The sequence below is a fragment of the Gekko japonicus genome, unplaced genomic scaffold, assembly GCF_001447785.1.
Source record: "Gekko japonicus isolate JY-2015 unplaced genomic scaffold, Gekko_japonicus_V1.1 scaffold133, whole genome shotgun sequence".
Lineage (NCBI taxonomy): Eukaryota > Metazoa > Chordata > Lepidosauria > Squamata > Gekkonidae > Gekko > Gekko japonicus.
In genome coordinates, this window is record NW_015171506.1 from 1,215,632 (window position 1) to 1,278,341 (window position 62,710).

The 62,710-nt window shown below is 43.2% G+C and overlaps 1 protein-coding gene across 1 annotated transcript; it reads left to right on the forward strand.

The window, feature by feature from the left end:
- The first annotated feature begins 5,240 nt into the window (after positions 1–5,240).
- On the forward strand, positions 5,241–60,566 carry KIF27 (kinesin family member 27). Its single transcript, XM_015419273.1, is given in 19 exon segments — positions 5,241–5,538; positions 8,224–8,424; positions 16,786–17,753; positions 20,187–20,330; positions 22,169–22,369; positions 36,085–36,192; positions 36,195–36,271; positions 37,632–37,746; positions 38,880–38,895; positions 40,662–40,817; positions 41,231–41,436; positions 42,517–42,714; positions 45,220–45,327; positions 47,865–48,041; positions 48,437–48,652; positions 55,678–55,884; positions 57,979–58,177; positions 59,682–59,840; positions 60,118–60,566. Coding segments are annotated over 19 exon segments (4,203 nt in total).
- The last annotated feature ends 2,144 nt before the right edge of the window (positions 60,567–62,710 follow it).

Genomic DNA, 62,710 nt, shown 5'->3' on the forward strand with positions numbered 1-62,710 from the left:
GATGTCTGTTTCATGCATCTGACCAAAGCCAGTCCAAGGCTATACAGAGGAAGGGGGAAGCCAGGAGATAGATGCTCCACTGGGGATCGCAGAAAAGGCTGAAATTAGAGCAACTGAGATCATGTGCTGAGTTCATTTAATTGAATAGGTTTTATTTCTAAGTAAGCATTAATGATCATGTGTTGTTGTTTATCTTGCCTTTCAGCCCTGAAGCTTCCAAAATAATGCAAACCAAAATATAACACCAATAGAAGTTGGTCTGCAGCGCAGCAGAATAAAAACTCATAATTCAAGAGGAAGAAAAAACAAAATTAATTTAAAGGGCTTGTTAGAAGTACAATTTGCCCTGATGCCTAAAGGCAGTCAGTTTTCAAAAGAGATGATGTGATATAATGGTAGCATCAACCTAGGAGTCCCAGGTTCAAATTCTGTTAGGCTATGAAATTGCTCTTAGACCAGCTACTCTCAGCCTAAAATATCTCATAGGGTGAGTATTATGAACTGAGATCGAGGCAGCTTCTTAAACAAGTGATTCATTTTATTCAGCTCATAACAAGCTACATAGAACAGGGCTGACATATACGATTTGAACGGGCAAAGCCACACACCGCAAACAGATAACAACCAATAATGTGTACATAACAACCAATGGGTGTTGTTCCCTCCAGAACTATTCCTACCCTCTGATTGGCCCACTGTGCAACGCAGCCAATCAGAACGTGCACTTTAGAATACCAGGCTTCTATAGAGCCTTGTCTGAAGCTCAGGCATACTTGTAGCATTACAGGGTAAGAACACATACATCACCATTGCAGGTATGGGACCAATGAGATTCATTCCCACCAGAAACAGAGTCGTGGTCTCCCCCACAACCAGCACAGTTCTTTTTAGGGGCCTGCTGCCGCCTGGAACTCTTGCAGCCTTCAGCTCTCATTCGGTGAACGCCGTCGTCCTCACTGTCAGTGTCCTCCACGCTATCCTAGTTCGCTTCTCGTTCAGTAGACTGCAAACTAGCCTGTCTCGCAGTTGGTCATTCAAATCAGTAAAGTTGCATTGCCCTGCTGTCTTCCAGAGTGCTGCTACGTACTCAGCGATGGACTCACCCTTGGCCTGGTCATGCTTGTGGAAGGCATGCCTGCAAGCGATTTCAGAGGGTTGGGGGCGTTAAGTGGTCACACAGTTTTTTAGTGATTTCAGCCAATGCGGTCGTTGAGAGTTCTGCAGGCGCCACTAGCATCCGGGCCACGTTAAATATGTTCTTTCCGCAGACGCTCAGGAATGTAGCCTTTTTAACGTCAGGATCAGTAACCTTGGTTGCGGTAGTGTAGAACTCGAATCTGGAGACAAAGGTGTCCCAGTCCTTGGTGCTCACATCGAACGGCTCAACTGACCAATGGTGGCCATGGTAGACTCATTCTGATGTGGCGGCGGCAGCAGCAATGGCGGTGGCGCTGGCTCGCTGGTGTCACTTGGGACCAAGGCAACTGTTCCTTGGTCGTCCGTCATGACTCGCTCTCAGGGCCAAGGTGATTGCTCTTATGGTTCTGTGGGGCTACCTACCCACTGCATCCTGTCCTCGTTGCCAGTATTATGAACTGAGATTGAGATAGCTTCTTAAACAAGTGATTTCATTTTATTCAGCTCATTACAACACTGGACCACACTACATAGAACAGGGCTGATTTATATATGATTTGAACGGGCAAAGCCACACACCCCAAACAGATAACAACCAATCATAATGTGTACATAACGACCAATGGGTGTTGTTCCCTCTAGAACTATTCCTACCCTCTGATTGGCCCACTGTGCAATGCAGCCAATTAGAACATGCACTTTAGAATACCAGACTCTATAGAGCCTTGTCTGAAGCTCAGGCATACTTGTAGCATTACAGGGTAAGAACACATACATCACCATTGCAGGTATGGGACCAATGAGATTCATTCCCACCAGAAACAGAGTCCCCCTGGATTGGTCTGTCTCGCAACAGGGACCAATCCGACAGCCAGGTTTACAATACCATCGCGTCTATGGAGCTTGTGCCGGAAGCTCCAGCCCACAGTTACATTGAGCCACATCAGTGAATGTATGTCCATACATAACAGTGAGGATAGCATAGGGCATAAAGAGAGGCAGTCTTCAAGTGGAGGACAATTTGACTTCTACTGGCTCTTTTCCTAGGCAGTCATTACTTAGGTTAATACAAGGGCTACCACATTTCCCGTTGTCAGCTCTTTAAGGGGCCTGTGTGTTTCACATGGTCCTAGACGTTTGATCAATTACTGGCCATTATATTTAAAGTTGGAGGTTTTCCCATTTCAAAGTCTAGGTTTTCCCATTTCAAAAGTCTAATCCGATCCTACAACCACATACCATTTCATCTTTTTAAATTTACCTGACTCAGGATTAGGGCTTCAAACAATCCCCCCCCCCCTCTTCCCACTGCTTTTTTAACATTCCAGTCTGGTGAAGAGTTCTGGAGAAGTTAAAAACTTGCACACCGTGTTGAATTAATTTAGTTGGCCTTACCAAAAGGATTTACATGTTTTTTGTTTATGAAAGAGGGAAGTGAACGGTGTATACCATTAGGGTGGGGTAAAAAACCGAACTAACTGGCGCCAGGAGACTAGCTGTGCGGAGACTGACATTTCTGCATCCCCAGCGCCACATCTCTTTCTGTGACACAGCCAAATTTGGCGGGAAGAGCGAGGCTAATTCTCTGGGCGCCTGCAGGGTGCGCTGTGTTCGCCGGACTGCAGGGAGAAGTTGGTGGTGCCGCCGCTCTTTGGAAAGCGGGAAGAAGGTGGGAGAAGATTCCGTAGTTGCCTGGTGAACGCGTGTAAACAAAAGGGGGACGAGAGTGGCCTGGGGTAGCTGTCGCCGCTCTCTGGGCGGTGGTCTGGGCAGGCCGCGGGAAGTGGATTAGAGCGGGAGCCTAAACGGGTGAGTCGTCGCCTCGGCTGGTTTGCTTGTCCCAAGCTCTAATATTAATCAGGCAGGCTCTTGGTGGAGAAAGAGATCTGCGGTACGTGGAGTGAGTGTGAATGAGGGAAGGATCTCACTGTAGGTGAAAAGTCCGTAAAATCTCCTCCGAACATGACAAGTTGCAGAGGGTAGTAACCCTGTTGTTCTGATGTGGCATAAGGTTTACGAAGTGATCTGCTCCCGAAAGCTTGTACCACAGCAAGTTAACTTCTTGCCATTACGGTGCTGCAAGGCTCTTTGTTGTAACACCTAATACGAACACTGAGGGTTTATGCCAGCTCTTCTCCCCCACCCCCCTTGTGCTTTGCCGACCTTATTGTGGTACTTTTGACAGATGTTGTAATTATACCGTCCGAGCCGAATTTTTTGTTTTCAAGGCATGCTTAGATAGCGTTTTGTTGAATGCTAATGATAGTACTTTGTCTGTTAGGTTTCATTTTAGGTTTGCAAACCCATAATGCAAAGGATTGAGGCTGCTAACACTGACCCATTTAGCGCTGTTATCTATTTTTAGAAAGGAGTACGCTATCTATAATATATGCAGAGCAGGTAGAAGTCCAACAGGTGCAATTCCTGACAGAATATAGAAGTAGTGAGTGGAAAATGTTCCCCATTGAATTCTTGATTTTCAACCGCATGCTAAAGGAGAGTACTGATGGAGGAATGTGACAAGCCCTAATCCAATTCTGTTTAATGGATTTGAGGAAGATGATGGAGGGAATAGCCATACTGCTGTTTTAAAAGTGAACAAATGTATGTTCCAGCACAGGAGGAAAACATAAAGAACATAAAATTACATGGTCATGAAATAATGGATCATTTATGGAGTTGGGGGAGGGGTGCTGAGTTTCCAGTTCTTGCCATTTAAATACTTTAGATTAATTTTGATTCGAGTCCATGCAGCCACTGAAGAATTTAGAGGGGCAGGAAAAAACTAGAAGCAAATTTATTAAAAAGGTGCAGGCAATGAAAGGGGTTTGTGTTATTTACTACTACTGACATCACCAACAGTATTCAACATGTTCATTATTCTGCACATATGAAGCAATACAACAATGTTCTTCTAGTTATTGGCTTGAGAACATACACAGAGCAGTCTCTACATACAGTGGTGTAAAAGCAAGTGTTACAAGAAAATGAGTGAGATCTTTATAGTAAGAATGCAATATGTAACCCCAACAAACATTCACAAACATCCTGTGCTATGTGCCATTTTTTCAACGGTATCGGATTAGATGTACTAGTGCAGATACTTAAGCCCCAGTGAATACTGTGTTAAAAATAGCCAAATATCTAAAACAGAGAGCCACATTCACAATTGCCATCAACTAAAAGAGTCCCATTTACTTTGAGCGCCAGCATGAGGCCTGCACCTCACAGAGGCTTGCAGCTTACCCATTTTTCTGGTGGCAGCCATTTCAAGGTGAGAAGCACTGGCCAACCACAAGCCCCACAAGTATGTTTTAATGCCCTCTCCCCAGTTCTCAAGGTCTGTGTGCAGCTCTGGTTGTTTTTTCTTTGGCCCAAGGCAGTCATGGGATAAATCCCTAGCTTTGTTCTCTCCCTGCCCCCCAGTAGGTCATTGATCATATGCTGCTGTGCAGCCAGGGATGGCACTGCCACACAGCCTAGCTGGTCCCTTCTCAGTAGTTTCAGTGGCTAAAGAGGTGGGGGAGAATTATCCTTTTCTTTAATCCTGCCCTTTGCGCAAGGAGTTAATGGTGTCATATATAGTTCTGTCTCCCCACACATCTATTTTATTATCACTGCACCCCTGGGAAGTAGGTTATTCTGAGTGACTGGCCCAAGGTTGCCCAGTGCACTGAAAGAAGACAGGAAAACTGGCATTCGACAATCCACTATACCACACTGACTCTGAGTGAAAGGACACTCTGGCAATGAGTAGAAGTGGAGTATGCTGGTAGCTATTTTGTATTAATATAGCAGGACGCCTCTGCATTCAATTTAAACTTCTGTTGATGCTGAGTGATGTCTATGTGGGTTTGGAGGTGGTGTATAAAATGACAATGTGTGGATTTTATGTCAATTTTACACTAACTTTTCAAACAAGTCCTTCCGTCTACAGTGTTCTCTAGTGAAAAGTAGTCCTTAAGATGCTATTCTTTGTTTCCTGCAGAACATGTATTTTTTTAAATAGTGACGATCAAATATTGTGAAGAGAGATACATGAGGAAATCTGACAAAGTGAAATTTTAAGTTCTAAACCAGTATTGTATGTCAGTCAAGCAGCAATGGAGGAGATTCCAGTTAAAGTAGCAGTAAGAATAAGACCTCTGCTTTCTAAGGAAATACTTCACAACCATCAAGTTTGTGTGAGATTAATTCCAGATACTCAGCAGATTATAATTGGAAAGGACCGTGTCTTCACTTTTGATTTTGTTTTCGGCAAACTTTCAACCCAAGAGGAAGTGTATACAACATGCATTAAGCCGCTGGTGGCATCTTTGATAGAAGGATATAATGCTACAGTTTTTGCCTATGGACAAACAGGCTCTGGAAAGACTTACACTATTGGAGGAGGTCATATTGGTATGTTTTAAAAATGCTTATTTTACTGAGGTTTAGGTTGGTGAAATTACATAAAGCAGTACTATGTCTGTTCATTGTTAAGTGGTAAGACATTGATGTTCCTATCTACCTTTCTATCTCTTGCTGCTAGATGAACATGTAGACACCCCCAAGCCAGCTGTAAATTGCCATAATTTGTGTGTATATATATGAAAGGAGTTGGAAAAACTATATATCATGCCAGATGAAATTATTTTAAACTAACCCACAAAAACTCATACTTTCCAACTGCATGTGTGTAGATGGTACAACTTTGATTGTTGTACAACTTCTGTACAACTTTGATTTCTTGGAAGGTTTTACATCATACTTACAAAACTACCACCAAAGCTAAAACTATTTAGAAAATAACTATTTTTTTCTAATCCATGGCTTTGATCCCCTGGAAAACCTCAGCCGATGGAATGGATTTCCATCTCCCAAAGAGGGCTTCCATGGCAGCCCGAAATGCTGCTCCTGGGGGACAGGTGTCTCTAGGAACAGCATGAGGGTGGAGCTGGAGGTCTGGAATGGGAGGGGGAAATTGGCAAAAGTCCCCTACCTTCCTTGAGTGGAAATTTTGTGCTGACTCCAATCCACAGAATTGTCCTTCATGTTTATACTCATGAATTTCTAGCTTTCCTTCAAAATTCAGTCCCTTTCAAAGCCTTATTGTAATGTATTGTTCCAGTGTCAGGGTACTGTATGGCTTTCATTGTAGTTGTAATATACCACTGAGATTAGTCTCTTGTTGTTCAAATATTAATGATGTCAGCAGATGATCCCCCTGTATAGTATAGGGGCTACTTTGTATTTCTGGGGATTGTCGGTTGCAAGCTGTTTATGCTGCCAAGTTTCAGTCATGTTGATGAAGTAATTGAAGACTGAGGGTTTTTTCTTGAATCACGTTGTTGTTGTTGTTGTTCAGTCGCACAGTCGAGTCCGACTTTACATTACATTACACATTAACTTGCTTTAATATTGTTAGTACTGTATTCCATATAGAAAAAAGAACAAATAAGTTCTTAGCAATGCCTTGGCTTACTACATGAACAGAATTATTTGATCCTTTCAATAAATATAAAATTATCTGTAGTATTTGAAGGGGGAACCACCAAGGAAGTTCAGGGTTACTACACAGAGGTAGGCAATGGCAAACCACCTCTGATTGTCTCTTGCCTTGAAGACCCTACAGGGCTGCCATAAGTCGGCTGTGACTTGATGGCACTTTCCTTCACCCCCACCATTTGCAACAGATTAAGATCATGTTTATTTATATTTTCTTCATTGCATTATTTGTATTCTGCCTTTTTCCTAACTGCCCTTTTTACAACTGAAGACTGGCCCAGGGTTGCCAAAAGAATATCGTAGCTATGTGGGTGTCTGAATGCAGCCCCCCACCCCGGCTGTAATTGGACATTCTGCTGACTGCGTTGATGCTTTGTCTTTTTAAACGTGGCTGACTTCATGTGGACTCCCTGCTGTCTAGAAGATTTTAGCATTGTTTGAGATGCAAATAATTTAAATCAGCTTATATGTAACTTCAGCTAAGACAGGGGTTCAATATCATATTTTGTTTCTGAGGGTTTGGATTGCACATCTAGAATGACTTAATTTATCCTAGTGCCTTTGAGTTGCTAATCTATGGGAGAACCTGGTAACATAAACTAGCATTTTGCTGCTGGAATACTGAAAGTAAAGGTCCTAACATTAAATAAAATATCTAGTGTTCTAGGCCTACTGGGATGCTGATTGGCAGTTGTCTTCCACTTATGCATAAGAAAGGGACTGCCAATGGATGTGCACAACCTGCTGCTCATCTGTTAAAGACATTGGTGGATGAAAATGGCAGTATGTGTTTATAAACTGTTCCTAGAAAAGAGACCCTTATTACAAATACGTGTTTGAATACCTAGTCAATATATTGTCTTTCATGTTCCAGTGTTTTCCCAGGTTGCAACCAAATATTGGTATCTTCAGCAGCATGACTGATTTTGTGGGGTAGTGGCAGAACAGAATGACTCAAGTTAATTCAATTCAATTCAATTTATTACAGGTCTTTATGACCGAAGTCTTGACCAAGAGGATACCAAAGGGGGATAAAATAGGTACATAAAATAGACATAAATATGTCAAGGTACATAATAACAGTCACATAAAACCCAGGCTGAGCCCAGAGATTAAAAATTACCTAACTACACTTGGGGCGGAGCCAACTAACTAAAATCATCCGAAGATTAAAAATCGGTGTCGAAGTTTTCAGAAGTGCTGGACTTTTCAATGCTTCTTGAGAGCAGCCACCTTAGCCAAGAACCGCGCCACGTTAGCTGTTATCAGTCCATCGGCATTTGAGTCAGATAACAGTACTGAGAGCACCCAAGGTTGCGCGGGAAGATTCATCTTCGTGAGAATAGGAGAGATATAAAAACAAGCTTGGAAAGGATTTTAGGAAAGAAGGGGGAAACCCAGAAGGTGCACAAAAGTACCATAATGCTGTGGGGAAACATTACCCCACTACCCAGTAGAAATCCTGCTTGGTCAGACAGCCAGTGTGTAAGCAACTTGTGTCTTCAGATTTTTTTCTAGCATTTCAGTATGTATTTGCTTTGCATGTAAGTCTGAAAATACCTTAGCTGCATTCTTAGGTAATTTTTTGATTCATTTTAGTATCTGTTGCAGAGGAAGAGAGAGGTATTATTCCACGTGCAATCCAGGAAATATTTCAGATTATTTCAGAAAACCATAATATTGACTTCACTGTGAAAGTTTCGTATATAGAAGTCTACAAAGAAGAACTCCGAGATCTACTGGAACTGGAGACATCTATGAAAGATATGCACATCAGAGAAGACGAAAAGGGCAATACAGGTAGATAAAGTTAAATTGTGTTGTATTCTTAGCTACATGCCAAAAATAAATTTTGTAAACAAATACATTTTAAGCTTTCTTTTAAGCAATACACAGTGGCTTGTATCCAGCAGCAGTTTTCTGTTATAAGAACACTTTGGCTGCTGGAAAAGAAAGGGGTGATTTCTGTTAATCCCCCCAAATACACGTTGGCCTCATTGTATCCAGTGCTGTTCCTGGAGTTGGCTGAGCCCTAGTTTTTCATGGGATCATATGATAGGCTACAGCTGGAGCAGGAAATGGGAAAGTTCAGTCCTGAAAGCTCCTCTCTGCTTAATGTACCATTGGATATGTGCCAATATTCTTGCTCTGTAAAGCCTACACACTTGTTTAAGTACCCATTATTTTGAAATATTAATATAAAAAACAGTTGTTTTTCGTTAGTGTGAGTGGACTAATGAACTCTAATGAACTCTGATGAATTAACTCTAATGAACATATGTATTATCTTTGCTTAAGTTTCATAATGCTAAATTAAATTCTTAACCTAGTACTGAGAATGATATTGTTCTGGGTTAAACAGACATTTCAGTGAATTTCAAAGTGAGTAGGACAGCAACTTACTATTTTAAATTAACACATAAAGCATGATATTCTAGCTACAATCTGGAAATGTCCAGATTTACGTCGATACCGGGTAAATTGGTGGAAACCATTATTAAGGAAAGAATTAGTAGGCACATAGATGAACAAAACCTATTGAGGCAGACTCAGCACGGTTTCTGTAAGGGAAGATCTTGTCTCACTAACCTGTTAGTGTTCTTTGAGGGGGTGAACAAACATGTGGACAAGGGGGATCCAATAGATATTATTTACCTTGACTTCCAGAAAGCTTTTGATAAAGTTCCTCATCAAAGGCTCCTAAGCAAGCTCAAAAATCATGGGATAAAAGGACAAGTCCTTTTATGGATCAAAAACTGGCTAATTAATAGAAAACAGAGAGTGAGTATAAATGGGCAGTTCTCCCAGTGGAGGGGGGTAAGCAGTGGGGTACCACAGGGATCAGTACTTGGTCCACTGCTTTTTAACTTGTTCATTAATGATTTGGAGATGGGAGTAAGCAGTGAAGTGGCTAAATTTGCGGATGATACAAAGTTGTTCAAGGTGGTGAAAACCAGTGAGGATTGTGAGGCACTCCAAGGGGATCTGTCAAGGATGGGCGAGTGGGCGTCAACATGGCAAATGGGGTTCAATGTGGCCAAGTGCAAGGTGATGCACATTGGAGCCAAAAATCCTAAATATAAATACACATTGATGGGGTCTGAACTGGCAGAGACTGAGCAAGAGAGAGATCTTGGAGTTGTAGTGGATAACTCACTGAAAATGTCGAGACAGTGTGTGACTGCAATAAAGAAGGCCAATGCTATGCTGGGGATTATTAGGAAGGGTATTGAAAACAGATCAGCCAATATAATAATGCCCCTATATAAATCAATGGTGAGACCTCATTTGGAATACTGTGTGCAGTTCTGGGCACCACACCTTAAAAAGGATATTATAGCTTTGGAAAAAGTGCAGAAAAGGGCAACTCGAATGATAAAAGGGTTGGAACACTTTCCCTATGAGGAAAGGTTAAAGCGCTTAGGGCTCTTTAGCTTGGAGAAAAGACGACTGAGGGGTGACATGATCGAGGTTTATAAGATTATGCATGGGAAAGAGCAGGTAGAGAAAGAGGTACTTTTCTCCCTTTCTCACAATACAAGAACCCGTGGGCACTCCATGAAATTGCTGAGCGGTCGGGTTAGAACGGATAAAAGGAAGTACTTCTTCACCCAAAGAGTGATTAACACATGGAATTCACTGCCACAGGAAGTGGTGGGTGCTACAAGCATGGACGGCTTCAAAAGGGAATTAGATAAGCATATGGAGCAGAGGTCCATCAGTGGCTATTAGCCACAAGGTATAGCTAGGGGCTCTGGGGCAAGTGATGCTCTGTCTTCTTGGTGCTTGGGGGGGGGTCAACAGTGGGAGGGCTTCTAATGTCCTGGCCCCACTGCTGGACCTCCTGATGGCACTGGTATTTCTGGCCACTGTGTGACACAGAGTGTTGGACTGGATGGGCCTTTGGCCTGATCCAACATTGGCGTCTCTTATGTTCTTATGACAAGAAAACACAAACCATTAGCAGCTCTTTCCTCTAGGTAGTTGGTGGGTTCATATGTACTTGCTCTCCTACTACAGAGGCCCTTCTTATTGCAAGGAGTTACAAGTTCCCAATAGCTGTGGGTTGGGTCAAGTGGGGTGTCCTGTATCTTGCTCATAATATATTGCCAAGGCAGTTGACAATTTGGATGGTGTAGTATAGTGGTAAAGTGCATGGACTCTAATCTGGGAGAACCGGGGGCAAAACTAAGTCGTCCAGGTCACCCACCAAGGACAACAATTGGGCATCAGAGGCACCAATCCTAGCATTCAAGTCCCCTCCCACGAGTATCATAGCGGCGGGATAAGTCTGCTGAAGCTTCTCAACCGTTCCTTCCAACTCACTCCAGTGCTTTTCAATCTCTTCCTCTAGTAAAAGCGGGGGGATATAATTGTTCACCAGAAGTATGGTATGATCAGAGGAAGTCAATTTCAAAATAATCACCATCCGATAAGGTGAAGACATCAGAAGAGAACACATAGTCAGTGGCAAGTTGTTGGAGATCAAGCACGCCACACCGGCCCTGGGACGTCCAGGGCCGGAACCCTTAATTGCAGAGGAAGAAAAGGCCTGAAAACCAGCCACGTTTAGAGCCCCAGTGGACCAGGTTTCCTGTAACATAACAATGTGGTATTTCAGAAATAACTCAACAATAGAACAATCGTGTCTCTTTGCCTTCCACCCATTCACATTCCAAGAGAGAATCTGAAGCTTCTGAGTACTGAATTGTCAATCTGTCTTAGATTTGGCCCCGGTTCTCTCTACTTGGTCTGATACAGAGGTTGGATTTGAAGGGAGGGTTGTTATCTCCTCCACTCCCGAATCACAGAGAATGCAGCCATTTACAGGGAGCAAAGTCGGATTCTGCAGATGACGGAACCTCCGCTCGGCATCATCTATGAATGCGAGAGACTGCTGCAAGGTAGCTTCTTGTGGAAAGTTTCCACCGGTCGATTGTTCCCTCATATCGGATCCCATTGTCAATGGGGGGCCACCCCAAGAATGGTGAACCATGGCTGTGCACACCGATTGATGGGAAGTCGGGCCTCCAGAGTTAGCCTCAGTGTCGTGCAGGGCCTCACTTGCTCTAGATGGCAGATTTGCAGAGCCGTGCACTTGTGAATGGATATCCTGGTTGCAAACATTAGATCTCTTGTCCAAGACTTGTACTGAGGTCAAGACGTCATGCATATACTTGATATTCTGTAATATCGCCTCTTGCCCCAATGTGGATGGCTTCTCTGCGATCTTGCCATCTTCTACATTCCTGATGTCAAAAAGAGAGCTACCAGCCTTTCCCACTTCCAGAGTCTCCCTCCTGTTCTCCTGAACCGACTCCTTCATCTGAGATTCCACAGACAGGTCTTGAAAGGACCGAACCACCACTTGCCGAAAAACTCTTTGTGATCTTATCCTAAAAGACTTGAGCCGGGCACTGTTACCAAAAAGTAATTGCGGAATAAACTTAGAGGCAAAGGTAAGGGTGACTTTCATATGCTCTTTAGACTGGGAAACCAGCTGTGTATACTCTAAATCGACCTTCTTCAGAGGGATATCTAAAATTTGGCTTAGAAAACGTTCAGCCGAACGCTTAGATCTCCAGTTCATAAGCTGTCCCCTCCAAGGATGAATAATAAGTGTGACTTGATGTTGTTGAAGGATAGTAGAGAAATTGCAGTCGGACTTCCTAGTAAAGGGCTCCTCTGCACTCAGACCCTGTGCAGGATTTCTTCCTAATCTTTCACGACTGAAGTTAGTTGTATCATGGCCAGCAAATTTAATCTGCTCCCCTAGTTCTGCAATCTTAGACTCCATTCCTCTAACAAGAGAGATCAAAAACTGCAGCGTCTCGCCCACCAGTAAGCATTGCTTAGCAAAAAGGGCACCACCCACCCTTCCACTATCACCCATAAAATCAACCCCAAAGAGTAGTGACGGTTCCGTTTGAGTTGACCTGTCTACTCCTAGACAAGGACACTGGGTAGAGACAAAAGGAGGATCTAACGAGTCATTCACTGCCTGCGGGAAGCCCCTTATCCCAGGGGAGGAAGAGTCAGCCTGGTTGTTAGTATCCTGAGCCAATATCTTATCATAATGTGTGGCAATAAGCCACCTGTCCAAAGATTCTGTCCATTTAATTGCATATTTCTTTTTATGAGGTGGGGAGACCTCTGGGACCCCCACAATCCTAGACCTTTTCCCCATACTAGAAACCTTGGCAAAACTACTACAAAAATACTGGAAGAGTACAACTAAACCATGAGTAGTATAATGTTTCTTTTCGCAATTTGGCCAAACGATCCAGCTGGTGCTGCTAATTAGGCATGGTAAGTAGAGGCAGAAAACGCTGACACACCCAGAGGCAGAAGATACCGTCCTTCCGTTTCAAACTTCCCAGCAAGCAAACAGCGGCAGCAAAAAGTCCTCTTTCCTTCAGCAGTAGATAATGAAATAACCTTACCAAGACTTGCAGCTAAAAGTTTCCGTCTGTCCGTGATAAGGGTAATCTGCTACAACTGCAGACTGCAGGCTGCTTAACAAGCTTGAATCCTTCCTTGCTCACTCCCACCTTAACTCCAAGGCTAAACAGCAATTTCCAGCCTCACAAAATTCTTGCAAGTTCAATCAAGGTTCGGGAAAGAGGTGGGAAACAAAAAGCAGTTCTCTTGTTGAGCCAAATAATGAGGAAATAGAACCAAAAGAAGAAACTTGCCAGGAGCAGAAAAACACACGTCCGAGCTAGCTGATCGCGGAGAGAATTCACACCGACTCAAGTTAATTATGGGCATTTCTACATAGCAGTGCTGTCCTGTTCTTTCCCCATTGGTGCTGTAGCTGCTAATTCAGGGGCAGCAGAACTTTCTCATGTCAGGTTTTCCTGCATTTTCTCTGTCCCAGTCCACGGTAGCCATTTCCCCCTCCGCTTGCAATCAGGAAGCTATTTTTGTTTTTGTTTTGTTTTTTAAATATGTAATTGATATGTCAGTTTTCCATTATTATATTGACATATCCATTACCATTAAAAAAAGAGAAGCCCCTGGTGGTGTGGGGGAGTGACTGCCCAAGGGACTGAGGCAGGGAAAATGATGCCACTGAGGGCAGGATCAGGAAGATCTGGACTTTCCCTTCCACAATGAGTGCCACGTCACCCCAGTTTTGCTGTGATCTTTCCCAAAACTTTGCTGCAAAACAAGCTTGGAAAGGATTTTAGGAAAGAAGGGGGAAACCCAGAAGGTGCACAAAAGTACCATAATGCTGTGGGAAACATTACCCCACTACCCAGTAGAAATCCTGCTTGGTCAGACAGCCAGTGTGTAAGCAACTTGTGTCTTCAGATTTTTTCTAGCATTTCAGTATGTATTTGCTTTGCATGTAAGTCTGAAAATACCTTAGCTGCATTCTTAGGTAATTTTTTGATTCATTTTAGTATCTGTTGCAGAGGAAGAGAGAGGTATTATTCCACGTGCAATCCAGGAAATATTTCAGATTATTTCAGAAAACCATAATATTGACTTCACTGTGAAAGTTTCGTATATAGAAGTCTACAAAGAAGAACTCCGAGATCTACTGGAACTGGAGACATCTATGAAAGATATGCACATCAGAGAAGACGAAAAGGGCAATACAGGTAGATAAAGTTAAATTGTGTTGTATTCTTAGCTACATGCCAAAAATAAATTTTGTAAACAAATACATTTTAAGCTTTCTTTTAAGCAATACACAGTGGCTTGTATCCAGCAGCAGTTTTCTGTTATAAGAACACTTTGGCTGCTGGAAAAGAAAGGGGTGATTTCTGTTAATCCCCCCAAATACACGTTGGCCTCATTGTATCCAGTGCTGTTCCTGGAGTTGGCTGAGCCCTAGTTTTTCATGGGATCATATGATAGGCTACAGCTGGAGCAGGAAATGGGAAAGTTCAGTCCTGAAAGCTCCTCTCTGCTTAATGTACCATTGGATATGTGCCAATATTCTTGCTCTGTAAAGCCTACACACTTGTTTAAGTACCCATTATTTTGAAATATTAATATAAAAAACAGTTGTTTTTCGTTAGTATGAGTGGACTAATGAACTCTGATGAATTAACTCTAATGAACATATGTATTATCTTTGCTTAAGTTTCATAATGCTAAATTAAATTCTTAACCTAGTACTGAGAATGATATTGTTCTGGGTTAAACAGACATTTCAGTGAATTTCAAAGTGAGTAGGACAGCAACTTACTATTTTAAATTAACACATAAAGCATGATATTCTAGCTACAATCTGGAAATGTCCAGATTTACGTCGATACCGGGTAAATTGGTGGAAACCATTATTAAGGAAAGAATTAGTAGGCACATAGATGAACAAAACCTATTGAGGCAGACTCAGCACGGTTTCTGTAAGGGAAGATCTTGTCTCACTAACCTGTTAGTGTTCTTTGAGGGGGTGAACAAACATGTGGACAAGGGGGATCCAATAGATATTATTTACCTTGACTTCCAGAAAGCTTTTGATAAAGTTCCTCATCAAAGGCTCCTAAGTAAGCTCAAAAATCATGGGATAGAAGGACAAGTCCTTTTATGGATCAAAAACAGAGAGTGAGTGTAGGTGGGCAATTTTCTCAGTGGAGGGTGGTAAGCAGTGGGGTACCGCAGGGATCAGTACTTGGTCCACTGCTTTTTAACTTGTTCATTAATGATTTGGAGATGGGAGTAAGCAGTGAAGTGGCTAAATTTGCGGATGATACAAAGTTGTTCAGGGTGGTGAAAACCAGTGAGGATTGTGAGGCACTCCAAGGGGATCTGTCAAGGATGGGCGAGTGGGCGTCAACATGGCAAATGGGGTTCAATGTGACCAAGTGCAAGGTGATGCACATTGGAGCCAAAAATCCTAAATATAAATACACATTGATGGGGTCTGAACTGGCAGAGACTGAGCAAGAGAGAGATCTTGGAGTTGTAGTGGATAACTCACTGAAAATGTCGAGACAGTGTGTGACTGCAATAAAGAAGGCCAATGCTATGCTGGGGATTATTAGGAAGGGTATTGAAAACAGATCAGCCAATATAATAATGCCCCTATATAAATCAATGGTGAGACCTCATTTGGAATACTGTGTGCAGTTCTGGGCACCACACCTTAAAAAGGATATTATAGCTTTGGAAAAAGTGCAGAAAAGGGCAACTCGAATGATAAAAGGGTTGGAACACTTTCCCTATGAGGAAAGGTTAAAGCGCTTAGGGCTCTTTAGCTTGGAGAAAAGACGACTGAGGGGTGACATGATCGAGGTTTATAAGATTATGCATGGGAAAGAGCAGGTAAAGAAAGAGGTACTTTTCTCCCTTTCTCACAATACAAGAACTCGTGGGCACTCCATGAAACTGCAGAGCGGTCGGGTTAGAACGGATAAAAGGAAGTACTTCTTCACCCAAAGAGTGATTAACACATGGAATTCACTGCCACAGGAAGTGGTGGGTGCTACAAGCATGGACGGCTTCAAAAGGGAATTAGATAAGCATATGGAGCAGAGGTCCATCAGTGGCTATTAGCCACAAGGTATAGCTAGGGGCTCTGGGGCAAGTGATGCTCTGTCTTCTTGGTGCTTGGGGGGGGGGTCAACAGTGGGAGGGCTTCTAATGTCCTGGCCCCACTGCTGGACCTCCTGATGGCACTGGTATTTCTGGCCACTGTGTGACACAGAGTGTTGGACTGGATGGGCCTTTGGCCTGATCCAACATTAGCGTCTCTTATGTTCCTTATGTTCTTATGTCCATAACAATCCTTTCTTTTGCGTTGTGATTATTTATCTCCATTTAAAATTCCAGTCGTTGGTTTTCATATTTCTTTTTGGAAGAGTGAAAGATTGTAAATTGTATGAATTGTCATAGGTCTATTTCAGTATATATTTTGTCGTTGTTATTGAATCCAGTATAACTTTTTAAGTATGCTCAAAGTTTTGCAGTATATATCATGCAGTTTGTGTACATTTATATAGCACATGCAAATACTGCCTTTTCAGGCATTTGCAGTGTTATACTTGCAGTTTATACTTAAATAACAGCTGCATTCATTCTAATGTTTTGTTTTCAATATTTTCTTGATAGAGGAATCACACACACATATATACATGTATATAAAATAGTCTGCTAAGTTTTGTTAATAACTTGATTGTTTACCATTCTTTTTGATGTTTGAAGTACTTGTTGGTGCCAAAGACTGCCAAGTTGAAAATGTGGCTGAAGTGATGAGCCTGTTGGAAACTGGGAATGCCGCCCGTCATACAGGCACAACACATATGAATGAACACTCCAGCCGATCTCATGCTGTTTTTACAATCAGCATTAGTCAACAACAACAACTTGTGTCGAACCAAAAGGATGTAGATTCTGCACCATACTCAGGCCAGCTTATTGCTTCCAAATTTCACTTTGTGGACCTTGCAGGATCAGAAAGAGTGACAAAAACTGGGAACACTGGTGAAAGATTCAAAGAATCAATTCAGATCAACAGTGGTCTATTGGCTCTGGGAAATGTGATAAGCGCTCTTGGAGACCCAAAGAGAAAAAGTGCACATATTCCATACAGGGATGCTAAAATCACACGTATTCTTAAGGATTCCTTGGGAGGCAATGCCAAGACTGTCATGATAACTTGTATTAACCCATCATCTTCTGATTTTGATGAATCATTAAACTCCATCAAATATGCCAACAGAGCCAAGAATATTAGAAATAAACCTGTTGTCAACTACAACCCAGACCTGGACCGTATTGATGAAATGGAGCTTGAAATCAAGTTGCTCCGGGAAGCTTTGCAAAACCAGCAAGTCAGTGGACAAACCCCTGTCAGTCAAGGGTCACAGGATTTGTTACAGGATAGAAACAAAATCCGTTCCCTTGAAGAACAGCTTGCCCAGCTTCAGGTAGAAAGTTTTAGCTACCGAAATTGCATAGAGGAAGCTTATGCATTCCTTGTTGACTTAAAAAATATTGCTAGCTTAACAAATAGTCAACAGGAGAGATTGCAGGATTGGTTCTGCATGGCTCAGGAACTAAAGCGAGAGGCTTCAGCTATTCCCAAAGTAAACAGTGGAAGTGAAGGTGATCAAGAAGGGCTGTGTCATATCACCATTCTTCAGCTGAAAAGGGAGCTGAAGAAATACCAGGTATTATATTGTCGCTTTAATTAAAGTGATAAAGAATATTAAAAGGAAACCCACATACTGAAGTATTACCAAACGTTTGGTTCTCCTGTCAGGGATTCTCCATACATTTCATTAATATTATTTACTCATTTGAGTTCGAAATCAAATTTTCTAGATGCCTATAGAAATTATTCATTATGATTGTGTGCTTGGTTATGTGAAAATCTACAATAACATTGTCACAGCTCAGGTGGGGTGTCACCTGACGCTGCCACCACTCTGGTTCCAGGCTCCCTTGAGAAGGCCCAGAGCACCCTTCCAAGACCTTTAGACCTCCCTTTTGGCCGAATAATAGGCGTGAGGACCAGACAGAGTGAACAATGAAAATAGTTTATTTTATAGGAGGTCAAACAAATAAGGTGCAGGAATAGTAACAGTAAGTGGGTGAAAAGAAAAGAAATCAAATGCCCTAACATGTCTAAATATATACTGTCCCTAGTTCACTATCAAGTGGCCTTAGACTACTCACCCTCCCCTCAGGATGAGGGTTTCTTCCCACAGCAGCCTTCCTTCTGGCTCTGCCCTCTGGGAAGAAGAACAGCTTTCCCTCTTGTACCAGTTCCTATATTCCCCAGCCCTATTGGACAAAATCGGCGCCAAAACTTCCCAAAGTCTTCTGGGGTTTGTAGGCCCAGCCTCCCTTACTGCTAGCCAGGCTCCCTGGGCCTAGTAGGCCTCTGGTAGCACAGCCCAGATAATATCCACATTTTGCTGATCAATGATAGTTGTAACAGTTAACATTTTATAGCAATAATTAAATTATTGAGAATCTGAAATTATATCTTGTGTCAACAATACCCATGTTTATATTTGTATTCAATTGCTTCAAAACATTAAAAAGTGCTAAAACCCTTTTATGGGTTTTCTTAATAGTACAGATTTAATTCATTTTATGAAAGGAAAAAACCCCTAGATTTAGCTGAATGAACAGTAATATTCACTAATTAATGAAATCATAGAACAAAGTTTGAGTCCAGTGGCACCTTTAAGACCAACAAAGTTTAATTCTGGGTATTCTGGGTGCATGTACATTTAACTCAAACTTACTTCCCACATCTTATTATCTGTATGCTAATTTACTGCTCTTCACAGACCTTACCAACTGTATTATTACACTCTCAGCTGTACTTATGCATCTTGACTCTAATTAGCCCTTCCTGACAACTAATCCCCCCCAATTGTAACATTTGATACATTTCAGTGTATCTGAAGAAGTGTACATCTACATATGCTAAGTCTCTCAGTTCTTGCTTATACCCAAAATTCAACTTTGTTGGTCTTGGAGGTGTCACTGGACCCAAACTTAGTTCTCACATCTGTTTGTTAGCTCTGTGTGCTAATTTGCTGCCATTCACAGGTCTTACCAATTGCTTTAATCTAATCTCAGCTATACTTATCACCCAGCTCCTTATGTATCTTGACTAACTAGCCCTTCCTGGCAGCTAACCTCCCCATCCCACCCTCTCTCTACCTATATCTAAGGCTTGAGGAAAACTGTTTCAATGTATCTGAAGAAATGTACACGCACACAAAAGGTTATACTCAGAATTAAACTTTGTTGGTCTTAAAGGTTCCATTAGACTCAAACTTTGTTCTGTTGCTTTAGACCAACATGGCTTTGCAACTTTGCCTTTTATTGAAGATCCCAAGTGTATGACTTCATAATACATACAGCAAAAGAAAGCACAAGTATATTTCTTCTCAGTCATGCTTCTGAGTGAGAAATGAAAAATGTTCAGAAGGAGTGTTACACAAGAAACAGTGAAAGAGAAACATGCTGGCAGCTTGAAACAACTGTTTCTGCTAGGTCACACCGTAGCTTGCCAGTCTTCACCTCTTAATAGTGCTAGACACATACACACAGTCAATAAATCGAAACTCATTTTCCCGTTTCAGTCATGGCTTCTTATTCCCATTTCCTGCCCCTCCAGATAGAAACATCATATACTAAATGCACAGAACTTTTGGATGGCAATTTTGGTTGCTTTGTTGAAACTGTGGGTGGTTTTTTTTTTAAGGAACAATTTGCTGTGATATACAACATAATGCTTTCTGGATTATCAAAGACTAATCAGTAACAAATACCTAAACATTTACCCCTTTTAACTAGTTGCTCTCCTATATTTTAGCTGAATAAACGTAACAGTTTCATCGTTCTTCTGTTGTTTTCATATTCACTGTCTTTATGTACTGGTACTCTTCATATACGGCAGCTCTGATTTCCAGAATTTTCTGTTGGGATGTAGAATATTGTTATGTGGAGACATTATAAAATCATATCTACTTCATGAGATAGTTAATGCAAATTCTATCAGGTACTGGTACGATTAGTATGTAACTTGTGAAGATCGCACTGTTTCATATGATTATACTTACTTCCACTTTATCACTTAGCAAGCACTGGCTACAGATGCAGATGTGTTCAGTGAGAAAGAACTTGAACTAAAGGAACTACAAGATCAAATACAAAAACTGATTAAGGAGAATCAAGAATATCTGGTAGCATTCAAGGAGGCACAGGAAACAAACAGGCTACAGGTAACTTCCCCTGTCTGTGGCTTACTTGGTAAGTTTTATTCTGGATATAAGCTTTCATGTGCATGCACACTTCTTTATATATATTGAAATAGAAGTCATCAACCATTACATATAGGAAGAGGGTGTTGCCAGGAAGGGCTAATTAAAGTCCAGATGCATAAGTGAACAGATCAAACTCTATACCAAAGGATAAATGGACAGAAAACTGACATCAGGAATCACAAAGCTGAGAAACCTGTAGGAGAATACTTCAAACCTTCTAGGACATTCAATGGGAGACTTCAGTGTAGCTGTTTTATTACAAAGCAATTTCAGAAACAGGCTAGAACGGGAGATTGCTGAGTTACAAGTTATTACAACCCTTAGGATAGTGGAACCCCCAGGGCTTAACAGAGATATCACTTACCTCACTACACATGTTAGTGGCACCTTTAAGACCAACAAAGTTTTAGTCTAAGTATAAGCTTTTGTGTGATGCACGCTTCTATTCTGTTATTATAATCTATTATAATGAGGAATCTAAAATGAAACTTTGTTGGTCTTAAAGATGCCACTGGACTCAACCTTTGTTCTGCTGCTTCAGACCAACATGGCTACCCATCTGAATCTATACACTTGCTGATGTAATTCAGTTTGTGCGTCTGTATGTAAACTCTTTTTTATGCTGTGTGCTAATTTGCTGCTATTCACAGGTTTTACCAATTATCTTAATCCAATTTTGGCTATATTTGTTGCTCAGTTACTTATGCATCTGGACTCTAATTAGCCCTTCCTGGCAACACCCTCTACCTATATGTAATGGTTGGTGACTTTTCTTTCAAACTATATGAAGAAGTGTGCATGCACACAAAAGCCTATACCCAGAATAAAACTTTGTTGGTTTTAAAGGTGCCTCTACTCAAACTTTATTCTGCTGCTTCAGACCAATATGGCTACCCACCTGAATCTATTGTTAAATCTACATAAAATAAGAATCACAATTCTTCTCTAAACGCAGCTAAAACACAGAAAATAATATGGAAACATAAATTTCAGTTAAGCTGTGTGGGAATTTAATGGAGTTGGATCCAGGGTGTCCATGCACAAGTGCAAGGCACTTCTCTCATGCAAGGTGAGGGATCTGTGTTTTCCCACAGATTTCCCACTTGAGCCACAGCCTTCTCTTCTTTGCTTGCTGGAGCCCCAATCCTAAGGAATAGCTTTTCTGGCAGCGTTGGGGAGTGTGTGAAGAAGTCAGGGAGAGATATGAAAAATCCATTATGTGAAAAAAGCTATACTTCTTTAGATGCAACATGTGTGTTCGGTGATCTGTTTCATTTTTGGGGGGTAGTTATATATTGGCAAAAATTTGCTTTGATTGACTTTATAAATCCAAATGTATGAATATAAATATTAATTTCTGAGCCATTTATCATTCACTTAATTATACCTCTTGACTTAATTTTAGCTTCAGAGTATCATAACTCTACTGATGTCTTAGCATAAGTTAATTCAGTGTTTATTTGTTAAAGCAATGTAGACAATCCCACAGAGTGCTGCTTACTAACAGGCAAAAATATTTAATACGTAACAGATGTGGCATAGTTTGCTGCAAGTTCCATAGATTGTAATTCTAAAGGCGTTCCATAGATTGAAATTTTAAATTCTGAATATGTATTCCATTCATCATTTTGCTAGAATGGAAGTTGAGTTATGTCAGACGCTACTAGTATTTCTAAAGTACAGAGAAATTCAGTAGCAAAATGTGTGGAGTTAAGACTACTGTGTTAGCCATTAAAGGTTGAAGTTGCTCAGTTTTGCAAAATGTTTGCTAAATATCATTTTTCTTCTATTTCAAGAGAGAGAAGATGGTGGAACAACAGCTTATAATTGACCAGCTGAATGACAAATTAGAGAAAATGGCTAATAGTTCTGCCTCCAGGAGTGATTGTGAAGATGGTCCAGCTGCTCTAATACCTGCTAAAAGGCCTTATAGTGTCCCACTAACTAAAAGGCTTGTACAGTCCATTAATACGCCAGTGGGGTTGGATTCTCGAAAAGTAAATATGAAATTTGGCATTTTCCTAATTACTGTAGTTGATGTACAAAAGAAACAATTCTTCTCTGTGGTAATCTACCATATCTTTTTGCATGCCACTGCTTCAGGTATATTGAGAAGGCTAGTGATCACATAGGAATTTGCAGCTTCTCCTTCAGTACAGAAGAGTTTCATGGAAAGGGTAATTCCTCCCATCAGATTTGGGAATCAGGATTTTCTACAGATTTCGAAACCATTGAACATATGATTATGAAGTGCCCTGTATTCAACAAATGGAGGGCTAATTGAGTTACCCCTTTACTTAAAGATATGGAATTGCTAAATGTGCGAGCCCAGGTGTCATGGCTACTATCAGATACAAATGATTGTGTCACCCTCTCATTGGAAAAATTCATAGGCGCAATAATCTAATATGAAAGAAATAAAACCTTGTTTGAGTGGCGAGCTGATTTGGGCTTGCCCGCAGACCCAAATGGATCCAGTGCGGCTTCAGGCGGCTCTGTGAGATCCTAAGCCCTCTGGCACCTCATTAGATGAGCTTGTAGAGGACTGGCATGGCCAACTCTCGACAGCCATCGACGAGATTGCTCCCTGGCGCCCTCTGCACCCCCGTGCTGGGCCTGCTCCATGGTTTACCCAGGAGCTGCGGGTGATGAAACGGGGGCTGAGATGGCTAGAGAGGCAGTGGTGGTGGGTTTGCAACGAAGCCACACAAGCATCCTATAGGACGCTTATGAGATCCTATGAGATGGCAGTCAAGGCCGCAAAAAGACAGTACTATGCAGCCACGATTGCGTCTGCAAGTTCACGCCCAGCACAACAGTTTAGAACAATTCGATCTATCACGGCTCTGCGACAAGGCAGACTAAACTATAGAGAATTGGATATTGGCTGTGAGGCTTTTACGAGCTATTTTGCGGATAAAGTCTTGTTGCTCTGTCGTGACCTCCCAGCCACAGTTGATACAGTGAATGAACTCAAGGCTCCTAGCATGTCTTCTGGTCACATTTTGGATTATTTCAACCTGCTCAGTCTAGAAGAAGTTGACAGATTGCTCTTAACTGTACGCCCTAGTACGTGCTGCCTGGATCCGTGCCCATCATGGCTAGGCAAAGCGGCCCGAGAGGGGCTGCGGAATGCCATGTGGGAGATTATCAACAAGTCCCTCTTAGAGGGACAGTTCCTGGAGGCACTTAAGGAGGCAGTGGTGTGCCCCCTCCTGAAAAAACCATCTTTGGACCCGGCCGAATTGGCCATCTATTGGCTGGTTTCCAACCTGCCCTACTTGGGCAAGATAATAGCGAGGGCAGTAGCACTTCAGCTACAGAGCTTCCTGGATGACGCTTCTATCCTAGATCCCTTCCAGCCCAGCTTTCGCCCTGGTCACTGGACGGAGACGGCATTGGTCACCTTCACAGATGACCTCCAAAGGCATCTGGATCGGGGCAGATCAGCAGTGCTGTTGCTGTTAGACCTGTTGGCCGCTTTTGACATGGTCGACCATCAGCTACTGACCCACCGCCTTGCCGACGCTGGAATCCAGGGGGTAGCCTTATAGTCGCTTGTTTCCTTTCTCCAGGATCGGGGACAAAGTGTGGTGCTGGGGAATCAAAGGCACCCACAGGAATCGGGGCGGTGCTGTCCCTGATGCTTTTTAACATCTATATGCGCCCTCTTGCCAGATTGTCCAGAGGTATGGACTGGGTTGTCATCAGTATGTGGATGACACCCAGCTTTTTCTATTGTTGGGCGGCCGATCCGACTCCAAACTGGAAGTTCTAGACCGGGTGTTACAAGCCGTGGCTGGTTGGCTTAAGCTGAGCCGGATGAAATTGAATCCAGTGATTCCTGTGCCTGAGCCGCAGCAGTCTGGGTGTAGGGATCCCACTTCTGACCTTTGTTGGGGCGCCATTGGTGCCAGTGCCGAAGGTTAGGAGCCTGGGGGTGCTCCTGGATGCCTCCTTAACAGTGGAGGCCCAGGTAGCAGCCACTGCTAAGCTGGCTTTTTACCATCTCCGGCTGATTAGGCAGTTGGCTCCCTTCTCCCTCTGAGCAGAGGACATCTTGTTGGGAGGCAGGAACCAAAACATCACTTCCTGTCCTCTAGTTGGGACACGCCCCTCAACTCAGATTCGTTCCTGCCTCAGTAGGGAGAGCAGCACTCTGTTGGCACTCGTGCCTTTTTTCCAACTATTTTTCCAACTGTTTTTTCTTCAAATTGTATCCTATTCTCTACTAAATTGATTCCTAAACTGTTATTCTCTTCTCCTCTACAACTTTAATCCCACCACCTCCTCAACCTTCCACCTCTCTCTTTTCCTGCCCGACGCTCCGACTGGGGCATGTCGGAACGGGACGATTCGGACAACTTCTCAGACTCTGAGAGGGGAGAAGACTTAACACCGGCGCAAGGAGAACCAAAGAGGGGGAAAGACATGTCTTCCACCCCCACTACTGCAGCTAGTGTGTCGGCGCCAAAAGACAAATGCGCCAAAAAGTGGTCCTGCTCTCCGACTCCAGAGCACGCCACAGGCACCATTTTGAAATAGCCGGCTAAGCGACGAACCCCTGAGGAAGTAGGGGAGGGCTGCGGGCGGCTGTCGCTGCTACCATAAGCCATAACATTGACTCGGACAACATCACAGACCTTCCTAATGCCCAAGGAGAGGGAGAGCAGCTTGTACCCCACACACCAAGGATTCTTCCGGTCTACTCGTGAGTAGCCCCAACAGGGGCGCCAACGTGTTATTGACTCCTGAGGAAATGCAATTTTTCAGACAGGCTGTGAGAGAGGAGGTTGCTAATCTTCACAGCAATCCACACTCTGGGGATTTATGCCATGATTATACACATGCCCATTTCAGCCACTGCCCCCAGGGTGTCTTGAATAGAACCTTCCCTCAGGAGGAAAGACCCCGCTAGCCAACAGAGGCGGCCAGGAAAGACCACTATTGCACTATGAGAGAAGACCCTCAACGAGATCTTTCTCAGCTCGGAGAAAGTGAGATTGGTGACAGGGAGGAAGGAGAATTCTTTGATGAGGAGGAAGAAGACGAGATGGAAGTTCCTGAACCTTCCACGACATTCTTTAAACCTGAGGATTATCAATATTTACTTTAAAAGACTATGTCTACCTTAGATCTTATTCCCAAACCTAAGGCAGAAGACTCCAACAGCTCCGAACCCACTGATGGGTCTAGACCCAGAAAGAGCAAAGACTATTTTCCCAGAGCCCCCAGGTTTGAGAAAGTTTTTCCCTTCCCTGAATTTTTAGAGAAGCAATTAGTTAAAGAGTGGACCAAGCCTATGGCGAATAAGCATTGCCCTCCTAATGTTAAGAAATTGTATGCTCTGCCTAATTTTACCGATAAGCTCTTACAGGTCCCCCTAGTGGACGCACCAATTACAGCACTCCAAACATCAGGACTGCTTTCTGAAGATGGCGAAGGCATGGTGAGAGATAGTTTGGATAGGAAAGCAGAATTTGCACTGTGAAAAGCCCATGAAGCCACAGCCATAGCCATCAGAGCGGCAGCTACAGCCACTGTGGTGGCTAGGACCTCCACAGCTTGGTCTAAAAAGATGGTCCAGCTGATTTCAGACTCTAATAGGCGCTTGTCTGAAGGAGCGAACAGACTTCTCCAAGCCTCCTCCTTCTCTGCCGATGCTACTGTTGATGCCATGAATCTTTTCCTCTAGAGCACTGGCCTCCACCGTTGCCACCAGAAGAACCCTATAGCTACGAGCCTGGCAGGCCAGTCTACATGCCAAGGGCATCGTCACAGCATATCCCTTCCAGGGCGACCGACTTTTTGGCGATGCACTAGACAAGAAACATGTTCAAACAAAGGACAAAAAGAAAGTGATATCTAGATTGTTGCGCAGAACAGACAGGAAGGGCCTGGGCAATTTTGCCTTTCAAGGTCAACAACCCTCCTACAGGTTCAACAGGGACGGCAGGCGCTCATCGTGGGGAACTTCCAGACAGAGTTTTAGAAGAAATCCCTTTCACAACAGACCAGGCAGATCTTTCTCCCCCAGGGATGACAAGTTTGGCAGAGACAACAAGACTCCCAAGGCATGACTATGAATCAGCACCAGTGTGGGGGATGTCCGCTTCTATTCCATCAGACTTGGGTCGAATCCAATGCAGACATGTGGTCGCAGGAGGTCACCGGCAAGGGGTACTCCATCGAATTTCTAAGCAGGCCTCCAGACCACTTTGTTCCCACACCATTAATAAAGGACTCAGTCAAACTGAAAAGGACCTTGGATGCCATCCATCATCTCTCCAGCATTCTAGCTATTGAGACTGTCCCCCCAGAAGAGAAGGAGCACGGTGTTTACTCCATCTTTTTCACTGTCCCCAAGAGAAACGGAAGCTGGAGAGCCATTCTGGACTTAAAATTCCTAAACAAGTTTGTAAAGTTGAGACGCTTCCGTATGGAGACCCTTCACTCTATCGTGGAGGTCCTTCAGCCGGAAGAGTTCCTGACATCTATTGACCTCACGGAGGCCTCCATGTGCCCATCTTCAGCGGTCCTAAGACGCTTCCTAAGATTTTGCGTTCAGGGACAACACTGGCAGTTCAGGGCTCTGCCCTTCGGCTTATCAACTGCCCCCAGAGTATTTTCCAAGATGCTGATTCATCCCATCGTTCTCCTAAGAGAAAAAGGGATACGGGATACATGTCTATCCGCATCTAGACGACCTTCTGATCTGCTCAGCCTCATGTTCCAGGTCTGTTCTAGATACCTAGTCCACCATACAGTGCCTACAGTCGCACGGTTTCCTGGTGAATCTTCAGAAGAGCTGCCTCACTCCGTCTCAGTCCATAGAGCACCTAGGAGTGATATTGTACACAACTCAAAACAGTATGTTTCTGCCCAACCCCAAGGCAGAAAAGATCCGCGACCTCTGTCAGCAGATCATCAGGAGCAGACAGATTCTTCTCATGACCCTAGCCAAGCTGATGGGCCTATTCATTTCATGCATAGACACGGTCCCTTGGGCCTGACTTCATGCGAGACCGCTCCAGCAGTTCCTGAGGCCCTTCCAGCTCAAGATTATGAGACGGGACAATGTACCTATCGAGATCTCTCCCAAAGTGAAGTCCGGTCTCACATGGTGGACCAACACACATCACCTCCTTCAGGGTCGCGCATATTATGCGGCGGATTGGAAACAAATCGTCATGGACGCCAGCCTGCAGGGTTGGGGTGCGATCTACCTCAACTCTCCGATGCAGGGACTCTGGTCCAAGGAGGAGAGCAAGCTTCCAATAAATGTGTTGGAGTTGAGAACCATCAGACTGGCACTTCTTCATTTTCATCCTCTGATTGCAGGTCATCATGTCTTGATCAGAACAGACAACATTGCAGCCAAATCGTACGTAAACAACCAGGGAGGCTCAAGGTCTGCACATCTAAGCCAGGAGGCAATGAAGCTTTTTCTATGGGCAGAGACCAACATAGCCTCCATCAAGGCAGAGCACATAAAGGGAGCCTTGAATACTCAAGCGGACTGGCTCAGTTGATGTCAGCTTCAGGAAGCGGAGTGGTCCCTGAAACGAGACCTATTTCAGTTGATAGTGGATAGCTTCGGACTACCAGACGTGGACCTGTTTGCCTCTCCACTCAACTTCCAGGTGCAGAGATACTTCACCAGGTTTCATCATCACAATGCGGAAGGAACAGATGCCTGATGTCTCCATGGCCGCAGGGCATGATGTTTGTGTACCCGCCAACTCCGGTCATCCCGAGACTCCTGAGGAAGATAAGAGATCAGAGGGCAGAGGTCATACTGGTGGCCCCTTATTGGCCCAGGAGGCCATGGTTCTCGGAGCTCCAGTGTCTGTCGGTCCTGCCACCTCTTCATCTGCCGGTGTCGCCGGATTTGTTAACGCAGGGACTGGTATGGCTTCCGGAACCAGGATGGCTTCATCTGACCGCCTGGCAATTGAGCGGGACAGACTCCTCAAACTAGGATACTCAGAAAAGGTGACCAGCACCATGCTGGTGTCTAGGAGACAATCTAAATGCAGGATTTATAATACTACTTGGAAGGCCTTTGTGAGATGAGTCAGAAGAAAATCAATAGATCCTTTGAAATCACACTTCAGAAATGTCCTTGCCTTTCTTCAAAATGGCTATGACTCCGCCCTGAAGGCATCCACACTCAGGAGACAGGTAGCGGCCCTTTCAATGGTCTTACCTCCCTTCAAAGGCTGAGGTCTGTCTAGACACCCCCACGTCAAACAATTTCTGAAAGGAGCTTCGGTTAGCAATCCTCCTATTTCTCACAGGTTCCCTACCTGGAAACTAAACATAATCCTTAATGACCTGACTAATCCTCCTTTTGAGCCTATTAAAGAGGTCTCGCTGAAGTGGCTCAGGATGAAGATGCTATTTCTGGTGGCTGTAACCTCAGCCCGTTGAGTTTCAGAATTGGGAGTGCTATCTGCTAACCCAAGACTTTGTATCTTCCATAAGGACAAGGTCGTCCTGTTCCCAGAACCTACCTTCCATCCCAAGGTGAATTCCAGGTTCCACAGATCTCAGGAGATCTGCTTACCCTCCTTCTGCCCGAAACCTTCTCATACACAGGAGCGCATTTGGCACACACACTATGTCCGGCGAGCATTGAAGGTTTTTCTTCACCTTACCAGCGCATTTAGAAAGTCAGAATCCTTGTTCATTTCGATCTCTCCACCCAAAAAGGGTAGCAAAATGTCCAAGTCCTCGATTAGCTCTACTCTCAAATACTGCATTGCCGAGGCGTACAGAGCACAAAAGATGGTACCTCCCTCGGGTATCACTGTGCATTCGATACGTAGTGCAGCGACTAATGCGGCCCTAGATAACCACGCTTCAGTAGAAGAAATCTGCAAGGCCGCCACGTGGTCCTCAGTATCTACCTTTGTCCGGCACTATAAGATCAACATATTTGACTCCACCAATGCTGCATTCGGACGGAGAGTTCTTCAATGGGTTCTGGCAGGCCAAGACGATGACCCACCCGAATAATGACACTGCTGTAGGAGGTCTCAACAAGATGTCCTCCTCTCAGAGGGAGAACAGGCCATTGGTACTTACCGTGAAGGGTCCTTCTCCTCTGAGGTTACGGAGGACATCTTGGGCCCTCCTTTTCATCGTCATGCCTGCTTTTTCTGCTTCCTTATCTTTTCTCTCTATCAGGTTAGTCCTTCCTGTCCTTATACCTCTTCTTCTGCTTAATTGCCTGTCATGGTTTTTATGGTTCTAATGTGTTGCTACAGTTTTCTAGCATTTTTAAAAGGTTCACTGCTTTTGGAGTTCCATAACTGCGTTTTGGTTTTTTTAACATATATTTTATTGAGTTTTCATGCATTGTAAACATACAGACATACAAGTAACAACAAGTATATTCTTTCAAGATACTTCACATTGACCACAAAATATCCTCCTTACAACAATCCTATCCTTTCTTGATACATCCCGTTAGTTTTTAGCTAGAATCCAACATATTTTGTACAGATTATCTTATCCAAATTTCATTGCTTCCTTTCCCCTTCTGAGTATCAATACTCCTTTTTTTATAAATTAATCTATTATTTTCCCATTAAACACTCTCATTTTGGCAATGGAGGCCTAACAGAAGTTCTTATTTTTCAGGTCTCAAATCTCATAACAATTATTATTGCAGGATTAATTCATGGGTCTTAATACTGTAATTCATAATATAATCATGACCAAAAAAAAATCATCATTCCTATGTAGCCCTATTTTCCAACTATATTTTCCCTTATATCCCCAGGGTCTCCTATTCCCAAATATATATACCAAAAGAAAAAAAAATTAAACCAATATGACATCATCCTCATCATAAACCATAACTTTACATTAAACATCATCAAATCTAAGTTTCAAATGCATAATTTTTAACTCCCCACTACCAGCATCAAAGTTCATTTCAAATTGGCAAACAAATAATCTATTGTATTTAATTAAAGCAAAATTCATCAAAACAAGGTTCACACCCTTTCTCCTTCCTTTCTTCACCACTTAATTTATTATCCTTTACTGGTCTACATAAACAAAACCAAAATAGATTTCCCTCATTGAATTTAATTTATATCTTAAGCCCTAATATTTTCCATTACCCTTTCCCTTCATAAAAATTTCATTCCAGATTTAATTGTAATGTGAAAAACAAATGTTAAAAGATTATCGTCAGCCCATCCATCTTCATTACAATCCAGACTTTCAAATACCAATGGCCAAATTCATCTCCAAGTCATTCATAACACAATTATCCATATCATATTCTCTATACTCTACGATCTCCTTTCAGTTGTTTTCCTAAGGTTCTCAGCTGCAATATATAGGAAGGAGAGAGACATAACAAAGAGGAGAGGCCAATTTACTACTTTGCATACACAATCCTCATGATAGTCCAACTCCTTTCTATCTTGATTTTCTGTATTCTCTTCCCTGAGCCGTCTGTCCTTGTATTCGCGTATTTCCATTTCTGTTTTCAAGTCATTTCCATATTTATTCCCAGTAATTTCTTGCCCTGCCTTCTTAAAGTTCATTACTTCTTTCTTTACTTTCTTCCCTCTGATGACCTTCTCCCTTTCATTCCTAATTGAGTCTGATAGCGGTCTTTCTTTCCTTACTTTTAACTTGGGGTTCCTTTTAATTCTCAAAATATCCTTAGAGGCGTCTGCTTCCTGCCTTTCTTCCTCTGTCGGAGTTAGTTGAATATTCTGTGCTCCTTTCTCTTTATCTCCAACCCTTCCTCTTGTCTTCTCGTTTCATGTCCTTCTTCCTTATTTCCTTTCCCCTCCAGCACCTTTTTTACAGCATCTCCCAGAACCTTCTCACAAGCCGCTACAAATGTCCGTTTTATTTCCTCCGCCAGAAAATTTTTAATTTCCTTCCACGCAAATTCTCCTTCCATGTTGCCTTCTACTTCTATAGCCTCCTTTCCACAAATTATTTCTCTCACACTCTCAAGCAAGTTTATAAGCTGTTTCTTGAAGGGTATTGGTACTCACAACAAAGAGTCTTTCCCCTGTTTAAATCGCTACTCACAGTTCCACACCGAAAATTATCACAAAAGGTGTAATATTTCTCCGGGGAATTCCTCAAGAGCGTATCGGGTTGTCGCTGCAAAGTATCTTTTCAGTACAAGCAAAGTTTTATTTAAAAACAGTCCAGGTGGTCGCAACTCTGAAGAACACGGCAGCCATGTTCTTTGCCTTCTCTCGCTCCCACTTCGGGGCAATTCTGGAGCACCTCCCTGCTTTGCCAAAGTTCGGGGAGGGCCAGCAATGAGCCCCCTGCTCCTGCAGTCTCTTCCTGAGCTTGCAGGTCGTGCTCCCCCATCGCTGGGGCCCCCGAAAAGGAACAAAAGAGCACAGGCGGCTTGGAGCTCAAGCCCGAGCTCCCGCCCGTCGTTGCGCCATACCGGAAGCGGAGGCAGGAGTTTCGTAACTGCATTGAGGGGCGTGTCCCACCTAGAGGACAGGAAGTGAAGTTTTGGTTCCTGCCTCCCTAAGGAAAGGGTGGGAAACACCCAACAAGATGTCCTCCATAACCTTAGAGGAGAAGGACCCTTCATGGTAAGTACCAATGGCCCATTCCTTGAACGCGGTGACTTGGCCACAGTGATCCATGTGATGGTCACCTCGAGACTGGATTACTGTAATGCCCTCTATGTGGGGCTGCCCTTGTCGCAAATTCGGAAGCTGCAGCTGGTGCAAAATGCTGCGGCCAGGTTGTTGATGGGACTCTCAATTCGGGAGCACATCCAGCCTGTGCTAAAGGCACTGCACTGGCTGCCTATAGCATACCGGATTCACTTCAAGGTGCTGTTTCTTACCTTTAAAACCCTTTATGGCCAGGGTCCGACATACCTGAGGGACCGCCTTTCCCCATATATGCCCCGGAGAGCACTGCGTTCTGGGACCCAGAACTGACTGGCCCTCCCGAGTGTCAAGGAGGCCAGGTTGGCAACAACCAGGGCCAGGGCCTTTTCGTTGGCGGCTCCATTCTGGTGGAATGAGGTCCCAGAGGAGACCAGGCCCTGCGGGACCTTTTACAGTTCCGCAGGGCCTGCAAAATGGAGCTGTTCCGCCAGGCTTTTGGAGCCGCCGCCACCACCACAACTATTGGTGCCATTATCAATAACAACAACTGACAACCATGGTGGATGCCCTGAGCCACTGGTCCCTGTGACTACCGCCCATCCTAGCCTCCCCTATCTGAAGCAGACCAATAAAATTAAAGCAACAAAAAAAATTGGAATGTGCTAGCTATGTTTGATTATAACACTGTTTTTATATTGCTGTATTTTATTTATCAGGAAATGTATTAGGGTAATGAATTGTATTTTATGTATCATAAGAACTTTTATTCTGTTGTAAGCCGCCCTGAGCCAGCCTAGGCCGGATGGGCGGGATAAAAATCAATAAAATCAATCAATCAATAAAATAATACTGAGTAAGGTCTTTTGAAATATTTTTGGTTCTAATTTCTGCTCAAGGTAATAGCCATATGAGCAGTATTAGATAGACAGAGATTTCCTAGCCTACTTGATAACAGGAGTTGCCCACCAGAGCAAGATTGTTTTTACCCCTGATTTCACTTGACCTTTTCCCCTGTATGTCTAATAAAATATTTTGTTTATTTTTGAACTTTATTTTTTTTCCAAATGTTTTTATTGTATCCCAATATTGTTATTACATTACAGTTTAGTTCCAACTTTTTGATACTTTTACCCCTCTGTTTTTTCCCTCCCCCCTAAGGTGGCCACCATCATGTTATTCAAATTACATTTTCAACCATGAGCACATTCTTTCCAACTTTTCAAATATACCTCTGTTGGCTTCCCCTTTATAAACCCATTTAAAGTATACCGACCATTTCTTTTTTATCTCCTTCATTTTTACAGTCCATGTCTTATCTTGCTTTAAACATTCCAATATGTCCGATTGTATATATTCATATAAATATTCGTTCCATTTTTCTAAAGTCCATTTTGAGTTCTCCTTCCAACCATATGCAATTACTGCATGCGCTGCTAATAACATTACTTTGAAAATATCCTGATTTTGTTTCTCAATTCTATGGTTTCCCAATACACCCATAAATAATAAATCTACATCTATAACCAGGTTCACTTTACATAGCACGGCTATTTTCCCCCGTATCTTTTCCCAAAAATCTATCACTTTTGGGCATTCCCACCATAAGTGAGAATACCACCCTTCTTTTGCATTACAGTGCCAGCAATTGGGTTTCATTCCTTTTATCATATATGCCAGTTGTGCAGGAGTTCTGTACCACTTCCATATTATCTTTCTTTCAAGTTCTCTATACTTTTCTAGCTTAATTTTCTTCAAGTTCACCATTAACTTATTGACATCCTCAGTAGTAATTTGTTTTTCCTTATTCCATTTGTTTTTTAAGCTTCTGCACATAAATTCCTTATCTTTCACCAATTCTAAATAAATCTTCCCTGCCAATCCTTTTTTTATTTCTTTCACATATAGTATTTGTTCCATATTATTATCTTCCCTTTTAATAGCTTCTTTATACTTATCTTGTTTAATTAAAGAATATAATCCCATCGAATTTAACCAATATCTATTTCCTAGTTTTTGATTCAACTCCTGAGGCGTTAGTGGATTCCCTTGGCTATTATACATATCCTTCACTCTTAATATTCCTTCCTTCTGCAGGTCGTCCCAGAATTTCGGATTCATCTCCTTCTCCGTTTATTTTTGAACTTTAAAAAGCCTCTCATGCGCCATTTTCAGAAGTTTAAGAGGTGATCTTTTCTTTTCCCTCAAGTTCCTGGGCTGAGCCAGCAATGAGACAGGGTGAGAGAGCCATAAACCTTCGGAAAAGAAGAAAATAAATAAAGAGGCTGCTCAAACAAGAAGGAAGGGAAAAAAGGAGGGAAAATCCTGCATGTGAGGGAGGGAAGAGGACGAGGTTGTCATAACAGCTATAGACTAACCAGTTGGCTTTTTTGGGGGGGGAGGTGGGAAGCAACACTGTGAGCAGTGAGTACAGTAGAATTGAAGCCATCCAAATACATCCTGATTTCAAGACCCACAGCAAGCCTGAAACCTCAGCAGCTGAGCATTCTGATATCCAAACTAGTACCACTATCTTTCAGGTGCATCCAAGGCAAAATCCTCAGAGTCCAGAATGCTGTAATTTTAGACACAGAAGATATGGGGTAGTCATGCTGTCAGTGGGAGGGGCTGCAATCATGGAAACCAGTAAATAGAAGGTTGTACCTGTCTTTCTGTCTTGTTTGGGGGAGGCAGACAGTGAAGTTGCCCCCACAATGGTACTCCTACTGCAGTCATGTCTTTGCCCTGCCCTGCCCTGCCCTGCCCTGCCTTTCTGCTCTGCTTTGCCAGTCTCCCAGCTCACCATTTTTGGTCTGCCTTTTCCTTCACCTTGGTGGTTATATCAGAAGCCTCTAGTGGTCATATCTGAGAAACACTTAATTCAAAAAAGTACCCAAACTATTTATTAAAATGGGTATAAATCATGGGCGTAAAGACACTAGCTGGATATTAGGTTTTTTTTAAAGTAAAAGTAGTTCAGCAGTGGAATCAGCTGCCTGGGGTGGTGGTGAGCATCTGCTTACTGGTAGTCTTCAAGCAGCGGCTGGATGAACACTTGTCAGGGATGCTTTAGGCTGATCCTGCATTGAGCAGAGGGTTGGCCTCTGTGGCCCCTTCCAACTGTATGATTCTATGATTCTGTTCACAATGCTTAACTTCAGCCTGCTGGTTCACATTACAGTTTATTTACTATTAATTTTTATTATTTTATTATTTTAAAATATATACCCTTTGACGTAGTGCTATCAGTGCTTTTGAAGAAGCAATTAAAGTACGGTGGTACTCCTACTGCAGTCATGTCTTTGCCCTGCCCTGCCCTGCCCTGCCCTGCCTTTCTGCTCTGCTTTGCCAGTCTCCCAGCTCACCATTTTTGGTCTGCCTTTTCCTTCACCTTGGTGGTTATATCAGAAGCCTCTAGTGGTCATATCTGAGAAACACTTAATTCAAAAAAGTACCCAAACTATTTATTAAAATGGGTATAAATCATGGGCGTAAAGACACTAGCTGGATATTAGGTTTTTTTTAAAGTAAAAGTAGTTCAGCAGTGGAATCAGCTGCCTGGGGTGGTGGTGAGCATCTGCTTACTGGTAGTCTTCAAGCAGCGGCTGGATGAACACTTGTCAGGGATGCTTTAGGCTGATCCTGCATTGAGCAGAGGGTTGGCCTCTGTGGCCCCTTCCAACTGTATGATTCTATGATTCTGTTCACAATGCTTAACTTCAGCCTGCTGGTTCACATTACAATTTAATTACTATTAATTTTTATTATTTTATTATTTTAAAATATATACCCTTTGACGTAGTGCTATCAGTGCTTTTGAAGAAGCAATTAAAGTACGGTTAAGAACATTTTATACCAAGTCAGCAACCAACAATGAGATATGTAACCGATCACAATCATACAGACCCTAACATGTAATTTAAAAAACATGCCTTTCTTCTTTCATTTCAGCTACCGAATGCCAACCCAAGCAGGAAAGTCATGTGTTGCTTCTCAAAGATCCTCAGGGCGAGGGTTTTTTTATATAAAAAGATTGGTCAATAAATGATAGATTTTCACAAAACTGTTTTCTTTTAATGTCTTTAAAGGTACACACAAGCCCACCTACATACTCCCTAAATAGAGTAATGGCAGGATTTCGAACCCGAAGCCAAATAATGTTGGATCACATAGAAGAACAAGATGAAGTTCTTCATTAAAAAAAAATTCCTGCTTTTCTGATCATAGTGATGAAGATGAAAAAAATGCCAAGAACGTAAGAAGACCCCCATTTAGGTACTTTCTTGGTCATATTTAATATATCTCTGTTTAATAACAAAAACTAGCCTCCTATAGAACTGTTCTCATTTAAACAACCTCTATATGTCATTGTTAACCTAGGCATTAATAAGGTTTCATATGCAATGATGAATAGAATTAATGTGATGCCTGGCTCATGCTTGCAGGAGAAAAAAGTAGTAGAATGAACTGCACGCACTACTGGCAGGTTGCGGATTCATGAATGTTCATTTGGCTTACAAAACTCCATGCAGGAAGAAAACTAATACAGAAAGAAGAAAGGATCTGCCCACCTTTTTTCTTTCAGCACAGGGAAACATTACAAAATGTTATCTTCTACCTACAGTCTGAACTGGTACGGCCAGGGGTCATTTTGTAGAAAAAGAGCTGCAGGAGCTCATTAGCATAACTCATCAGCATAACTTATTTGCATATGCCACACCCCCTGACATCACCGGAAGTGTGTCGGAAGGCAACACCCACCGCTCAGGCTCCACTGGACTATTTTGGATTGCTAGCTATTGGGGGGGGGGGGGACAAACGTGTAGATCTGTCGTCGCAGAGAAGGGAGAGCTTGTACCTGAATAAAACTTGGTCTTAAAGGTGCCACTGGACTGTTTTGTGCCGGAGGGAGCTCTGCAACTTACCTGGCTGCTTCTTGCTTTGACTGAAGGCTGCTGGGAGCAGGGGGTGGGGCTTGTTTCATGTGCCTGCCCCTGAGCTCTTTACTGCTGGAGCTCCAGTGTGCTCCTGCAGGAAATGACCCTTGGACGGCCCATTCCCCTGCATGTATAAACCAGACCCAACTCCATGTTGTACCATAGATATACTTGAATACTCTTCATAGCACATGGCTTTAAGTTGGGTAGGTGTTGCAAAGAGGGGCAATGTGGAATACCAGTTCTGTACCGGTAGGACAAAAGAACATCAGAGCACCTTTAGAGCCAACTAGATGTTATATCTATCAAGATGTGTTTTTGCAGACATGTGATGCTGAGGAACAAACATTCCCAGGTACTCCAGGACCCTGTTTGACTTGAGAGTACAGGGGGGGGGGAGTTTCAGTCTTCCCCTCCCCAGCCCAATTCAGCTTGGGAGCATGAGGGGGGGGTCCTTTCCCTCTCATGCTGCACACCCAAACTGAATCAGGCCCTGGACTGTTTGGGAATATTAGTTCCCCAACATCATGTCTGTCTGTAAAATGGGTTGGGGACATAACTCTAGTTTGGCCCTTAGCTACAGCATTGTGGTTTTGTAGTTAATGATAGGCAGAATAAACACCTAATGTAATAAGTGACCTCACATTTCATCTGTTTTAAGACTTATAAATACATTATTTTGGCTTTAATTTCTTTAGACGGTCCTTAAACCGCACTTGGACACAAAAAGAAGCTTCCCACAGCTTCATCCCTGGATCAAAAGAAACACTGCACAATTCCTCTTCACAAAATGAAACTGTTACAGGTAATGAAGTTTAATGCCTCATTATGGAAAAAAGTATAGTGTTTTATGTGATACGATAACTGGGTAGTTGTGGTACAATGGATAGTGCTGGACTTGTAGTGTGGAAATGTGCCAGTTTCCAAAAAAAACTTTGAAACTAGTTCTAGCAGGTCAAGGAAGTTTTAGAAGTTCAGGATGCTGAAAAAAATTAGTACATTGCAAGGAGCTCCAAAAGAATCGTTCCAGAATGGCCAGTAAAATGGGTCAAAAAGTTATGATTTTACATGCATGCTGATAGGTTCTGAACTGACAGAACCCCCCCCCAAACCTTGTGGTTGAGGTGGATAAGCTTACTGAAAACATCAACTCAGTATGCAGTGGTAGTTTTAAAAGGGAATGTTATGTATTAGGGCTGGAATAGTCCAGGACTGGGTATAAGAGACTGGCTGAGTCTCATCCCGTTGGGATGAGTTCTCAGCTCACAAGGGGTGCCTACTGTGGGGCAGTTGGGTAGTAGTTCCTGTGCCCCTGCACCAATGAGTATTGGCAGCCCTGCATGAGACTCACCCCGGAATTGTGTGAATGAAGGCATTCGCCCAGAGCTATGTGTGGTGGCGAGGAATGGACAGTGAAATAGAGGCCTGGGTCCAGTGCTGCCAGGCCTGCCAAGAGACCCGTCCAGAACCACCACATGCTCCTACCGCAACCCTTGGTCCCAGGTGCATTTGGACTTTGTTAGCCCCCTCCAAGGACAAATATTCTTTATTTTCGTGAACTCCTACACCAAATGGCTGGAGGTCGTGCCGGTTGCCTCCACCTCCTCCAGAGTGGCAATCCAGGCTCTCAGATGAATCTTCAGCACACACGGCCTACCCAACATGGTCATGACGGACAACAGGACTCTGCCTTCACTTTGGGGGAGTTCCAGGAGTTCTTGGGCCACTACCTAATATGGCACATCCACTCCACTCCCTTTCACCCAGCCACCAATGGGCAAGCAGAGAGGATGGTGCAGACCACGAAGGAGTCCCTCAGGCGGATCATCCACGGGGACTGGGACCATAGCATTCCTTTTTGGCCACCAGGTGATCCCGAGTGTAACCACTGGCTGCAGCCCCGCTGAGCTCCTCATAGGCAGACACCTAACTACTTGACTGGACAGACTGCACCCGGACCGAGCCCCAAAGCATCACCCGTCACCAGAGAGCCAGTAAGCGCCAGAGGATTTTTCCCAGGTGACTCTGTCTACACATGGAACTTCTCCAGTGGTCCTGCCTGGGTTCCTGCCAAGGTCATCAGAATCACCGGCCCCCTCTCATACGAGGTCTCTACCAACGGTGGACAAGTCCTGCACAGGCACATCAACCAACTTCACTGCCATTTCCTGCTGGAGATAGCCAAACCACCACCAGCCACTGCGGAGGCCAGCCGCCCAGGACCACTACTGCTGCTACCGGAGCACAGCAGGGAGGGGGACGCACCGCGTGCCAGGGACTGTTCTGACCGTGCAGAGTTGCCCACACCCATACAGACTGTTCCAGAGTCCCAGGACTCTGCTCCTGACTCGCCATCCTTGCCCAGTGCCACTGCTGAGACCCCAGACAGTGCCCCTGTGAGTTCGCCAACACTGTCTGAGCCGAGACACTCTCAGTGGGAAAGGCGCAAGCCAGCATACCTGGAGGACTATGTATATTACGGTGCTTTGGAACTTAGGGGGGAGGGGTGTTATGTATTAGGGCTGGAACATTCCAGGACTATGTACCAGAGACTGGCTGAGCTTGGAGCTCTAGAACAATAGCCCACCAGGACTCTGGAGGTGACCAGTGAGAAACCAATTTTATGTAAATAGCCTATCTTTGGGAGTTGGGTGTGTTTGGGTGTGGGTTTTGCATGCTATTTAAACAGGGCTAGTGCCCTGAGGTTTCAGTCTTGTATCTGCTGAATCACTAATAAAGCTGAACTGATCACTAGATGTGGGATCTGCTCCTCCATAGAACCCAGTATTTAACAGAAACATTCCATGCTGGGGAGAATGAAGAAAGAGTTTAAGAATAAAACTTCCATTTTAGTAATGCTGTTTATACAAGTCCCGAGTGCAGCCATGTTTTGAATGCTGTGTAGAGCTCTAGTTGTAGAGCACATCTCAGTTAAAATACTGAGGAACTAGAAAAAAGTGTAAAAGATGCCAACCAAAATAAAGGTGGGATTGGAATGCTTTCTACATCAGGCAAGGGTAAAGCATGTAGAGCTTTTTAGTTTAGGGGGGAAAGTGACTGAGGAATGACAGAGGTAGAGAATTACATAATTATGCATCATGTGAGCAGATAGAGAGAACCTTTTTTTTAACCTCATCCATAATACTAGAACTCAGGGTTCCCCTATGGAACTGATGTGCAGTGGTCTAAAGATCAATAAAAGGAAGTACTATTTGTCACAACTTGTGGAACTTGCTACCATGAGATCCTGCGGCCCCTGGTATAAATGGACGGAGAGGGAGCTAGACAGTTTTATCAAGGGTAGGATATGGAAGCAGCCATGGCCACCATGTTAAAGTCACATATTGCGTAGACAATGTGTGTAGTCCCCAAGCATAGCATATGTATGCTACTGACTGGTCTAGGAAGGACCCCACTGATGTTATCCATTTGCTCATATTTTTATTATCACTGTGAAACCATGCGTGTTGTTCAATGAATATATGCATAACTAAGTATGCAGTCCTAAAAACACTTTCTGGTGAGTAAATAAAATGGGACTTATTTCCACATAGACTTGCTTATAATTTCGTCTTGTGTTTTTAATATTCTCCCTTGTCTCAATAATACAAATAATTTTATTTTGCTTATAAAGTGTATATCTCACTTTTCCTTCATGTGCTGTGAAACAGCTTGAAGCTGAAACAGTCTTTTCCCCTGCAATTTAAGTATTATCCTTTTTTTTCAAGGTGAAGATATTGACTGTATCCAGAAGAGTCAAATATTAAATATGCAGAAGTTAAAGAATTCAGAGCTAAAACTTACTGCTGCAAAGCAAAAAATGAATGAACTTACACTTAATATCAGAATGAAAGAAGAACTTATTAAAGAGCTAGTAAAAACAGGTAACTGAATTTTGTGAAGCTCATTTTATTTACAAATATGTATGTAGGTAGTAACAGGGCCAAAGATGAACAGTAACTTTATTAGAACCTGAAGCCAATGCACTTCAGTTGTGTGTTCTTTGTTTGGTTTTTGATTTGGTGTTAGTAATTGCTGTCTGGCTTGACGATCTGCTTGAACTTTGTATTGTGTAAGGAAGTAAGACAGATGTGGATGTGATAGGGTACTGTGGATAAAGCAGAAAATTTAACTTTTAAAACTAGATATTCAAATGACAATAAAATAGTATAGTAATAATAATTCTAAATGGTTGTGCAGAGTGCCATTACAGTATCAAAAGTCACAAATGATTATTTGGGCTTTTATGTGTGTCTGTGTGTTCCCCCCCCCCATGCTAATTTTGGGTTTTTTTAAGGTAATGATGCCCGATCTGTAACTAAGCAGTATTCTCTGAAAATAACAAAACTGGAACATGAAGTGGAGAAGGCAAAAATGGAATTAATTGAAACACAAAAGCAATTGCTGGAACTAGAGAACAAGGAGTTAAGAGATATTGCAGAGAAAGCCAGGCTGCAGAAGGAATTTAGGAAGAAGATGGAAGCAGCAAAGCTTAAAGTGCAGGTACTTGTAACTGGGGAGCTATAACAACATCCTGTGGTACCATGGTAAATGGTTCTTATGATCTTATTCTTCATGCCAATATCATGGTGGTAAGAGTCTGTCATAATAAATCAAATCAAATTGCCCAGCTGGTATGACCATAAATGTGAGAGCTGGCTTAGCATAGCAGCTCAATCAGTGAGCTATATATATCAGTGATCTCTGATTTGAATCTTATCTCTGCCATGTATTCACTATGTAAGCTTAAGCAATCCAGCCCTCCCTTAGCCCATCTACTACAATAGGTTTTGTAAGTATTATAACGATACACGTGAAAGGCTTTGAGTATTCTACAGTATTACATATTATTACTTTTGGCTTTGCAAATTAAATACTTCTTGGGATAGGAGGCCCAGGTTCAAATCGCCACTCTGCCATGAATCTCACTGGGTGGTCTTGTACCTCACAGGCTTGTTAGGATAAAATGAGGGAGGGCCCATATGTACCATCAGAGCGGGAAGGGGTAGGATAAAAGTCTAATAAAAAAACAGAAAGTTTGGTTTTGAAGTCAGATGCATCTCAGCTTATGTTCCCTGTTGCCCATAATTCAAAATTTGACATTTTCCCCACAAACATGCTTGCCTGTCAAGCACACTATTTATTGGACGGATGAATCTACATGTAGTTACTTGTATAACACAGATGTGAGTACTATGTAAAAACCAGCATGAAAATATTTATCTATTCACAAGCCATTTTCCAATCAGTATTTTTTCCCTGTGAAAATGCCACATAGTGAACTCTACATTTATGTAAATACTTGAGCACTTCAATTGTTGATGTTGATTTTATGCAGTATAATCCCAAGACATTTATCACTTTTCATGTGTACATTGTGTCTGCCTGTCTCTTTCTTTATAGCAAAATTGTACAGCTTGTCTTTCTACTGAAAAACTGTACTCAAGGTAGTTAACAAATACTATAAAATTGAAACCACAGTAAAAAAACAAATCATAATAAAAAAGTCAATAGTAACAAAACAATAGTAAAGCACAGTATGGTGATATTGCTGGGAAACTAAAGTGTACTATGTAATTACAGGATTTGCAAAGGAAACAGCAGGACACCAAAAAGTTGGCATCACTGTCCACCCAGAATGAGAAACATGTAACAGAACTGGAACAGAATGTCAGTCGCATGAAAAATCAACAAGCCCAACTTCAGAAAAGATTGCAAGAGGAGAGTGAAAAAAAGAAATCCTTGGAGGCAGAAATTCAACGGGGTCACCAGCGCATCAAGGTTAAGATACTTAACTTCTGTTTGCCTACCCAGCAGAAATTTAATAGAAATTGTTTGTTTGCTTTCTCTAGGCTACTGTACATAACTTTGAACTTCCCTTCCTGGCACTCCTTTTTAATCATGCACATTATTGCACATATCGAGAGAGGCTGGAGAGCTTCCGGTTTTGGCGATTGCCATGGCAGTAGCCTTCTCTTGGACCTCCGGGAGAAGCCTGCCAGTGCCCATGGATGGGAGGGGGCATGATTGTCTGTGCCACCCAAGGAGCCTGGGAGAAGGGCTCCCAGCCATGGCGTGCTAGAGAGCTCCCCCCGGCAAGAAAAGCCGGTGAGGGGGGGCTACTCCAAGCCCCGACGGTCCGACCGTGGAGCGTCCCATATGGGAACAAGATCAGCACACCGGAGCAAGCGTTTGGTGATCAAACGATACTAGACACAAGCGAGCAATCATTGAAAATGTGAGTTTAGGTACAAGCGAGACAACGAAAAAGCGCATGGCTCTCCCAAAAGAAAACGGGGGGACTCTCCTCCATTAAGAACTGTTTACAGGCGATTTTAGCTACAAAAATGGGGGGGGGGCCCTGCTACAAAAAGCGACCGGAATAAAATAAAGAGACTGTAAGAGCTTGCCGCATTACAAGAGAACTTCCAGAGACTTTGACAAACTTTTGATAAAAGTAAACAATTCTCAAACATGGCGCCGCCGACGGTGAAGGACTCTAGAGATAAACAAGCAAAAGCAAAGCTTCTTCCCAGAAGTTCCAGCCCTGCGAGTTCTACTCCTAGACAAGACTCAACAGCGGAACTTCAAAGGCTCTTGTCGGAAGCACTTTGCCCTTTGCTGGAGAAAATCACAACAAGCTGGATACACAATTTATTTATTTATTTATTTCAGCTTACTACCCCGCTCTAACCCCCTAAGGGGTCTCTGAGCGGCTACAGTTGCTCATTTATCCCTAACCTATGGCCACAATTATTGGGGGTGGGGACAATCCCTACCGGCACCCAGTGGAGGGTTTTTTTTCTCCCAGGTCGGCTATGTCGACTTTCGGCGTCACTCGGCTTCTGGCTCCTTTCTGGCGGTCTTTCAGTGGCAGATCGGTCGGGCCCTTCTGTCACGCGGCATGCTCCGGCGCGGCCTTGGCTCAGTCCTCACAGCTCCGCCCCACCTGCGCCGTCCACAACAAGCGCAAATGGCTGCAAACATGCAGAACATTAAAAAAACGGAGCAGGAGCTTAAAGCGATTGATACCAACTCAAAGAAGATGGACAAAAAACTGCAGGCAATGGGGGGAAATTGTCAAATCAAAGAGTCTTGAGTCTTACAGCTTCAAATGGATAGAGGAAGCTATGTCTTGAGACTTCAAGGTATCCAGGAAGAGAAAGGAGAGAATCTGAGACAGATTGTCAGCGACGCTCTCGCTGCGATGGAAATATAGAGACTTGACTCTATTTCTACAAAAGCATGATGTTGCCTACAGATGGTTAACACCCAAGGGACTAATATTCAGATAAGCAAATGGTAAAGAAAGGATTGACTCTGTTGAAAAGGCTTGTGAATTTTTGCATCAACATAGCAGTCCAACAGGAGAAGGTGCGACTGATGACGCCAAAGAGAGCAAAGAAGAAGGAGAGGCTGGATCCTCTGAGGAAGACTCTGACTAAATTGTGGGCGGCGGGTCCTAAACAAGGCTATCAGTTGAGACATAGAAATGGGAAAAAATAGATTGTCAATGTGCTCTGGAATACCTAAAAAGAAGTTTATTGTATATCATTCTACAATCATTTTATGAAATTAGAAATGTTGATGAAGCACTTATGTTTAATTAGATAGATGATCATTTTCAATGAAAGTTAACTTGTGTTTAAGTTTAAAGGTAAATTTGTAAACGTATGTATGATCACCATCTCTTGGGTTTTTAGAGGGTTTTCTTTACTTTCTCCCATAGATGTAGTTCCCCTTTTCTGGATTTTCTATTTGTAGTTTTTAGTATGTAGTTATTAGAAAATGCAATAAAAAAACATCCCCTACGGGGGGGGGGGTACAAAAAAAAGAGAGGGGGGGCTGGTGTATTATTGTTGCTTCAAGTGTCAGTTGTGAGACAGGAAGTCCCGGAATTGCTTCAGCTATGAAATCGCTAGGTGTCCAATGCAAACTGTTTCAGCTTAAGAGGCCCAAATCTGCAGTATGAAGATAATAATACAGATTCTACCTTGCAGGGTTGTATAAGAATTCCTGGCACTGTATATAAAGTGCTTTTAACACTCTGAAGAGACCTAATTATACTTTTTATATATGTTTTAAGAAATATAGTATGGATATTTAACTGAAATAATTTTATACAGTAGATTGTTTAATTCTCTTATGATGGTTCCTGTGTAGTACAAATCGTATTGTTAAAATTCTGCTGTATATACTGAAATTCTTCATTTTCTACCATAAACAATTCATCTGGGAGCATGTGCAAGTTCCAGTATTGGGAAAATGGTTCTTTTTTACTTGCAGGAACTTCAGCAAAAGACAGAACAGCAGGAGAAGATTCTAAAACTAAAAAATGAAGAAATTGCTGCATTTAAGAGGAAAAACTCATCTGTACCTCCACAACAACTGCAGGTAGCTAATGTGTTATGAAGACTTTGACTGCTACTTTGAATCTGTGAGAGAAATGTATCATCTGCTAGCAGGGGTCGTTTCGTAGAAAAAGAGCTAGGGGAACTCATTAGCATAACTCATTAGCATATGCCACACACCCTGACATCAGGGGCCCGGCGGTGGACCTGCAAGGCCAGCGGGAGTGCGAGGAAGCCCCGCCAAGGCCCTCCCTGGCCCCAGGCAGGCAGGGGTGGGGAGAGGCGGGGAGGAAGCAACTTACCCTCCCTCTTCTCCTGCCTCCTCCTGGAAGCGGGGCAGCCGGAAGCAGGGGGCGGGGCTTCATCATGTGCCCCGCCCCCCTGCACCTCACCTGGGGGAACTGCGTTCCACCGCGTTCCCCCCCGAAATGACCTCTGTCTGCTAGTAAGTGATGGGTGCTCAGGACAGGGCTTGACAAATCCCGGATACCAGATTGCAATGTACCTAGTATTTTCGGCATTATTTTTGTAGTAGCATTTCTTACCAATTCTCAGTGGAGGTACAGACAGCTCGATTGAGCCAATTTTTCCACTGGTGAACAAGGGAGGAGGGATCCCCTTGGACCACCAAAAAAGGCTACAGTAGGGATCATAGGACCATGACAGAGCAAAAGCCATGTAGAACAGTGGTTTGTAAGGAGCAGAATTGGCTGGGACTAAGCTAGCTGGATCCTGTCTAAAGCTTATTTCTCATCAGAATTATCATTGTTGTTGTTGTTGTTGTTGTTGTTGTTGTATGGCATTGTGTGTAGAATAGATAGGAGATCCTAAGATTGTCTGGCAGTTAGCAGTTCTAGCTCTTTTAGCATTATACACCACTAAGTGGTGAGCTAGACTTGTTTTTAAGGGAAGAGATGTTTCAGAGGTGGTTTGCCATTGCCTGTCTCTGGTTTTCCTTGGAGGTCACTCTTCTAAATACTAGCCAAGGCCAACCCTGTTTAGCTTCCCAGATCTGATGGGATCGGGTTAGCCTGGGCTACACAGGTCAGGGCTTTCATCAGAATGTTTTGCTGTATGAGGTAAAATGCATATGAAGTTCTTATAATTACTTGTTCATATGTAAAGTCAACTTTACATCATTTGATAGTGGTGGATTAATTCATTTCATAACTACTTGCTTTTTATACTATACTATATTTCCAGTGTTCAATTAAATTGTGTTTTTAAAAGCAATAACGGAATTGCTAGCAACTGGAGAGCAATTAGGCTAGAGTTAGAGGTTAACTTTTTGTTGTGTTAATGACAACTATTATATTTATTTATATACTACACTGCTTTTGTCATAGCGTTAATAAAATTACAAGAAACCATAAAAAGGTTAGGATTAGTGTTTTTGGTAGAAACAGAAAATTTGATTATTAAAATACAAAACCCTAAAGGCTGGAAAATGAGTCTGGCTTCTCAAATTTTGGGCTGGATTAATTAAGCTATTTACAATTTGTCAAAAATACGAATACATTTTTAGTCTGTTGACCACCTGTTTTGAAATTTTCCTTGGTTAATTGGCAGGGCAAGTAAAAACTCTGAGATAGAATGCTTAAAGTGCCCCTCAGGGTACAATGCGCACTGTGATGCTGGCTTCCCTTCTCCATGTTGGAGACTGATGAAAATTTACAATGATGCTTTTTCTTGTCAGTCTACCAAGCTAACATGCATTGTCAGTTGGTAGATTATTTTATCTGTTAGAGAAAGATAACTCTTCTCGGTGCCTTCAAAAGATGGCCCCTTTAATTAGGTTTTTCAATATGTAGATTATCAACAATTAATTGAAAGTGTCAGTAACAGTGCAATCCTGTGCAGTGTTACTTAATTTTTTTTAGTTAGTTGACACCCAATAACGGTTTGGTCCAAGTGTTAGGTATCACTGTTTTATTGTTTTGTAAAAATTTTCTACTTGGTCCTTCAATGAAGTATTTCTTGGGGTGGCTTATATCATTAAAAAAAATAACAACAAAAGTATAATAAATTTGAATAATTAAAAGCATGCAATAACCTAAAACATTAAAGACCAAGTAGTTATTTTTTAAACCCATCATTAAAAGCAAGTGTATAAAACATTAAAACAGCTACAAGGTTCTTCTTTAAAAGCATAAGGCATGAAGTCGGGTCACCGGATTGGAGCATAAAGTCAATAAGAACTATACATGTATATATGAGGAGGGGAAATTTTAAAATAATACAAATCAACAGAATTCCTGGAAAAATCAGTATGTTTCACTGGGCCCTGAGATCTCCAGATTTGCTACCAGGTAAATAGCTGAGTGAAAGGATGTTTTAGTGCCACAACTGAGAAGACCCAGCTTGTAGTAACAGCTTGCATACCTCAAAGAAATGAGGCAAAGGGAGACTAAACAATACCCCCAAGGAAGATCTTAACTGACAGACAGGTACGTATAGGAACAGATAGTCCTTTTGTGTGTCAGGTTTTTAAATCCTTGAATCCTGTGAAGCTAGTGTTACTTTTCATGCAGGAAAAATAAGATTATTAAAGTCTATATATAGATAGTATGTTTTCTCCAGAACTTAGAAGAGAAAAGGAAGTGGCTTGATGAAGAGCTAGAGAAGATTTTGCAGCAACGCCAAGAGCTGGCTCATCTGGAGGAAGATTTAAAGAGAAGAGAAGCTATAATTTCTAAGAAGGAAATGCTGATACAAGAAAAGAGCCATTTGGAAATAAAGAAATTGAGATCCAGCCAGGTGCTTTATTTTTATAATACTCTGGTGCTGCTATTTAAGAGCTAAGGTTAAAAATGTATGAGAAAATAATAAAGCATCTCAATATACTTCATTTCCCTGTAAAATTGGGATATTTGACACTGTGGGTTAAAGACAAAATGCAAAATGTTAATGTTTTTCTGGGAAGTGTGTGAATACGTCTCAGTTCCTATAAACAAATGCTTTACATATTAACATTTGCAGTTTCACCCTTAAAAGCAAAAATAAATATTCGTATAAAATAAAATTGGTGGCCCTTATTATTAGTGCTTCAGTTAAATTTGTGGATGTTTATATGTTAGTGATTTTGCTTGCTTTTTTAGACAGCTAATGTCATTCTCCTGGAGAGAGTTTTGTTTTTATTTCTGTCTTTTTAGGCACTCAGTACAGACAGTTTGAAAATATCTAGCCGTCTGAGCACGTTGGATCAGGAATTATGTAACAAAAATATACAGCTTCAGAGCAATACCAGTGATGAGCAAGGAAAGATTTTGGAAGAGGTTCAGGTTCTGCAGAAGGAGAGGGATCAACTGCTAAAAAGAAGAAACAGTGTGGATGAGAAGCTTGAAAGTGGCAGAGTGTTGTCTCCTGAAGTAAGTATCGATTTGATAAGCACGACTGCCAGTTACTATTAATAGAAAAGGACATTCAGATCACTAGCTAAAAGCTGATATTGGAAGATGCTAAAATAGAAATGAAAAACTGATTTTGTTTAATAGATTCTTAAGAACATCCATTGGAGCATGTTTATTTCTGATTGTTACAACTTAATTTAAAACAGTTCTTGGTCAATGATAATCTGTACCGATTGGAGACGGTCCAAAGCAGCAACTTCTGTCCTCCCTATGTGAAGCCATTGTGACTTCTCCATTAAAGACCAAACTATAAATGATACTACAGGAGACTGATAATAGGCATCTACTTTTGTCCCCCCACCCTCACACAACCCTGGGAATCATAACAGTGGTCTCTGTGCATCACACCCATGGGATTATGCGCTTGCGCTGATCCGTATCGGTGGTATGCAAAGCTCACAAAGGGATTTTCACACCTCTCCTCCAGGCATGCACGGGAACCCCACTGTGCATGCCCAAAGAGGAGGGGCGCGGACATCCCGACAGTTCTCTTCTGACCGCCGTGCTGTTAACAGCTAGTTTCTGCCGGTCGGTGAAGAAGCGTTTTTTTCCTCTCACAAGGGGAGACTCCCTATTTTTTTTCCTTCACTTCCAGCATTTATTTTATTTCTTATTATTATCCAAAAAGAGAGAGAGAGAGAGACTTTTCGTTGAGGTTTGCTGCTGCCTCAGGCGGCTTCCCGCCCTTCTCCTCCCCCCCCCTTCCTAGGTAAAAATTTCCTCACCTCAGTGAAGGACCTTTTTCTTGTCTTTTGGGACTTTTTCCTCTTTTTTTTGGCCAAAAGAGGGGGTTGTTTTAAATTGTGTGTTGGCTGTGGCAGTAAACTTGCCCCTCGTGATGGCCACACACTATGCATTATTTGCCTTGGGGAGACTCATCGCCCAGACGCTTGCCGCCATTGTGCGAAGTTCTTGAACCAAACTCACAAAAACAGAGCCACAAGACTTCGAGTAGCGCTTTGGGAGTTGGCATTGTCCCCTGTGCCTGTGGGAAATATGTTGGCCGAGACTCCGGCACCCTCCCTATCAACGGCGACCAAGTCGACATCGGGAGGCACCTCGGCACCAAAACTCCCACACCATGCAAAGTCAGCATCGGACGGGGGGCAGTCTTCTAAGCGCTTGGCATCGAACAAGGCCTCATCCGCCTCTACGCCGGCTAAAAAGAAGAAAAAGGAGAAGCACGAGAAAGCTAAGTCTTCTCTCACTGGCACTATGCGTCAGTCACAGAAAGTGAGCAGCGATAATGTGCAATCGGGCTCTGCATTACCCCCTCTCCAGCGGGCGCAACCCGACGTCATTGATACCTCAATACCGGAGCTGCTGACGATTGAGTTACTGGACTCACCAATCCGGCACCTGAACCCCCCGGTATCGGAGGCTTCGGTCGATTCCGGACCAATTTCGGCCTCACCATTTCAAGTTGAGGAAACGGTTCTGCGTCGGACTCATGCACATCGTTCCCAGTCGGTGATTTCCTGGGAAAGTGATCAGTTAGCACTGGGCTCTCGACACTATCGATCCCGATCGCACAGAGGCCACGAATATCGATATCGAACTGATGAGTGCCCAGATTACCGTCGTTCCAGGCCCATGCTCTCATACTTGCCTAGACGGGAATTAAGACCGCACTCTCCAACCGACTTCGACCCACCGATGCCATGGGCTCATAGGGGGCAGATGCCTTGCTGGTTCACATCGTACCCAATGTCGGCATCCATGCCATGGCTGATGCCTAGGCCACAGTCGGACTGGGGCCGTGGATCACATCGTTCACGCTCTCCCCACCATAAATCTAAGCCTTCCGTGTCACAATCCAAAGCCCCAGAGGAACCTCGTCACCCACCCTCTCCGCTCCACACCGAAAGTCGCCCCAATACCGGATACCCCTGCAGTTCCGGTATCACCTGTCGTATCATTCATCTCCGACACCAATGATTCGGAAAGCCATGAATCGTCTAAAGATCCATCACCAAAGGCTACAGTATCGGACAATCTGCTGATCTCATCTTCTGAGGATCTCTCGTCATACAGAGATTTGGTCAAGAGGATGGCACATTCCCGGGGCATGTCGATTGTCCAACCCCAACCCTCAGTGTCGGACACTGTCTTCAATGTCGTGCAGAACGATACCTCCACCTCGATCACTCTCCCAATGTCGACCGTTCTTCTACAGGCGTCTTAAGGCCCCGTGGGACAAGCCTTCCTCTGCTCCAGTGTCGTCCAGGCATTTGGATCACATGTATCGTGTCCAGGAGCGGAATTCCTCCATATCCACCCCAAGCCCAACTCCTTGGTTGTGTCATCCGCCTCAAAGAGTAAACGGACCCTTGCTACCCCTTCAGATAAGGAGAGCAAGAAGTTAGACTCCATTGGTCGTCATTTATACTCCGCAGGAGCCTGTGGCATTAAGACATCTAATTATGTTGTTTGTATGGGCCGCTACCAGTACTCGCTCTGGGAGCGATTTACCGACTTTCTGACCTCAGTGCCTGATGACAAACGTCAAGGGGCCAGGAAGCTACAAAAGGAAGGCTTGCTGCTCTCTAAGCAAATCAACTCATCCAAACATACTCTGGACACGTTTTCAAAAACAATGTCATCTGCAGTTGCCCTCCATAGGCACTCCTGGCTGAGGACCACCACACTCCCTGCTGATACCAGGGCATACATAGAGGACTTACCTTTCGATGGCCAGGGTCTCTTCCATGCATCCACTGATTCGATGCTCCAGGAAATGGACAAAAGCATTAAGGCCTCGAGGTCGCTAGGGGTCTCTGCCCCCTGCAACCTTTTTGTCCTCGCTCATGGTCTCGTTATGGCTCCAGACGCCAATATGCTAAGCCGTCACCGGATGAAGGATACAGGCCTGGGCCACCATTACTTCGGACCAATGGGTCCTTTCCATCTTAGCCAAGGGCTATTCCATCGAATTCATGGAACTCCCACCTCTCCCTCTTTTCATTTAAGTATCCACCCTGCCCATCACAAATACCTCCGATTCACGATAGGTGGCAGCCACTACCAATACAGGAGTCTACCGTTTGGCCTCAGCACGGCCCCGAGGGTCTTTACCAAGACAATGGTAGTTGTTGTACCACATCTCCGCCTCTGTGGCCTGACGGTGTTCCCGTATCTGGACGATTGGCTTCTGGTTGCCCGTTCCAAGGCCCTCCTCATTCATCAGATATTTCAGCCCCTCAATCTCCTTCATTCTCTGGGACTCAGGGTCAACCATAAGAAGTTGCGCTTAGTCCCTTCTCAAAGAGTGCAATTCATAGGGGCGATACTCGATTCCTAAGAGGGTGCAGCCTTCCTGCCCCAGGACAGGGCATGAACCCTGACTGTTCAGGCAGAACAGGTTTGACTATGAGGAACCTCCTCCGCCTTCCAGATTCAACACCTCCTGGGCTTAATGGCGGCAACAACTGCAGTCCTCCATTTTGCAAAGTTGCGAATGCGACCATTCCAGCTCTGGTTCATCCATCACTTCAAGCCTCTAAGGATGTCCCAATCCGTTGCTTTTCCCCCGCCACAAGAGGTATGTGACTCCCTACTGTAGTCGACACAGTCAGACAACCTGACGGAGAGGATCCCGTTCTGTCCTCCCACTCCTACTCTCACCCTCATAACCGACGCTTCACTGTGGGGCTGGGGAGCCCACCTCAACAGCCTCTCCGTAGGTCACAGGTGGGATGCTGTATCCTCAGGGAGACACATAAACTTCTGGAACTGCTGGCAATAAAATTGGCCCTTCAATGTTTCCAACCTCTGCTCGCAGGACAATACGTAACTGTCTTAACTGACAATACGACTGCCCTCAGTTAACGTCAACAGGCAGGGTGGAACGGTCTCGCGCAGCCTCTGCCTCCTGGCTCTGGACCTTTGGGCCTGGTGCATGCCTCTGCACATCTTTCCCATTGCCTCACACATCGCTGGCAAGGCCAATGTGCATGTGGACCTGCTCAGCAGGGGTCTCTCCCAGCGTCACGACTGGGAGCTGAACTGGACCTACCTACGTCCCGTGTTTCAAGGTGGGGCACGCCTCATGTCGATGTCTTTGCCACCAGGCACAACTCAAAGTGCACTCTGTTTTGCTGCAGGGCGGCTCAGGATTCCAGGTCTTTGGGAGACGGACTCCTGTACCCATGGGACAACAACGTCCTATATATGTTCCCGCCTCTGCCTTTGTTGCTGAGAACGGTCCAAAGACTCATGAGGGTCCATACGAGGTGCATCCTGATCGCCCCCTGGTGGCCAAGGCAACCTTGGTTCGCCAATCTCCTCTCGCTAGCCAAGGCGTGTCTTCCTCTCCCACAGGTGCTAGGTCTGCTCCTGGCAGAGGGAGGAGCTCTCCTATTCCACGAGGTACACACGCTCAAGTTAACAGCTTATCTCGCACTTCTCACTCAGAGTGTATTTGTCAGCCATTTCGGCCTACCATCCGGGCTTCAATGGTTTTTCTGTTTTCTCTCACCCAGTCTCTAAGAGATTTATGAAGGGTCTCCTCCACCTGCATCCACTAATCCGCTCACCGATACCCTTGTGGGATCTACCGCTGGTGTTCTGCCATCTCATGGGGCGTCCCTTTGAGCATATGACGACTTGCGAGCTAAAGCATACAACATGGAAAACTGCCTTTCTCGTCACCATCACCTCGGCCAGGAGGGTCGGCGAACTCATGGCTCTACGCCATGACCCACCTTTCCTTGTATTCCTGCCGGACGGTGTGAAACTGGTCCCTGACATATCTTTTCTGCCTAAGGTGGTCTCCAAATTTCGCCTAGCCTCGGAGATCTTATTGCCTAACTTCTTCCCTAAACCGGAAGATGGACAACAGCGACTCCTCCCCACTCTAGATGTTAGGAGGGCACTGCTCTTTTACCTAAATAGGACACGTCTGAGTAGGAGGGACAATCATTTATTTGTCTCCTACTCCAGTCATAGACATTCCATACTGGTAGCATGGATGAAAGATATAGGGCATACAGTAGATATAGATCAATGGGCAAGTATATGGAAACCGTTGAAATATATGAGAGCGACTTATTATAAAGAAAACATTTATAAAGTTTTCCACCGGTGACTTCGACGGCTTTTCCGTTTTTTCTCACCCAGTCACAAAGAGGTTTATGAAGGGTCTCCTCCACCTGTATCCACCAGTTCGCTCACCAGTACCCTGTGAGATCTACCGCTGGTGCTCCGCCACCTTACAGGGCGGCCCTTTGAGCCCATGGCGACTTGCGAGCTAAAGCATGCAGCATGGAAAACGGCTTTTCTCGTCGCCTTCACCTCGGCCAGGAGGGTGGACGAACTCGTGGCTCTGCGCCATGACCCACCTTTCCTTGTGTTCCTGCCGGAGGGTGCTTCCCTGTCAGCGATCTGTGAGGCCGCGACATGGTCTACTCCGAACACCTTCATCAAGCACTACGCTGTTGATGTTCGTGAACGCCACAGAGTGGACCTTGGTTGTCTAGTCCTTTCGTCGGCAGAGCATTGAATTTCCGACAGCTCCCACCTCCAGGTGAGCCACTGCTTTTCAATCTCCCATGGGTGTGATACACAGAGACCACGAAGAAGATAAACAGGTTGCTTACGTGTAACTGGTGATCTTCAAGTGGTCATCTGTGCAGTCACATCTACATGCCCATCCTTCCCCACTGCTGTCGCTTCGGTACTCTTCTCTGGTTATTGACATGACAGTGGTCAGAAGGAACTGGTGGGATGTCTGTGCCCCTCCTCTTTGGGCATGCGCAGTGGGGTTCCCGCGCATGCCTGGAGGAGAGGCACGAAAATCCCTTTCTGAGCTTTGCATACCACCGATACGGATCAGTGCAGGCGCATAATCCCATGGGTGTGACTGCACAGATGACCACTCGAAGATCACCAGTTACAGGTAAGCAACCTGTTTTTCTTACCTATACCTTGTGGCTAATAGCCACTGATGGACCTCTGCATATTAAATATTCCTTTCCACGGTTGCTTTGAAGTTTGAAAAGACCAAGAAATAACACTGAGAGATCCCTTATATCACATCTATTTTGGCTTGGGTGCAGAGTATCCCCTGTGGGCTCAATGAAGTTACATCTGGCTCATTGAATTTAAGATCAGTCGAAGATGATGCTGGTTATTTTGTTTAATTAGAGTTGTATGTTTTTCTCCAACTGTATTTTTATGTTATGTTCGTTTTATGTTTGTTTTAACTCTGCTTTACCTGACTGCATGCCTGACAAGAGTTGCCATTTAAGTGTGTCCAATAATATATGAATGCTCCCTTACAGATATGCATGGCATAAAAGATTGGTAGTAATGCACTAACTATTTTGCAGAATATCCTGTATACCATGTCTGATAATCCTTGAGGAATTTTTGATATGTTTCTGAAAATTATTGAGATCAAGTACAAGCCTAAATAAGGCTGGATCCAGTGCATACTTACTTGGAAGTTAGCCCCATTGAACTCGATGGGTGTTACTTTTTTGCCTTTTGTGTGTGTCTGCATGCGCATGTGTGTGCATGCCCATGCCTGGAAGTGATGGCGACTTCTGGCGACTCCTACTAGGGTATTGAGGACGTTCAGAGAAGTGGCTTGATAGCCTGCCTCTGCCTCCCGGCCCTGGTATTCTTTGGAGTTCTCCCACCCAAATACCTGTCTTGGTCTGCCCTGCTTAAGCTTCCGAGATCTGATGAGATCAGGCTTACCTGGGCTATCCAGGTCAGTGTGATGGGTGTTACTTTTGAGTAACCATGCATAGGTTGGTCTCTCTTCTTATTAGCAGTGCTCTGTCTGATGTATACCAGTTAAATTATGTCCTAATATAAATCTGCTATTAAAGTGAATAACGTTTAGCTAATGTGGTCATGTGCCCTGTCTTTGTATCACCTTTAATGTTGATACGTTAATAAATATAGTGATTTCAGCGTTGCTTCTCATCAGTAGCCTTTTGTTGAACCTAAAGTCATAATCTTTGCTTTATTTCCAGGAAGAACACATTCTATTCCAACTTGAAGAGGGAATTGATGCCTTGGAGGCTGCCATTGCCTACAAGAATGAAAGTATCCAAAATCACAAGAGCTTGCTCAGAGCCTCATCTCAAATCATCTCTCAGAGTGAGGCCAATATGATGGGAAAATTAGTTTCCTTGTCTGCTAATGAGCTACAAGCAATTCTCTTCAAGTATTTTAATAAGGTTTGTCCATAAGGATAGTATACAACAGAGCAAACTCTTTTTTTTTCTTGTTGCACAGAATGATTGTGTAATATGTTCTTATTCTAGTTTGCGATGGTGAGAATGTACTGTGCAGAAATTTAGTTCAGTTTTGTTTTTTGGTTTTTTTTAAAAAAGATAGTGCCATTTATTAAAACAAACACTACTTAAGACATGCACATTAAATTACCTTGCCACCATGGTTTCCTCAGCTGTTCTTTTACATGAAATACAGCAGATGTTGCAGTGATGCTTCATTGGTTCTTTTAAAAGGAAAGGATGAACAGTTGTCAGATATGGTTAATGCCCAATGAGAGAGGTAGAATCATAGAGTTGGAAGGGACCTCCAGCGTCATCTAGTCCAAGCCCCTGCTCACTGCAGGAAATTCACAAATACCTCCCCCCCACACACACCCATGATGACCCTTACTCCATGCCCAGAAGATGGCCAAAAAAAACCCCTTCAGGATCCCTGGCCAAACTGGCCTGGAGAAAAATTGCTTCTTGGCCCCAAAGTGGTGATCAGCATTTTCCTGGGCATGTAAGAAAGGGCCATGAGAACTAAGCACTGATGCAATCCTCCCTGCCCTCCCTTCTCATGATCTGCCTAAGTTCACAGAATCAGCATTGCTGTCAGATAACCATCTAGCCTCTGTTTAAAAACCTCCAATGAAGGTGAGCCCACCACCTCCTGAGGAAGCCTGTTCCACTGAGGAACTGCTCTGTCAGGAAATTCTTCCTAATGTTGAGCCGAAAACTCTTTTGATTTAATTTCAACCCGTTGGTTCTGGTCCGACCTTCTGGGGAACAGAAAACAACTTCACACCATCCTCTATATGAAAGCCCTTCAAGTACTTGAAGATGGTTATCATATCACCTCTGAGTCATCTTCTCTCCAGGCTAAACATATACAGCTCCTTCAACCTTTCTTTATAGAACTTGGTCTCCAGTCACCTCACAAGGTAGCAGGGCCAGAACGGCGCTCCGGCAGTAAGGAGCCCAGGGGCGGGGGCCCCCGCCACCTTTCCTGGCCCGCCTGCCAAGGCGGATGGGCCAGGGAAGGCCTGCAGAGCTCCCTGCTGCCTGGGGGGATTTAAATGCCTTTCTTTCTCTTCCCCATCTGGGGAAAGAAAGAAAGGCATTCTAAACATGCCTGCCCTTTGTCAGGGGGTGTGGCATATGCAAATGAGTAATGAAAATGAGCTCTTGCACCTCTTTGTCTACGAAATGACCCCTGCAAGGTAGTATCCCTTGTTTACACAGGTAAACAAGGTAGTATCCCTTGTTTACACAGGTGAAATGACACTGGGGTATTTGAAGCAAACTGCTGGCCAGGATCTAGGTTCATTCCAGTTGGGAAATTTGAAGATGATTTTGAAAACCAGTTAATGAAGGTGGTTCCCCATATGATCCATACATAAGTGGGGTTTTTTTAATTTTCTGACACTGTAACCTGGGTGACTCTGAACAGCTATGGTCTAAATGCCACCTTGCAAAGTGTGTTCTGTGTGTTGTATGTAAGTGGCTTGTTTTCATGTACTGTGTGTATCTTAGCAGTTTGTCCCCTAGGATGAACAAGGCATTAGAGACCACTTGATTGTATTTACATATAATGCAAATTAAAAGTTATCTTCATATGATAGCTACATGTAGCAAATATCACTAGGAACAAGTATATCAACGATTTATTGTACTTTTATTCTACTAAGAAAGACAGAAAATACTTCAAGAATGTGGAAACCATGGTAGGGTTTATAAAAGATGCTCTGAATTTGAATTGGATAATTCTGTTGACATTCAGCTCCAGTATGACTTGTCAATGAGTCTTTGTAAGCTGTGAAGGATGTAAGCTGGTTATAGCACAATAACATACAGTAAAAGCTTTGTTATCCAGCACTCATGGGGAGTGGGGGGATGCCAAATACATAAGCTTATTGCTTTGCCCCACCTGTTACCCAGAAGAATCTGCAGCATCCAAATCCCATCCCATTGGGAATGCCATAGTGATGGTCACCATGTGTGGTGTGCTGGGTTTCCACGATTAGCAATGATTTGATTTGCCAATTTCTTTATTAGGTTGTCAGCCTCCGAGAGAGTGAACGTAAATTGCAGCTCCAAAATGAAGAACTGAGAATGAGGGTAATGGAACAAGAAAATATTGTAAGAGAGCTTGGACTGGCACTTCAGCATCTCATGCTTCAGTATGATAGGCGTCTGACCCTCCAACAGAAAGAGCATGAGCAAAAGATGCAATTAATACTAGTTCATTGCAAAGGTATTTGATTTGTGAGATTTGTAAACCTTAATATTATATATAGTTTGTACTATAAAATGTAATTGCTTCTGAATTATAGACTAAATATAAATACTTTACACTTCTTTGAAATGTAAAATTGCATTTCAGTTGTTCCAAAATCAGTCCCAAAATATTCCCCGTCAATCAAGTGGACATACAGTCCCAGGAACTCACCTGCACCATCCCAGGCTCCTGCTCAAGTAGTTAAGGCACAAAAACTGGTTCTAACAAACAAAAGATTAATAGTAAACATATTTTAATTATTAGAATAATTTTAACACATAACAAATGTTTTTAAAACAACTTTATGACAATAACTCTTCACCCTAGGTGTATTTATGTGCCTACTGCAAACTTAGCCTCTGTTGTCATTTAGTTGCTTGTAGTTTCATTGAATGGACATCTCTCTCTTTGCTTTGCCCTCTACATGGGCTTATCTGTGGCTTCATCTCTAAGGAGAGTTTCTAACTCTGTTGCAGTTCCCCCTGTGCATGCTTTTTGCATTATAAATTAACACTTCCAAAATCTGAGACAAACTGACAGTGAGACACAGATACACTGAGTTGGATCCTAAAGGACCGCAGAAGTATTTTATTTATTTTTATTTATTTACATCCCACCTGTGGAGACCCAAAGCTGCTTACATAATTCTCCTGTCCTCCCTCATATCCTCACATCAACCCTGTGAAGTAGGTCAGGCTAAGAATGTGCTTCTGTGATACAGTGGAACTTCAAACCTGGGTTTTCCAGGTCCTAGTCCAACACCCTAAGCACTATGGTGTTGACAGGGGTCATTTCGTAGAAAAAGAGGTGCAGGAGCTCATTAGCATGGCTCATTAGCATAACTCATTAGCATATGCCACACCCCCTGACATCACCGGAAGTGTGTCAGAAGGCAACACCCATCACTCAGGCTCCACTGGACTATTTTGGATTGCTAGCTATGGGGGGGGGGGGACGTGCAGATCTGTCCTCGCAGAGAAGGGAGAGCTTGTACCTGAATAAAACTTAGTCTTAAAGGTGCCACTGGACTGTTTTGGACTGGGGGCCCGGGGGGGGGCCCTGCAACTTACCCGGCTGCTTCTTGCTCTGACTGAGGGCTGCTGAAAGTGGGGGGTGGGGCTTGTTGCATGTGCCCGCCCCCTGGGCTCTTTACTGCCAGAGCTCCGCTCCTGTGCGCTCCTGCAGGAAATGACCCCTGGTGTTGCACAGAGGGCTGCAGCATGTGATTGCTCTGAGATAGAGAGGGCATATTTCATTCAGCCTGCATCCCCCGTGTCACATTTTATGTCATTCTGCCTTCAGAAGCAGCTCAAAGGACACAGTGAGAAAGTGAAGGCAGCAAGGATCCCTTATGATAGTTCTTTTGTTCATAGTTCTTTCAGATCCAACATGCTTTCTACAGCTGTCTATTTTGTGTTTTGTTCCTGTTTCATTTTATAGCATAAAAAATTTGAATCTAAAATTAGATTTGTCCTTCCAGAGGAAGATGGGGAAAGTATTACAGAATCCCTTAAAACACATGAAGCCAAAGTCCAGCGATTGGAAAAAGAGTTGTTTTTTTATAAAAAAACCAGCAGAGAACTAAAGAAGAAATTAAAGGAACTTCTTGGAGAATCGATGCATCCTGCTTCTACACAAAGTAAAAGACCAATCAATCATACAGAGCTGCCTTTTATATTAGTAGCAGAGCTCCAGTTTTCATATTTGTAAAGCAACAATTTCGTCTGTTTATGCCTTTGTCAATACATAGTGTTTTCATTTGCAATAGTATTCATTCCCACCAACATATTCACATCTTTTCCCCATTGTAGAAAACTATTGACCCTGTTAAAATTCCTGACAAAAAAGTAGAAAAGTTGAAATATAATAGTCTCAAAACATCTAAGCCAGCTGTTTCTTTGAATATTTCTTTTTAGGTAATTGTTCTAATGATGGGATACTGGACCAAGAAAGAGCAGGTATCTCTTTGCAAGAACTTGTGTGGACATCTAAATCATCTGGAAAATTGAAAGAAACAGAACACCCAGTGGGTGGCTTAGAAGCACAGCAAAATTCCCATAGACTTGAATGGAATGGTGCAGAGCTGGAATCTAATGCGCTGTGTTCATCCAACAGTCACGAGGAGCAAGCAGGAAAAGTGCAGCAGCTTGCAAAATCTAATCCACAAGTGTTCTGTCATTCTCAGGCAAAAGAGACATTGACACAACTTCAAGGAGTAACCTCAGTAAAACTTTCCCGCAAAGAATTACGTCCTATCCCTATTTCTGAGCTTTCATCAAGGCGCTCAGGCCTAATAGATGGTACAAATTCTGTTGCTGAAAATTCCTTTGAAATATCTAGGAAACCTAATGACTATAATACATAATCGTCTTTTTAAAATGTGGATTTAATAAGAATTACAGAATTTTCTTCCAATTTCAGGTAGCTACAAAGTTTATGCAAGTTATTTCTAGTTGTGCTTAATGCCACAGATCATTATTTTATGCATAAATCTGTAGTGCTGTTTTAATACTGTAATGACATAAAAGGCTGAAATCAAAGGACTTTTCACTTTGAGGAATTCTGTTACACATGTTGTTCTCCTTTCTTTGTAGAATTAGAATGGAATTTTATACTGTGTCCTCTTGAATACATCCTTTATACTACAAATAATCTTAGAGCTAATTCTCCCAATATAATTTGGTTCATACCATTGCTTGACCATTTCTGAGGGCATGTTTATGTGGCTAAACTGTATAAGTGGAACAATCAGCTATGGCCCTAAGCACTCCATGTGATTGACTATGTAGGGACAAAATTGCCATTACAGTTACAGAAGTGCTGTTGGCTAGATCTGTTAATACTCAGTTTTGCACATTTCAGTTGTCTTTGTGAACATGTAGCACTGGGGTGTTCCCATTAATACTGTATTGTGTTACCTGTTAGGTGTAGCAAGTTCTTTGTGGAAACATCAGCAGTGATGGTTTTCTAATCTACTTTTGTGTATGCACACTTATGCTAAGGTTTATGACAAAGCACTTTGCTGACTATGGTCTTAAACAATATTATTATTTATGTATCATATGGCAAAGTTACACACAGGAAGCATATAATAATATAAAATACATAAGTTTGATACAATGGGTATGCAAAGCAATTGGACAATCCCTGTAAATACTAATATCTAAATTTTCAGTCCACTCAATTGCAGCTGGGGAGAGTTCAAAGAGCTCCATCACATCTCCCTAGAGAGCATGACCCTCACATTCCTGGGACAGATGGAAAATAGGTTGGCGGGCTGCAGCAAAACGCATTTGAGTCCTGGTATTTTGCCCCATTTAAACAACAGGTCTGCACAACTGCCAAAGCGTATTCTATTAGCCGTCTTCCATACTTTATGTGGCTAGTCAAATCCTGCAGGCCTCTCACTGGTGTTTATCAGGTTATGGATATCAGGTGGAACTGATTGTATCCATGTTCGCAACTATTAATTCCCTAGATTGAAAACTTTGTGATTGCAGGATTTGTGCAGATCTTATCACTGAGTGTTGGGATCTTAGTCTGGATAGACCTGTGTCCGCCATGTCTTTGTGGATAGGCAACTCTCTGTTTTCAATTATCTTTCTATAATCATGAAAAAGAGCATCTTGTCTTTGGAGATGCAGGGGAGCGATGTGACACAATATGGGTAGGTCAGGTCAGAATGGGTTTAATACATCCACTGATGGTTCTCATTGTTGTATTGAGTTGGACATCAAATTTGTGGACATGGGGGCTGTTGAGCCACACTGAAACACCATATTCTGCAGTAGTATACACTAACCCCAAAGCTGAGCATCTGGGTATTATAGCAGATGCATCCCAAGTTGTACCACATAATTTTTGGAGAATGTTCTTTCATGTGCATATTTTCACTGCTACATTGGTAAGACGGTGTTTATAGCTCAAGGTCCTGTCCAGGATAATGCTAAGGTACTTAGGTGCTTAAATAATAAATGTTCTTCAAAAGGTATGACTACTTTTTCTGGGCAATAAGTTAGTGTTTATTGAAGTAGCTTAGCAAAACAAACTTTTATTTAAAGCAAATAATCTCTTTTGTTCCAAACACTTGCAAACATTGAGTTAATAGTTAATAAAAGTGACTTTGCAACAGGCCTAGGACTTTTTAGGGAAGTATGCTTTTAGGGGAAACAGTATCTGCAGGTGTAGTCCAAGATAGGTTATGATTTTATTGCCGCCATATAAATTAATCCACTCTGGAGCTAGTTCAGTAATCCCTTTCATTGATGTCAGTGCATTGAAGTTATTCAGTGTCTTCTTAAAGGCAAACACATGATGCTGCTATATAGGGGGATTTCTATAAATCCTAAACAGCCGCCATATAAATTAATCCACTCTGGAGCTAGTTCAGTAATCCCTTTCATTGATGTCAGTGCATTGAAGTTATTCAGTGTCTTCTTAAAGGCAAACACATGATGCTGCTATATAGGGGGATTTCTATACATCCTAAACACCTTGTACTACTAAAGA